This window comes from Zeus faber, assembly GCF_960531495.2.
Source record: "Zeus faber genome assembly, chromosome: 19".
In the NCBI taxonomy this organism is placed as follows: Eukaryota; Metazoa; Chordata; class Actinopteri; order Zeiformes; family Zeidae; genus Zeus; species Zeus faber.
In genome coordinates, this window is record NC_137206.1 from 19,310,105 (window position 1) to 19,382,193 (window position 72,089).

General features: G+C 43.6%; 2 protein-coding genes across 4 annotated transcripts; one reads left to right on the plus strand and one right to left on the minus strand.

Moving 5' to 3' along the window:
- Positions 1-13,847: 13,847 nt before the first annotated feature.
- Positions 13,848-18,113, plus strand: LOC307245013 (solute carrier family 22 member 13-like; the record flags this gene model as incomplete). The annotated part of the gene is made up of 10 exons (XM_080020424.1): positions 13,848-14,222; positions 14,723-14,826; positions 14,917-15,071; positions 15,673-15,844; positions 15,925-16,045; positions 16,145-16,239; positions 16,375-16,589; positions 16,687-16,795; positions 17,336-17,554; positions 18,038-18,113. The coding sequence occupies 10 exons, from the start codon at positions 13,848-13,850 to the stop codon at positions 18,111-18,113; spliced, it is 1,641 nt and encodes a 546-aa protein (XP_079876550.1).
- Positions 18,114-18,251: 138 nt separating this feature from the next.
- LOC307244870 (LIM domain-containing protein 2) lies at positions 18,252-31,733 on the minus strand. Of its 3 annotated transcripts, XM_080020235.1 has the most exons (5): positions 31,583-31,733; positions 29,328-29,470; positions 27,172-27,216; positions 21,417-21,550; positions 18,252-19,685 (listed from the first exon to the last, which is right to left on the minus strand). In XM_080020235.1, the coding sequence occupies exons 2-5, from the start codon at positions 29,385-29,387 to the stop codon at positions 19,517-19,519; spliced, it is 408 nt and encodes a 135-aa protein (XP_079876361.1). In that variant the 5' UTR covers positions 29,388-29,470; positions 31,583-31,733; the 3' UTR covers positions 18,252-19,516. The 3 variants fall into 3 exon arrangements, with proteins under 3 accessions (XP_079876361.1, XP_079876359.1, XP_079876360.1); XM_080020233.1 differs by lacking the exons at positions 18,252-19,685; positions 21,417-21,550 and adding an exon at positions 21,724-26,666; XM_080020234.1 differs by lacking the exons at positions 18,252-19,685; positions 21,417-21,550; positions 31,583-31,733 and adding an exon at positions 21,724-26,666 and having other exon boundaries at positions 27,172-27,233; positions 29,328-29,447.
- Positions 31,734-72,089: the final 40,356 nt, after the last annotated feature.

Below are 72,089 nucleotides of genomic sequence, written 5' to 3' on the forward strand. Positions count from 1 at the left end.
CTTGGTAGGCCACCAGAAACGCCTGCGGAGGAACTCTAGGGTCCTGGAGATCCCCGGGTGGCCAGTGAGGCGGGATGAATGCCCCCATTGCAGGACTTGTGATCGGACAGCCTTCGGGACAAACAGGTGACCCGGGGGCCCGTTGCCGGGATCCGCCTCCCTCCTTTGGGCCTGCCGGACCTGCGTCTCGATTCCCCAGCGGACCGGAGCCAAGATGCAGGAGCTCTGGAGAATGGGCTCGGGGAGTTCAACCAGCTCAGGAGGGTCGAACTGTCTGGAGAGAGGGTCGGGCTTGAGGTTCTTGGACCCGGGACGATACGACAGGATGAAGTTGAATCGATTGAAGAACAAGGCCCATCGGGCTTGACGGGAGTTGAGGCGTTTGGCATCCTGAATGTATGTCAGGTTCTTGTGGTCGGTCCAGACGACAAATGGGTGTTGGGCCCCCTCCAGCCAGTGCCGCCACTCCTCCAACGCCAGTTTGACTGCCAGTAGCTCCCGGTTCCCTATGTCATAGTTCCGTTCCGCTGGGGTGAGGCGACGGGAGAAGAAAGCACATGGATGGAGCTTCTTGTCGTGAGTCCTTTGGGACAAAACGGCCCCCACTCCCACATCGGAAGCATCCACCTCCACCACGAAGGGTAGGGTAGGCTCTGGTGTGGCCAGGACAGGGGCAGCGGTGAACCGCATCTTGAGAGCCCTGAATGCCCCATCAGCCTCCGCAGTCCAGGCGAAGCGGGCTGTGGATGTCCTAGTGAGGGCGGTGAGGGGAGCTGCCACAGTGCTAAAACCCCGAATGAATCGCCTGTAAAAATTGGCAAACCCGAGGAAGCGCTGCACCTGTTTGACCGAGGTGGGTGGTGGCCAGTCCCGGACGGCTTCGGTCTTGGCAGGATCCATCTGGACGTGACCCTCGGTGATGACAAACCCCAGGAACTGAACAATGGTGGCGTGGAACTCACTCTTCTCCAGCTTCACATAGAGGCCATTGGCGAGCAGGCGGTGAAGGACCTGTCTCACATGCTGTATGTGTTCGGGAAGGGTCCTGGAGAAGATGAGGATGTCATCGATGTAGACGAACACGGAGCGGTTGAGAAACTCACGGAGGACGTCGTTTACAAAGGCCTGGAAGACAGCGGGAGCATTGGCCAATCCAAAAGTCATGACCAGGTATTCATAATGGCCGGTAGGTGTGTTGAAGGCGGTCTTCCACTCATCCCCCTTGCGGACACGGACGAGATTGTATGCGTTTCGAAGATCGAGTTTGGTGAAGATGGTGGCGCCTTGCAGTTGCTCGAAAGATGTGGACATGAGAGGAAGGGGGTAGCGATTCTTGACCGTGATCTTGTTCAGACCATGGTAATCAATGCAGGGACGCAGGCCGCCATCCTTCTTACCCACGAAGAAAAACCCTGCGCCCGCCGGGGAGGTAGAAGGGCGGATGAAACCTGAGGTGAGCGCCCCCCGGATGTACTCCTCCATGGCTGTAGTCTCAGGGGCAGAGAGAGAGAAGAGACGTCCCCGAGGAGGGCAGGTGCCAGGCAGAAGGTCGATGGCGCAGTCATAGGACCGATGGGGAGGAAGCGTGGTGGCCCGTCTCTTGCTGAAGACCTCCCTCAGATCGGCATACTCGTGGGGCACTCGTGAAAACTCGGGATGGATGGGACCTTGAATACGGACTGGAGCCAGGACACGGACAGGAACTCCGGAGTGGGCAGGGGCTTGGGAAGGGGCCCGAGCTTGGACACGGACTGGAGACTCGAGAGGGTGAGAAGACGGACTAGACCGAAGACAGGTGGTGTGGCAGGCAGGGCCCCATTCGGTGAGACGCCCGGAGGCCCAGTCCAGATGTGGGTTGTGACGGGCTAGCCATGGGTAGCCCAGGACCAGTGGAAACTCAGGAGAGTGGATGAGGTGGAGCTGGATTACCTCTGAATGTTTTCCCTCCAGTGACAGCCAAAGGGGGGCGGTGAGATGGCACACGCTACTGGAACCCAGTGGTCTTCCATCCAGGGCTGTCACCATGAGAGGATGCTCTAGAGGTGCCAGAGGGAGCTTTAGGGCTTTTGCTAGCCCTACATCCAGGAAGCTTCCTGCAGCACCGGAATCCACCATAGCTTGGAGGGAGTGATGTTGATCTCCCCAGGCGAGGGAGGCAGCCAGCAGGACCCTGGTCGCCTCGAGCTCGGGAGAGAAGGTTGGCCTCGTCGCAGTTCTCCCTACCCTGGACGAGAGTTGGCTTTTCCCGAGAGCTCAGGGCAGGAAGAACGGAAATGCCCTGGGATCCCACAGTACAAGCAGCAGCGCTCTCTCATCCGCCGGTCACGTTCGGACCGAGAGAGCCGTGTGCTGCCTACTTGCATCGGCTCCTCCCTTGATGCTGGAGGCGAGCTCGGGATAGCCAGGAGATGCTCAGGAGGCCTCGTCCCCAGAGCCGCTGCGCGCTGGTATTGGTGAAGCGGGGAAAACGCGTTCCCCTTGTCTCTCCCGGAGGCGGTTGTCCACCCGAATCGCTGCATCGATGAGCGTGTCCAGGTCCTCCTGCGCCTCCCGGGATGCCAGCTCGTCCTTGACACCCTCATTGAGGCCCTCCTGGAAGGTCGCGATGAGTGCCTCGCTGTTCCATCCAGACGCCACTGCGAGGGTGCGGAATGCGATGGCGTAGTCCGCTGCGCTCTGTCCCCCCTGGCGGAGCCGGAGTAGCCGTGTCGACACCCCCTCCTACTGACTGAGTGGTCAAACACTCGGCGCATCTCCCCGGCAAAAGCCTGGTAGCTGGAGCAGGCCGGGGTTTGCCGATTCCAGATGGCTGTGGCCCAGGAGAGTGCTTTGCCGGTGAGTAGCGTGACCACGTATGCCACCTGTGAGCGCTGGGTGGGGAACTGTGAAGGCTGGAGCTCGAAGGCCAGGGAGCATTGCGTCAAAAAACCACGACACCCTCCTGGGTTACCGTCGTACCTCTCTGGCGCCGGCAGACGTGGTTCGCGGTGATCTGGAGGACGCGGGTTCATGGGAGGCAGCGCTGGCGCAGGGGCCATAGGTGGAGCCTGTGCCTGGCTCTGCTGGACGGCCTGGGCGAGCGACTGCAGGTTGTCCAGGACCTGTTGGAGAACCCGCTCGTGTCGGCCAATCGCAGTCCCCTGGTGCGTCAAGGCCACCCGCAGGCTTTCCACCTCTGGAGGACGACTCTCTGCTGGGTCCATGTTGTTGGCTCAGTCTTGCTGTTAGGGGGTATGCTGAGTGAACCCAGGTGCAGAGAACAAGGCAGAGGCGAGGTGGCAAAAATAGAGGTTTACTCAAAACAAGTACAAAAATTGGGCAAAAACAAATAAGAAGTCTCGGGAGCTTGGGACAAGAGCGTTGTCATGAGGTTAGACAAACTCAAGACTGAGCGCCCGAGGACACAAACGACAGGGTCTAAATAGGGACGACCAAACGAGACACAGGTGAAACATATCACCTAATGAGGCAGGGTAATCAGGAACAGAAATAGGTGAAGCAGAGCAACCTTGAAAAGGCAGTACTGGCGGCATCTAGTGGCTGATGCTGGTAGGACCCGGGCGAACCCTGACACCCCTGGCACTCTGTTGGCTTACGGCACCAGTTGTGGTCGTTGTTAAACCTGGCCACGACCGATCCGGTATGGAAATCAGATTTGTTGTCCGCATGTTTGATTTGGCATGGTTTTTACGCCGGATGCCCTTCCTGACGCAACCCTCTCTATTCATCCGGGCTTGGGTCCGGCACTGATGATACACTGGCTTGTGCACACTGAGTAGCTAGATTTGTTGTTTTTACTGTAGTATCTCTATATTGCTGCCTTAGTTGTTCCCACCGTCTTTTTCCTTGTTCATGGTAAGGTTTCATCCCCTCTTCACAGTGTTTCCAACTATGTCTAGTATTTGTTATATACATGCATCCTGACGATTTCTAGTACACATATAACAGTTCCCTACTTTCATCTGTTTTCCGGTGTATGCCACCAATTTATACCAATTGTTTGCTTTTGCCTGTCTTTATAACCAGTCTTCTTTTTATTACCACGATTGATCCTTCAAGAGGTTCGGATTCTAACTGTTTTAGTGTTCTTGCCATTGAGAAGGTAATTCTACTTTTAGTCTCATTATTGTTCTTGGGAATGATTGTTTGTTTTGCGAGCGTCTTCTCTGTATTATTCCTCTCAGGAATAAGTGTCGGTGTTATAATTATATAACAATTATAGCCGCAATAATAATGTTATATTTTCACATGCAGTAGTTTTGAATATGGCTGTTGAGGTTACAATCTTATTCAGAGTATTATCATTCTCTTTTGGGGTAATCATTACCTCTGTTGTATGTCTTACTCCACCACATAAGATGGTTTCTATATTATTACCATTCATTGTTAGGGCCTCCGTTGGTTAGCTTGTAGCCAGTGTTTTTTGTCTACTCGCTGTTAGAATTTATTTTGGTTCGCTTGTTCCTAAGGTTTCTCCTCATTTGTAGGCAACTAAGGTTTCTGCAAATTTAATTTTTCCTGGCTCACTTTGTCTTATTAGAGACATTTTGCTGAACTGTTCTCTCAATATACAGGGAGTTTCTGTTTTTAGTTTAAGGTCTATTCTTTTTTCTCAGTCAACATATGGAAGCTGCACTCTCCTTATTTCTAATTCATATTTTTGACTGGCATGGTCCCATTGATTTTGTCGTTCTACCGTCACACACCAATGTGTTCTTCCTTTCCAGACATCTACCTTACACTGATCTTGTCCCAGGGCTATCAGTCCGTACTTCTTATGTATAGCTACAGCACATAATCTATCTTTATTCATCATGACAGTAAGTGTGCATCGTTCATTGGTGTGTTCTAATTCCTGTGGGGGTATCTGAGCTTGTAATACCACTTTAATGACCTCTTCTCCCTTGCTTTGTTTACTCTTCCCAAATATCCTGAGTCTGGCCGTTCCTGCAATACTTTTATGCTTTTAGTAGAACTGTCTTTCGTTACCTAGTTACCCCAAGTCTGCCATTTGTTAGACATGCATGTAGAGCATGATAGATATGCAGCTGCTGTATCACTTGTTTGACAGTTTCCTGGATAAATGCTGAGCCATTGTCCGAGCTAATCTCTGTCGGAATTCAAAACCTCGGCATGACTTCTCTGGTGAAAGATTTGATGACAGTCGAGGCACTCTGATCTTGTGATGAGACTGCTTCTATCTGCTGACTCTATCAATGACTACTAACATTTACCTTTTCACATTTACTTTCTTTATCGTGTCTACGTAGTCTAACACCAGATGTATGAATGGTCCCTCAGCTGCGGGAATGGGTCCTAATGGGGTAGTGATTGTTTTTCTTCCATTGTTTTTTGCACATATGTCACATTCATTTATTTGATTATCAACCATTGTTTGCAAGTATGGTGACCAAAAACCTGGTTTTCTGATTTTTCTCCCCCCTTTCGCAATGGTCAAAATCATGCGCATTAGTGAAGCAATCCTAACAATGCCATTGGTGCCGACAACATCCCATCATGGGTTCTCCATAACCAGGTGGAGGTGCGCACAGCAACCCTCTTTATCCACATGTTTTTCTCATAAACTCCAGCTTTTTCCTGCATGCAGACAACATCTTCTTCTGTAGGCACAGCCTAGGCATGGTCTATTGCCTGTATTGCCCTACTGCTGTTCGAGGCTACTTTGGCGTCCTCATCTGCAGCCTTGATACCTTTTATTACATAATCATTACCTTTCCTGTGTGCCTGACATTTGATTATTGCCACTTGTTTAGGCAGTAGCAATGATGACATTAATGCCACAATCTGATCACAATGCATTGTGGGGAACCTATCTGTTTTCTTAGGTCCCCTCATTTTCCATACTCCTCCAAACAAATGACATTCTGTACACCATGTGCAAATGCAGAATCTGTTTATATATTTACCGTTTTTCCCCTTCCTTCTTGACAGGCATCTGTAAGAGCTCTCAACTCAGCTAACTGTGCTGAATATGGAGGTTTACAATGAGAACTTTGAATAACAGCAAACGTTTTGTCTGGGTTCTGTCTCACTACTGCAAACCCAACCATGCAGGGTTTGCATCCCAAATGATCTTTGTTGCAAGATCCATCCACAAACATTTCTTCTTCTGCCTCAACTATGTGTGCTGACAAAATATCAAAGAATCAAAGAATCTCTTCTTGGGTGACTTCCTGATTGCATCCCCAATGCTCCATAGGCCTTCTGCGCTGGCTAGGGGTCCCTGCTGCTGAGCATATATAGACTGTCCTTGTGGTCCCCTATATTGACTCTGATTGTACCCATCATTTGGATTACCACTATTCTGTGTGTAGACACTGACAACAGGTGGGGCGGGTGACCTTTGGATCTGAGGCTGTTGTGCTAGTGGAGAGAACGTCTGACATGGGGCCTGTTGGACAATTGGCATCATTGTGCCTGCTTCTGCTTCTTTGTCTTTCTTTCTCATTTCCTCCAACTGGAAGACAACTTTCTTGGTACCTCTCTGCTTTGTTCTTACATTCTTTGTTCATTTTGACGGTATCTGTCCACCGCATGAACCAGGTGATCAGTAAACTCTTTATCGGTCTTTGATGAGGTCAGTCCCACTATATCTTCTAGCTTGTTTTTTAATGGGCTAGGTACTGTCTCTATTGTGGAGGGTCTGAACATGACGGAGACCAACGGATCTTCCTCTGGATCTGTATCAATTGTGTAGCCTTTCAGGCTCTTGTGGTCCACATGGGTTGGGTACTTGCTTCTAAATGCACCCCAGGTGTTTTGTCTGTAAGTGTCAAACATCCTGTCCAGGGCTTTATCCAACAGCCACCCCAAACCCCCATTTTCCAATACGCTCTCCACACTCTTTCCCACTGTATGTTCCTCTAATATCCTGATCCACTTTGATTCTCCATCGTTTATGTTAGGCAGTCTCGATACTAACCCCTCTAAGTCCTACTATTCCTATTGAACAAATTGGGCTTGTTGTCCCTTCACCAGGATAGGGTAAAGTCCTGCATAACTTTTTCCTTTAGATCTCGTATTTTAAGTGCTTCTATCAGCTCTAGTGCTAGGGGGCTTTAGCTGAGTGTGTCTCCCTCTTCTCTGCGCCGGTCCCCCTCCCTATCTATCTGCTCTCTGTCCCTCTCTCTCTCTCTTGACTACACTCCTCTCTCTCCCTTCTCTCAGTTCTTTCCAACCATTTTTTTCCTTCCAGCTTATCTCTTCTTCCAACCTTCTATTTTCTTGTATCAGTGTTTCTGAATTCCCTCTGCTCAAAAGGTTATCACTGTCTTAATTATTACTCTCCCTCATCACTCTCACTGTCATTACTCCACTCCTGTATCTCTTCCCTAATTTCTTTGTAACAATCCATGTGTATGGGTGGGGCTTTCCTTCTCTGTGTTCCACAATCCCTGTTTCTTCCTTTGTCCAACTCTATTTCTCCTTAAGTGTCTACTGTTCCTGATATCAGCGAGTACAACTCTGTGTAATCGGGTGGCTGGTGTGCCTTCAGAGGTGGTGATTCTAATTCTTTATCCCCACCAACCATTTCCCTTGATACCCTTTCTGGCTTTCTCCGTTTTCTCTTTCCCTTTTGAACATGGATAGTTCTATCCTTTTTCTTCCCCTTTTTCTACTGTTTTCTTTCCTTTTTTATTAAGTTTTTGATTTTTCATCATTACCTCCATTTCCTCACACACTGCTATCTCAGACGTTCCCTCTTTTGACCATTTTGTGCCTGCCTTTACTGTTCTTTTTCACCATTTTTCTGAGATCTTTTTTATCTCCTCTTTATTTAATGGATTAGTTTTACCCAAGATTTCTATCGCTGTTGATGGCATGGTTGGTTTCCTCTACATGTGAAATTTCATGCTTTAAATCTTTCCGTTCTTATGTCTCTGCCGTTTGAGTGTATTGTTATTCTCCTCACTCCTTTTTTTTAATTCCTTCCTTCTCCTGTGTCTCAACAATGGTTCCACTTGGGCCAGAAAGAGAACCCTCCCACCTTTTTTATCTTCACTCCTCTCCTCTGTTTAACCACTGCTTTACTTGGGTTACTAAATAAACTACTCTGTAGCGTAACCCTCCATTATCTATTAATGTAAATAAAATTAATAAAAAATTAATTTTTATTAATTGTAACAGATTTCTTTTCTTCAATTACTGAATTAGTTCCGTTTTTATTCTTCCTAGAATATTTTCATACCCTGTTCCTAATTCAGTAAATTTTTCTTTATTCTATGTGTTCAGTTTGTCTTATAAATAGTTTTCTATACTTTTATTCTTCTATCTGTTGCTTCTGGCACTTACTCTGAGCTCCTACTCTCAACAATTTGATTGATTCATTAACTTTGTGCTCTCCCTGTTCAGACCTTAGCAAGGTTGTCTTGCCAAGTGGTGCCTGTGGAGTTATTTTCCTAATTCTCTACCCGTTCAGATCTTAGCAAACCTTCTCAGCAGTATCCTCAGAGTTTATTTCCAAATTTGTATACTCTACCCATTCAGGCCTAAGCAAGTTTTTCTCTGCTAAGTGGCATCTGCAGAGTTTGGTTCTACCCAGGCAGACCCTCTAGACGTGCACTTTTTTGAGTCGGTGTCAAAGAACCTATCAGTCTAGCCAAGCAGACTCTTACAAGACTTTTCTCATTAAGGCAGTATCATAGACTATAGTTTTCCTCTGACAGTCCCTCTCTGTTAGAGATGGTATCTTTCCCCAAAACTAATTTCTGACCAAGCAGACCCTCTCTGTAAGAGGCGGTATCTCAGAACAAACTCACTTCTGACCAAGCAGATTCTCTCTGTAGAGGCAGTATCTCAACTAAAACTCCCTTCTGCACATGCAGACCCTCTCTGTCTAAGGCGGTATAGCAGAACTAAAACTCACGTCTGACCAAGCAGACCCTCTCTGTTAGAGGCGGTATTTAAGAATGAAAACTCACCTCTGACAAAGCAGACCCTCTCTTTCAGAGGCAGTATCTCAGAATGAAACTCATGTCTGACCAAGCAGACCCTCTCTTTCAGAGGCTATATTTCAGAACGAAAACTCACTTCTGACCAAGCAGGCCCTCTTTGTTAGAGGCCGTATCTCAGAACTAAAACTCCCTTCTGACGAAGCAGCCCCTCTCTTTTAGAGGCAGTAATTCAGAACTAAAACTCACATCTGACTAAGCAGATCCTCTCTGTTAGAGGCGGTATCTCAGAACTAAAACTCTCTTCTGACCAAGCAGACCCTCTCTTTAAGAGGTGGTATTTCAGAATGAAAACTCACTTCTGACCAAGCAGATCCTTCTCTGTTTGAGGCGGTATTTCAGAACTAAAACTCAGTTCTGACCAAGCAGACGTCTCTGTTAGAGGCGGTATCGCAGAACTAAAACTCCCTTCTGACCAAGCAGACCCTCTCTATTTGAGGTGTTATCTCAGAACTAAAACTCACTTCTGACCAAGCTGACACTCTCTGTTTGAGGCCGTATCTCAGAAATAAAACTCACTTTTAACCAAGCAGACCCTCACTGTTTGAGATCGTATCTCAGAACAAAAAGTCACATCTGACAAAGCAGACTGTTCACTTTTAACTTTGTTATTGTATTAATTAATTAATGAATCAATTAACCAATCAATCAACAAACACATCAACTAACGAATCAATCAACAAACCAATTAAAAAATTAACCAGTCAACAAATCAATCAACAATCAACCAACCCACCAACAAATCAAGCAATTCATCAATTACTCATTTGAACAATAAAACAATCAACCCATCAATTGATCTATAAATCAATCAATCAACCAACCAACCAACCACCCAATCAATTAATAAATTAACAAACAATCAACAAATTAATCAATTCGTCAATCAATCAATTAATCTAGCAATCAATCAACAAACCAATCAACTAATCAATTCACCAACTATCAATCAAACCACCAACCAATCAATCAATCAATTAATTTACCAATCGATCAACCAACCAATCAACTAATCAATTAATCAACTATCAATCAAACCACCAACCAATCAATCAATCAATCAACAAAATAAATCAATCAATTCATCTATCAATTAACCAGCCAATCAACTAATCACTCAATAAAGTACTCAATATATCACAAAAGCTTTCACAAGAGTTTTTCATCATTTTTTTCATAAATCACAAAGCCTTCTCAAACCTTTATCAGCAGTCTGGTATATCACAAATGCTTTCAAAAGTGTTATTCGCAATTTTTGTACATTTCAAAGTTGTTTTTTGAAATGTACTAAAACTATTAATATTATCAGTAATTTATCCAACTACAAAGTTTTCAAAAAAAAATGTCAGCAATTAAGCAAACTACCAGGCTTTCAAAAAGTTTCATCTGCATTTTAGTAAAACATACAGTGTTATGATTAATAGATGCACATTCATCCACGGCTTCCTCTCTCTTTTCGCTTATGTATACTATGGTTCGTAAATTTGTATGAACACTTTACTTACCGTTTAACAAACAACTTAATTTACAGAGACACAGACAATAGGACCCTTTCATGCAAAAACTCCCTCATACTCAGACCCAGATCATTGCGTTCTCTCTTTTCCACTCTGTGTGCAATATATATATTTTATTTATTTGTTAAGTTTCAGTTAAATTTTTTTATCTCTCCCTGTCCGGTGTCACTGCTCAAATCATACATACTGCTTCCCTTATTTCAAGACACACGCATAGAAACTCTCCTCTCTCACTGCTTTACCACTGAGGGCACAATATTTGGTTATATATAGTTATATTTGATTAATTCTTAAACTATGTCGACTTTATCAATTAATAACCCACACACCACAGAAAAATAAAAAACAATAAAATAAAATAAAATATTTTGCAAAAACACTACCCACTTTAACCACGCTGTTTTAGCTAATAATAAAAGATAATTTAAAAAACAACAATTAATTTGCAAGAACACTAACGACTTTAACCACACTGATTTAGGAAAGAATAAAACTTAAATAAAATAAAATAACAATGAATTTGCAAAAACACTACCGACTTTTACCACGCTGGTTGAGCAACGAATGAAACAAAAATTTAAAAAAATAACAATTCATTTGCAAAAACACTATCGGCTTTAACCACACTGATTTTGCAAAGAATAAAACGAAAATTTAAAAAATAACAATTCATTTGTAAAAACACTCCCGGCTTAAACGACACTGATTTGGCAAAGAATTGTTTACCGTCTCCCCCAGATCATTCATTTCCCAGGAAATTAATGATCACCAGTGTAATAAGTTTCCCCCGATTTCTACAGATTTATTATGAACTACTTGAAGCACGTTTGTTTTTGCAAAAAGCTTCTGACTTTAAACACGTTTCTCTTCCAAAAACCGACCATATCCACAAACTTTAGCTACTTCACTTAGCAAGCAGGAGGTCTACCTTTGGGAAGGTTATTAACCACGCATATCAACAGTATCCACTAATATTCAAGCCTTCTATCTAGCTTTTAAACCAATTTGTTCTCACCTCAATTTTGTTCTGAGTGTTGTGTTGGTGATGTCGGATTCTTCCATGCTCAGAAGAAGAAAAAGGGAGGGAGGCTGGACGGCTGGAGTAAAAAAAATATATAATAATTAAGAGGAAAAAACACATTGGGGGCCCTCCAGTTTTGTTTAAAGTTTAAGGAAGATATTGAGAGGTTATTTATATTTTTCCATTACACTCCTAATGGAACACATGTTCTGGGATCCATCCCTGAAGAAGGGTGACCCCACAGCTTCTGCTTGTAGTGTCGTAAAAATACAAATACCAAGAAATGTTGGCCATACTGGATATAAACTTCAAGTTCACTAACTACACTCTGGCGGGTCAAGCCACCGCTGCAGACAGGTGGTGCAGGCTTCTATCCAAGGTCCACTCAGTGACTGGGAATCAGGAAAATCAACGGAGGGTCTCCACCGATTCGTCCAACTGGGAACTAATTCAGAATTCGTTTTTTCACGCAGTAAAGGAGGTGCGTGGTTTGGAGATGAGGTGTCTGGAATTTTGGGATGTATAAGGTCACTGAGTTCCCAAAAATGAGTTATAGTGCGATATTATTATAAACATATGTTACTTCGAAAGTTACACGAAGAACGTCACCATTAGAGTGTTTATGTTGGGGCCCTGTGAGGAGAGAAGTGGAATACGTTTAGATTTATGTCAGACAGGGGCTGAGCTGAGACCTATGGATTGGAACCAGATGTGTTACATTATCTCTGTACAAGTATATAAAGACAACTTCTTGATCCATTCGAGAGGGAACGCATTTGACTTCTGTTCTCTCCCAGACATCCATGGCAAGTCTGGTTTGATGCTGTTCTTACTTGTAATAAATTTAATATTATAATCAAGTCAGCGTCAGCGGAGACTCCTTCTTCATCAACACATCATCGACAACAAGAAACTACAGAGACATGAGACCAGACCGGCAACCCGGACGCTAAGCGCGGCAGACTGGCCAACGTATGGTGGCAGACACTTCAGGCTATACCCGGTTTGCCAGCGAGTGCATGATTTTGCTTTTGGCCCACGAGCCATCTTATGGTTTGAAAATTGTAATAAATACACAGCAACCGGCGCTGTTTTACCTTCGCCTGCCTCCCCACGCTCATTCCCTGACCCTGGGCCAAAGCAGCCGTTCACAACATTTACTGCACCCTGTAACTTTATGACTGTGGATCATAAAGGGAAACTTTCTAGTTCAAGCTTCTTGGATCATTGTGTGTTTGAAAGCAAAATGCAATAGTTGGCACGGTATACCGCGAAGCTGGACAAAGATTATTAATATAAGATAAGATAAGATAAACCTTTATTTGTTATTCCCAGAATAGGGAAATTTGCACAGTTAAAGCAGCAAAAAGTGACAGCAGAAAATAAAGAACATCAATAAATAGTCGTAGTAACTAAAAATTAAGTAAGAATCAAGGTAAACACTATATGCAATAGAAAATATATAGAAAATATATAGCTAAGTAGAAACAAAATGAATAGCAATCAGAGTAATCAAGCGTATTGCACATATTTCGACAAATTGCACATCAGGGATTGTACTTTAAAAATTTTCTTTGGATTAAAAAAAATTGCACTTTGGATTTTTCACAGTTGTGTGTGTGTGTGTGTGTGTGTGTGTGTGTGTGTGTGTGTGTGTGTGTGTGTGTGTGTGGTCTACTCGGTGCGCTGTTTGTTATACAGGTTAAATGTCACTAAAACAAATTTGAACACACACACACACTTACACACAGCTCTGAGGCAAAGTCCGATGACTCAGTCACTCTGACGTTACAGTTTTATAGATTAGTCCCCGAATGCTATGAAAAATTAGTTAAATATCTCAAGTAAGAACACACGATACAATTCGTTTAATTTAATCATTTAGAACATAATTGTTTCCTTGAAAGAAAATGTTTTCTTTGAACCTTTCACCACGAGTGTTCTGATGTTACCGGAACAGACTGTAAAAGATCAGGAGTGTGACCAGAGAGGGGTCACTGGTAGTGTTATCATGAGGTGTTATCACCAATTTCACCACAATGCTCCCGGGGTTCAAGGAACCGTCAAACCAATAATTCACTGTATCAGACTTAGGCAGAGTTGTTGAGTCGTTATCTTAAGGAAAGCAACAGCTTATCTTAACAGCTAAATTCTTGATTCTGAAACGTGTTGGCTTCTTAATTTGATCTTTGTAAATAAATGTTATATGTAAATAAATGTTATAAGTTAACGTCTTGTAAATTCTTAGGACTTAAGAGTTCAGATTTTGCCGGAAGAGAAGAATGTGTTAAAAGACTGAGGGCCTTGCAGCTTCTTGTTATCCGGGAAACAATCAGTATGAGTGGTTTTGGGCACGTGCTGAAGGAGATTGGGGAGTTTGGTCCGTTCCAGAAGCGTCTGCTGGTGACATTATTCATCTCCAACTTCTCTCTGGGTCTGGACGTGTTCCTCTACGTCTTCACGGCGCTGAGCTTCCCTCACCACTGCAACACCGACTGGATTTCTGCAATCAATCCCAATCTGACTCAGGAGAAGCGGCTGAACCTGACGCTCCCTGTTGACCAGCATGGAGAGTATGAATCGTGCCAGATGTTCTCACCTGTGGATTTGGATTTGGAGACTATCGAGGCATATGGGATCAATAGCACCACGGGGTGTTTAAATGGATGGATTTACGATGCTGCTGAGGGCGCCACAAGCTTTGTGACTGAGGTTTGTGAATGATGTAACGACTGATTAGTCCAAGCTTGTATTATACTATATATTAATATTATATTATCATACCTCTAAAGTTACTCCAGCCATGGTAGGCAATGTGTAAAAGTAGTTTTTTTTTCATCCGACACTGAAAATGTATTGGATTGGTGAGGTTTAACCAATTTAAACTAAATATTGGATGCACTTATGAAGAACGGCAACCTTTATAAAACCTATTCTAAACTTAAAATGTGCATGGTAATATCTTGCCGGCACTTTATAGGAAACAGCTATTCAATATACTTGCGTTATGGATGTGCTCCTCTACATGTTGTTTCCATTGTTAATGGCAGGGTCCGCCTTTGCTTGCAAGAATGCAGAGTTTCAAATGAAATTCTGGGACCTGACGTAATCCAACACCCAACACAGACGAGCTGATGTGGTTGAGAACAGAGGTTTGCATTTTTTTTTTTTAAGTTGGAAATATTCAAAAGGCATCCTGTTCCCCTTCTCAGTTTGATCTGGTGTGTGACCAAAGTAGTCTGAGGGAGGCCACCCAGTCCATCTACATGGCCGGACTCCTGGTTGGAGCGCTGGTGTTAGGGCCCATGGCGGACAGGTACGGCCTCCAAAAAAATCTTGATGCTCGATTGCTCCACTTACACTCCATCCAGGTTGTAAGTTTCATGTTTTTCTTTCACATCGGCAGGTTCGGCCGTCGCTTCGTGGTCCTGTTCTCTATGCTGCTCCAGCTGGGCTTTGGTCTTGGCAGCGCCTTTTCTCCAAATATCTATGTGTACATGGCGCTCCGATTCGTAGTGGGAACCGCAGTCTCTGGCGTTCTGATCAACACCTTCGTCTTAGGTGGGTGGCTACTCTTCAATTTGACCAGATTTGTTTTGGCCAAGTGAGGACCACACCCATTAACCCTTTGTTAGATATTTGCGGTAGTTGCGTTAAACCACATATTATGATGTTTTCAACTGACAAAAAACCACTATGGGTCGGTTTGGCAGATGGTTTTATCTAATAATCAGGGCTTGAATAATCCTACTTAAATAATTCCAGAGTTTAAAAATGCCTTCCCGAGTCATTGCTTAATTTAAGATGAATTAGTCCTATGTCATGAAGGACTAGTCAGCTCCCTTTGTCTGGTCTTGGTGCAGGTCTTCGTCCAGATAATCCATTTTCTGTATTGTCAAGGTCGACCTGGAGCCCCACGTCCATTAATCCAAAAAAACCTGCCTCTGGCCAGGTGCAATTTCAGTCTTCACTGGGTCAAAAATAAGTGATTTCCACTAGGAAGATTAGAGCTAATCTAGACTAGGGCAAGTCTGAGACTATTTTAAACCATGACTGAGAAACGGCCATTTCAGTTAGTCCAGATTAAAAATATGGTTTAGTCTAAGATTGTACAAAGCCAAGATACAGTCAAACGGTCTGCATTAACGTTATTTTCTCAAAGGGGCGGAGTGGACAGGAACCTCCCAACGGGCTCTGATTACCATCACCAGTCACGCCTTCTTCTCCATTGGACTTGTGGTGATGTCAGGCATCGCCTATGGGATCCGCCACTGGAGTGTCCTGCATCTGGTCTTCTCCAGCCCCATGGTTTTGGTTCTCGGCTACTTCTACTGGTGAGTCCAGCCCCCATGTCCTCATGGAATTTAGGCTGAAATGTTTCTAGGGATAAAGGTTATTAAAGTGAACCCTCCAGGTTCCTCCCAGAATCGGCCCGCTGGCTGGCGAGCCTGGGCCGGCAGACGGAGGCCAGGGCAGAGCTCCGACGGGCGGCCAGGATCAACGGAAGGGAGGCCCCGGAGGCTCTGCTCGACAAGGTGTGAGCTGCATAAAACAACACTTCAACACTGCAAAAGAAATCAATGTGTGATATTTGTTAATTAATGAAAATGAATTAGAACCATTTATTTGTTTAGTTGGACATTGAGGGTCCGTCCCAAACAGGAACCATGCTGGACCTCTTCAAGGTTCCCAATCTAAGGAAGCGTGCTCTCATAATGAGCTTCGTCTGGTGAGAATATTCTTGTCATTCAACTTCCTAATGAAACCCAATACAATCCCTAATACCATGGAAAATGATCCCTTACGGTGAAAATATGCATTTATTTTCTCAATATATTTTTTTCTGATGTGATCTCTCCATTAGGTTTTCAACCAGTCTGGTCTATTATGGGCTGGGCCTAAGTGTTGGCAATTTTGGCCTGGATATTTACCTCACACAGTTAATTTTTGGTATTGTAGAAATACCAGCAAGACTTGGCACTATTCTGATCATCGAACGCATAGGAAGGAGATGGACTACGAGTGTAGCCTTTTTTTTCTCAGGCTGTGCTTCCCTCCTGATCCTTGTTATTCCAAAGGGTAACTTTCAGCAACAGACCATTACATGCATAACTGCATACGGTGGTTTTATGTTATTTTTCTTATATACATTTTTGTGATTTTTCGTTCCACTCAGACCTTCCAGTCGTGGTGACAGTCATCGCTGTGCTTGGGAAGTACGCTTCTACATCTTTATTTTCCACCATCTATGTTTATACCGCGGAACTGTACCCCACTGTCATAAGGTATTCACACAAAACACGAGTGATGATGAACATTTTAAAGTAGTAATCCGTGAAATCATTTTGTTTAAAATATTAATATATAAAATATTGTGCATATCATGGTTGGTCCTTTTTTTTTAACTTGCACTCTATAATACACAGCAATTTAATTTATTTGTGTGATGCATGTGCTCCTCTACTGTATATTCCGTTTTCCATTATTGGTGGCGGGGTCCGCCCTTGATAGGGTACACACAAGAATTGAAAGGCAACTGCAGGAAATTTGATAAAGCAGTTGTGGTCAGTAAAAATGAACAAAAAGAACAAAATCAATCGATCAGAAGAAGGGATACTTTAGAGAAAAGAAAGTGGCCGTCTTTGAGTGAGGACTAGAGTAAATTGAATGTTGTAGAATGCTAGAAAAAATAAATCAGAATCTTGGGATTAAGCGTAATCCACCCCACACAGACGATCTTCCGGATTGCCACTTTGGCCTCAATCTGTCCACTAGTGTATCTCAGATTACAGAATGTTCTCCTCCATGTTTCTAACCCTTCCCAGGCAGAGTGCCGTGGGTCTGAACTGCATGTGCGCTCGTGTTGGGGGGATCCTGGCCCCGCTGATCCAGCTCCTGGGGGTCCACTACGCAGCCATCCCCATGGGGCTGTTTGGGGCCGTCTCCCTGGCCGGGGGGCTGATCTGCCTCCTGCTGCCCGAAACCCTCCACACTGAGCTCCAGGACCACACCCAGCAAGCCTACGCAGAGTCTCACCCCACAAAGTATGGAGGAGAACTCATTTCAATCAGTTTTATCTTTTTGTAAACTATAGATTAAATTAAATACTTGATTCGTCCCCAGAGTGAAAGTGTGGGATCATCGCAGCTAAAATAAAACAGACACTAATAATATAGTGAACATTTTAACTAGAAAATATAAAGACAATCAAAAATATGCAATAACTAGAAATTAGCAATACTATAACAATAAACAATGAAGAAAAAAAATGGCAATAGTCTAACTGTACCACTAAATTATAGTTGTTTTAAATTAGATATTCTCTATTAAAGTCACATTATATAGTGTGTGTTTTCCTGTTAATTTTACAAACAACATGAGCTCTGTTAAAAGAAACGCTAAACTTCCTTTACTATGATCTAACTAAAACTAAACATTGCAATTAAATTTTTTTTAAGGTAAGACTTCTTATGATTTGTTTGTTTTCTCTTCTTATTAAAAATTCTGTTTTATGTTTTTGTTTTCAGAACGCCAAAAGATGGGTATTTTGAGAAGGACGTCCACGATAAGGATGAAATGGGGATGACAAGCAGACAACTATAAATTACACTGAAATCATGAAATATGTTTCAAAATTTTTCCTCCAATATCTAATGACCAAAATCACCCAAGAATGCTTACACATTCCTAGTTAATCAATGGAAAAGATAAAGTCAAAAGACAAGATATGACTCATGAAAGTAATTTCAATAAAAAATGTATTTTGACTTGTAAGCACTGAATCAACTTGCTTATATTCATTCTTGGGATTCATTTCGAACTTTTGTAAGACATTTGTATTTTTTCTGTGTATATTAAAACATTAACACATTTGCCCTGAAAGAAAATATTGTACAGTCGTAGTCCACTACAAAAAATTTCCACTACAGAACCAAAGATCAGAATTAAATATAAAGTACATTAACAGGTACATTTGATAGCTGGTACACTTGGGCATTACTTCATTGATTTAGCCATTATTTAAAACAGTGTTTACATATCGACATACTATAATGTGCAATTTTCTAAAGGCCAATAAAAACAAAACATTACAAAATTTGGTTAATAATTCCCCATGCACGGTGCTTCAAACATTTCTTCAGTCCATGCTGTTGTCATCGATACCATGATGTCAAAAATCTAATCCAGATTCATCATGACTAAGGGGCTATTCACAAAGAATGGATTGCAGCCTCTAATAGCACCATGATTTGTTCATCAATGGCACCTACTATCTGCCCTGTCTCAACGTCTAATTCACAAGTGTTATTGCAGCAATGATATCACAGCGCACACACACCCATAACGTTTAAATGGTGGCTTTGCGCCTAGAACACAGGGGATGCACAGCGCTCTTTATGTTTTGTTCGATTAGGAAAAGCGGGAAAATAAATAAATGTAAAATAAAAACACTTATTTATTTTGTTTGGAGAATGGGGATAGCCTAAATGCATAATGGAGAGGGAGCTGAAGTGCACGTTGGAGGGCGGCCAACTCACTCCAATCGCTCCCTCTCCATTACGCATTTGGTAACAGGTGGGGGGACACAGATGTGCCATGAGGGGGCATTGCAGCCCAATGCAGTGAGAGTGAAATTTTGCAGCAAAATGGGGCAAGCCCCCCTTAGCGCCGCGATATGCGGCTATTATTAACGCATGTGGCTATTAGCGCTGGCATTTGTGAATTAGCTCATTTGCATTGAAACGGGGGAAGTTTTGCACCAAATGTATGCATATTCCCCAATTTAAATACGTGCAATTAGCACTGGGTCAGCAAGACACTATTTGCTTTACAACGCAGTAAGGGGAGCATTTCAACCTTTTCGGGTGCTTTGAGAATTACACGGTTGCTTTTTGTCTGATTTGTGCCGGTATATTGGCCGCAAAAGCAGCGCAATCCTTTCCTGAATTCACCTCTGAGATGGGTATTTGCCCGTCTCCTCGCTAGACTGATGGGGGAGTATTTCTTTACGCCTCAGATTCCAGAGGCCTGCCGTTGGTTTCAGTCTTCAGAATCCAGCGGTCCTTGTGCTGAGTGCGGCCGAAGCCCTCGTCGTAGTTTCCCTTCCTCCTGAACAGCTGCTGGTAGTGGAACACGCAGTAGAGCATCCCATGCAGGGGGGCATAGCTCTGCATGCTAGTGGAACGCACGGTAGAATTAGACCGTTAAAATGTATAGAACATCGTTATATATGCCCATGAAATAAATCCTGAAATAAATAAATTAGCCAATAAATATATAAAGAAATGTAAATATAAATACACAAATGAGTAAATATAGTTCAAGAAATAAATAAATATTTATTTTATTATTATTACATTTTTCGAAAGACTACTTTTATTCATTTCAGGGGGCCTTTTATTTCATAATGCCACATTTCCAATCCTTTGCAAATGAACGGGGCATGGTTATCTCACAGATTCAGAGCCAGCGGAAAGGGGCGTGGCGCTGCAACAGGAATGGTTGTTCAGAGCTGGTCCTCAGCTCTTAATACCTCCTCAGTTGGAGCCAGGGGCTGGTATGGAGTGAGCTGGTCACAATTGGGGACCACCATCCTGTTCCGCCTGACCAGCCGCACCCTGTTCACCACGTCCGACAGCTATTACAGAACAGTGCAAGGGTCAGCTCACTGGCTCAACAGCTTGGGGAGAGGCCCTTCTTTTTTCTCAGGACAGTAGACCCACACCTGGATCCCAGGTGCAAAGTCTGTTCCCCGGCAGCGAAAGTCGAAGGCCCACTTCTGTCGGAACCCGGCATTCGTTGCCTTACACGGCTTGCCTGGTCAACCCGTGCACCTCCCACAGCCTTTCATGGAGGCTGTGGAGGTAGCCTAGGCCCAGCTATCCCAGGCACCTCCAGCCCAAACATCAAGTCGACTGGGGTACGGAGTCCGTGTCCCAACATAAGTGATGCAGCAGTGCAGAGAGTAAAACTGGGTCCTGACAAAAGCAAGCCTATGACTCCCGCTGCCGGGGAAGGTACCTTGCACCCGACCGGGACGAGGTGTGGGTCTACTATCTGGAGAGAAAGAAGGGCCTTTCACCCAAGCTGTTGAGCCAGTAGGCTGACCCCTTTGCTGTACTGGAACAGCTGTAGGCAGTGTGTGCAGGTTTAGATGAACCGGGTGGTGGCCCTCCACTCTGACCGGCTCACCCCCTACCGGCCCCTGCTCCAACCGAGGAGGTATTAGAAACCACCATTGTTGCATAGGAGAGCGCCAACAGCAGCACAGTGTTCCCACCTCCCTCTCTCCACCGGCTTTGATTCTGTGAGATAACCATTTAAAGATAATAAATGTGGCATTATGACATAAAAGTCCCCTTAATTAAATAAAGGTGGAATTATGGAATAAAAGTTCCCTGAAATTAATAAATAGTCTTTTGAAAAACATTATTTTTTTAAAATAAAAAACCGATTTATTTATTTAACCATATTTACAAATTTTTATTTTTATTTTTGCATTTATTAATATATCTATTGCCTAATTTATTTATTTCAGGATTAATTTCACAGGCATTTACACATATTTTTTTTTTATATGAACTCAAATGGTGTTCCATAAAAATGAAGCATCTGCAAAAAGGTCCTTGTCAATTTTATTCTAGAAATTTGAATTGGCATTCAGATCATAATTCAAATTTTCACAGATTTGTCAACAAATGTAATAATTCTACTAAATCCCCAGGCGATTGGAAAACATTCACTTCCTCAGCTTGTACTGACATTAATAGATTCTGATTATTTTGAAAACTGATATAGATTTTTTGATTGATGGTTTTGATAACTTATAAATGATTAATTTAATACATTACCCATTACATGTTATGAGTGAAGTGAAGAAGCAGATACATTAAATTAATACTTCACCTCAGCTTCTGCTTGCAGTGCTGACAGCGGAAACAAGCCTTGTGAAAAATGTCTTTGTCTATGGTGATTTTCTCCATTGGATAAACGGGTTTCGAGCAATTGGAACACTTCTCTCGAAAAGATGGTTGTTGAAACTTGTGGGAAAAATGGAAAAAAAAAAAAAAAAAAAAAAAAAAGATCACAAACGGTTGCAAAAAGGCAACCTTAGTCAGATAATAATAGAATAAACCTTAGTCAGACCTTTGTCAGACCTTAGGCAACCTTAGTCAGATAATAATGGAATAAACAAGATTAGAGCGGAAAGTCATACTGTGTATTACATTTTTTATTTACTCAAGCAAAAAAACAAAAAAACATGAAGAGTACAAGCTACAATGGTTAATCAAAGTTCATCAATATAGTAAAAACTAAACAAACAAATATTAGATTTTACTTGAAACAAATGTAAATCAAATTAAAAGTAAAAACACCAAGCTATCCGAATGCTTTTACTAAACTCATTGATTTTATTTGATTAAAACGATAAGTCCTCATCCCCTGTCCTCTTCAATTTCAAGGTCTTGAGTTGATCGGGAGCCGGACCTCTGGGTACATAGTGACCTGATGTGTGGCGGGGCTCGCCACTATTTGCCCCATGTAGGTCGTCAAGGATTCTGGCTGAGTTGTGACAAAGGTTGAGGTGGTGGAGGAGTAGAAGCAGTTGCCCAAGTCGTCCATCCTCTCATAGTTCTCTCTCACGGTGTTGGTGCCGACCACGCTGACGCCCTTCGGGTTGGTCTGCACCTCCAGAATGCTGAGCTCTAGCTGCGGGGTCAGGGGGCGACCGGTCGGTGTCTGCTTCGGAGCGCCCTGTCCCGGGACCATGTTTCCAGTCTGGTACTGAGTCGTACCTTTGCACTTTAGCGTCCTGGTTGTGCGGAACTTCTCCTCTCCCTTGGGGCTGGCCTGGCAGGTGGGGCAGGTCGTGGTCTCGGGCGGTTGCCCTTCAGCTTTATCTTCCTTTCTGGCGGCAGACTGGATGGAGATAAAGACCGGGGAGGACGGAGGACTGGCTCCTTGTCTGGCAGAGTGAACATCCTGTCCCGGAATCCGATCGTACAGGGGACCTGGATCTCTACTAATGGCAGAGCTCTCCTGGGCCGGAGGCATTTTTGTTCTTCTCGATCCAATGCTGATTTTTTGGATATTACCAGGTGTTGGAGATCCTTGCACCGTCCCCAAAGACTCTTTGAAAAGGCTGGATAAACCAGCAATGTCTGAGTCCGATTTCAAAGTTGAGACAGAATAAATGGCTTTCCTTATGGCCTCCTCTATATCTACAAGTCTGGCCAGGGTCTGCTCTTTCAGATTCATGATTTCCTCACTTGCCCTCTCCAGATCTCCAAAAACATGCGCCATGGAGAACTTTCTTTCAGCTTCGTCTTTCCTCTCGACTCGGTCTTCCACCTTCACCTGTGTTTGCTTCTTGGGTTGATGGGTGGCAACCCAGCCTGGCACGTTTTCAAATATTCCCCTCAGTGACCTGACGTCAACACTGCTTGTGTCCTGTTCGATTTCTTTAACCCTGCAAAGAATGTCCTGCAGTTCCTCTTGTTTTAGCAAATTGTCAAAGATTACCAGGGCAGTGCTTATGTTTCCTTTCATGATCTCATCCATGTGCACGGACAGCCTCAGCCGCCGCTCGTCCTCTGTCTCCTGCTTTAATTTCTTTTGCCTCATCACAACTTTTGTTTGTTTGATGCTTTTGTCAACTATTTGTCCAGGGATGCTTAAATTGCTGTTCGATAGACTAGAGAGACTCTGTTTTGACTGAATGATTGAATTATTATCTCTAGATGTGTGGTGTTTTGGGGGATTGTTCTCATTGTGGGTTATTCTCACTCTTTTTGGCTTTGGGGGGACATTTTTCACTGAAATCTCTCTTCCCCCTTCTGCCTCTCTGTCATTTCCCTTCAAAGAAGAATTCTGGGGACACATTTTTTCTGATGCAACAATTTCATTTGACGCACTTACAAGCGTTTTATCTAAGGTGGCTACTTCACTAATTTCTGTTTTTAGAGAAGCTATTAAGCTTTGATCTTGATGCTTTAATTGTATTTCCTCTGGAATCTGGATTGTTTTAACAACCGTCTCATTTATTTCATGCAATTTGGAAACTGCCATGGTATCTGCAGCTTTTATGGAAAGGCTTGTCTGCTTATCTGATACTGAAGATAATGCTTGAGGTGGTTTCTCCTCTTTGCCGTGTTTTTCCATCTCAGTTGTCACATGTTGCTGTATAGAGGTTGACAGGTTACCTATATGTTTTGCCCTCACATGCTCAGGTTTGGGTGGAATGGCTGGTTTTGGATCTACAGTCTTTATTTTATTCTTTGAAGAGCTTCCTGTGGCTGGTTTAGATGTGGTTTGACCAGAGCCTGGTGGCTTTGCATTGGCTCCAATCAGGTTATCAGCACCTTCAGCCTCCTGTTCCCCTTCAGTTGATTCAGTGGAAGGGTCAAACTCTACATAGGAGCACTTTCCTGAAGACACTGCGTCTACATTTGTACATCTTTGTCTGCAAGATTTGTAAGAGTTTCTGTAAATCATAGCTGCTCTGAAATCTCCCCTGCTGACATTAACACTGGATCGTTCCAAGGCCTTCAATGCGGTTTGGATATTACCAGAAACAACATTTTCCTTTTCTTCCTCATGACTTTTTGTTTTAGAATCCTGCAAAAAGATCTTAGCTTTCAAGGTCCTTTCCCAGGCAGCCTCAGTCCCCTGCTGACTGTCAGCACCACTGACCCCAGTAGAAGGCTTTTCTTCTGATTCAGTATCCACGTCCCTATGTTGACGTTCTGGTTCATGTTCTGAGGCTCTACCGGAGACAGAGGGCGGTGGCTCTAATGTTTCGTAGCACATCTTTTGCTCTTGCTCCTTTTCTTGATGGCGACCTGCTTCAACTTCTTCCTCCACAGTCTGAATTTCACATTTACTCACAGAGGCTGGATGTTGCTTTGAAAGATTCTGACTTTCTGGTCGTGCTTTATCTTGGATCGCTTGATGTAAAGCTTTAGCGTCCATTGTAGCTTGTTGGAGGCTATGGATTGCAGCTTGAAGATTTAACATTTCGTCTTCCTCATCTACAATCTCAACTAACTCAGCCTGGTGGACTGTGTCATCCTCCTCCCATAAACCAGGTCCAGGTCCTGACCCCTGAGGTGTATTCCTGTCACCATGTTCTTGCTCTTGACAAATATATTCATTTTCACATTTGGTAGAGAGGACAGAAGAGACGATTCCATGTTTAGGTTGAACATTTCTTTGATCGGCAGAGAAGGCATTTTTCTGACTGCTCAAATCTACTGGAGAGCACTCCGAAGGCCCTTCTGCAAGCTGATGTTCTAATTTGTCTGAATTCTCCATGCAGGCTCCGGACACAGCCTGAGTTTGGTCAGAGAGAAGTTCTTCTTCTCTGGAGTCTGTTCGAAGAGTTTTCAAATACTCCAAATCACCCTTCTCGATGCAGCTCCTGAACAGTTTTACGTTTCCTTTGACCTTCACCTCAGGCCTCATTGATCCTCTACTAGTTTGGTCCTGAGTGCTTGTCAACAGACAACTTGTGGTTGATTTTACGTCCGCCTTCCTAATATTGTGGATGTAGGTTTTAACATCATCCGCTATTGTATATTCCTCTCTATCTAGGCCTTGAGGGGGGCAGTAGCTTTTCACATCTCCTTCTGCATAATTATACAGGGAGTAAACTGTGACTTCAGAATGACTATTCCCATCCTGCTGAATTATCACTCCTTTAGTCAAAGAGTTATCTTGGTTCAGGATATCTTCTATAAGCTGAACAACATTGGCAGTTTTAAACTCCACGTCTTGTTTGGTGGTGAAGTGATGCTTGTGGACGGGTACCTCCACTACAGAAATCTCCACGTTTCCTTCATTGTCTTCTTTCAGGTAAACTACTTTAGGCTTTAGCTTCGCCCTTGGCAGCAACTGAACAATGAAGTTCTGAGCACCTCCCTCAGCCACCTTGCCATGTTCTATCTGCGGTCCACTCTGGGATATCGTGTAGTTTGCCTTTTTAGCTAGCATCGTCTCGTTCACTTCGATGACGGAACCATGTGAGTGTATGGCACCAAAGTGACACAAAGAGTTTAAGGTTTCATTGATTCTATGAACTATTGTATCCATTTCTTCCTTGTTCTGGTGCCTAATTTTGTCAAATGGCATGGATTCAAAGAGCTGGGCTCTGTTCTTTACATTTGTTGTCAGAGTGTCCTCGATCGCCCTGCTGTCTGATTCTGGGTCCCTGATGGATGAGTGGTTGCTCTGAGTCTTCTCAATGTTTGTTGATATAAATGGATTGTTTTGAAAAAGAGCTTTACTTGTTTGGATTTTCTCCTCAAAACTACCTGAATTGGGAAGGCTGAACCGATTATCATAAGCTGATTCAACAACAGAAACTCCTTTGCTTCGATTAACATTTTCAAAAAAATCATCTTCATTGCTCTGCCCAAAGATCTTCACACATTGCCCCTGCTCCCTTTTGACATTTGTCCAACCTTTGATGTTGTTGGGTAAACTCTGGTTGCCACACATTCCAATCTCTGTCCTTGGTTTTTGCACAGCCCTGGTTCTATCCTGAATGTTGCCTTTAACCTTCTTTGGGCTGGACTGAGAGCTCTCCAGAGACTTGCTCTCAAAGACCCTCCTGGTTGAATGAACATCTACTCTAGATATCTCCTTCTCGCACCCTTCATTAGGGTCAGGATTTGGGGAAATACTTTTGGCGACTTCTACTGGTACTTTGGCCCTCTCTTTATGAAGCCTCTCATTTGACTGTTCGAACAAAGCTGACGTCCTCTTAACATCTCCTCTTTCCATCGGTTCATCCTCTATGTGCTTTTTGGGGGCATGAGAGTCCTCTTTGTTGCCCAGTGAGCAGCTCTCAAACATCCAGCGTCTGGAGAAGACCTCTCCCTCGTATCCACTTTCAGCAGTTGTCAGCCCACCCTCCGGTCTTAGAACCTCAGCGAGCTCCTCGTCCATCAGCCCGTCCAGCATCTTCAGTTCTGGTTGAGTGTGCTTCAGGAGTCTCCTGAGCTCACATTTCTGCCGCTGCTGGTGCAGCATTGCTCTTGAGGGTTGAGACAACATTGCAGGTGTGGAGGGCTGGGTGTGACTGCCAGTAGCATGTTCTCCGGCTGAAGGAGCCACAACTGGGTCATCTTTCACTTGCTGAAAGTCCTTCACCATCTTGTGTGAAGAGCAAAGATAGACTTGTCATCAGCGTGCTCCTGGCAAACTCTCCAATGAAAACCATGCGCTAAGCTGAGCTGCCAAGCCTCCAGGAAACAGGGTTAAAGGTCACCTACCTGACCGATTTAGACGCAGTCCACATGCCACTCGCTGGGTTAGCAAAACTCCAAAACAACAAGACGTGTTAAAGTTAACAACAGACAGAATTACCAGTTTCAGACAGAGAACAGATCAGGTTAAAAGGTTTCAAGCTTATTTCTATATGAATTGACGTGTTAGTGTAATAGTCGCTCTTTCTCAATGAATACTGTATGCTTAGTATGGTAGGTGTATTAATCGGGTATATATATATTTTATATATATAGTTTAAGTAAATGCTATAGTTAGGCCTTCAATATCATCATGAATATGTAAATCAACCCACAGTCACTGTAAAAGAAATGGCCGACACACATTTATTCATGCCATCTATCAGGTCAAATTTAGCATTTTCTCTGCTTACCTTGGTTGGTTTTCCTTGTTTCCCAGGTTTGGTCTGATCTTGTGCCTAGGAGAAATCAATCACTATCCCAGGTCAAGAATTACAAAAAAATATGTTAATCTTGCATAACTTAATCTCTGTTAAATTCTAATTTGACTCAACTCAAAATAAGTTGGAAATCTTCCATTAGAATATGCTTTAAACAGTTAAAGGAAATTATATGGATTTAGGCTTAGCTTATTTACTGCAGTACATGCCCGTCCAACTTTTAAATAATTAAAAAAACTAAACTCTGTATTACCAAATTTCAAGTGATTTAAAACAATGATAATAAAATACATTTTGTAGATCATCTAGGATGTATTTTCTTAACTGACCATCATGAAATATAACAATGACATGAAAAAATAAGATCAAATTTTCTGTGAACTGTGAACTTCTACAATTCAGATTTTTTTAGAACTTCAAATGCATTTAAAATTACTAGTCATGAATATCAGAAGGACTTTACTGATACCTTATCTTCCTCAAAGCTATATCATATAGAGCAATCAGCCACAACATTAAAACCACGGACAGGTGAAGTGAATCTTCTTGTTCCAATGGCACCTGTCGAAGGGTGGGATATACTGTATTAGGCATCAAGTGAACAGTCAGTTCTCGAAGTTGGTGTGTTGGAAGCAGGAAAAATGGGCAAGCGTAGGAGTGACTTTGACAAGGGACAAATGTGATGGCTCAACGACTGGGTCAGAGCATCTTCAAAACTGTAGGTCTTGTTGGTTGTTCCTGGTGTGCAGTGGTTAGTACCTCCCACAAGTGGTCCAAGGAAGAACAACCGGTAAACAGATGACAGGGTCATGAGCGCCCAAGGCTCATTGATACGTGTGGGGAGCCTAGTCTAGCCCGTCTGGTCCGATTCCACAGAAGAGCTACTGTAGCACAAATGACTGAAAAAAGTTAATGCTGCTATGATAGAAAGGTGTCAGAACACACAGTGCATCACAGCTTGCTGCTTATGGGGCTGCGTAGCTGCAGACCGGTCAGAGTGCCCATGCTGACCCCTGTCCACTGCCGAAAGCACCTGCATTGGGTATGTGAGCATCAGAACTGGACCATGGAGCAATGGAAGACGGTGGCCTGGTCTGATGAATCACGTTTTCTTCTACATCATGTGGATGGCCGGATGTATGCGCATCGTTTAACTGGGGAAGAGATGGCACCAGGATACACTGGGAAGAAGGTAAGCTGGCGAAGGAAGTGTGATGCCCTGGGCAATGTTCTGCTGGGAAACCTTGGGTCCTGGAATTCATGTGGATGTTACTTTGACACGTATCACCAGCCTAAACATTGTTGCAGACCAAGTACACCCCTTCATGGCATTGGTATTCCCTGATGGCAGTGGCCTCTTTCAGCAGGATAATGCGCCCTGCCACACTGCAAATATTGTTCAAGAAAGGTTTGAGTAACATGACAAAGAGTTCAAGGTGTTGACTTGACCCTCCAAATTCCCCAGATCTCAATCAGATTGAGCATCTGTCAGATGTGCTGGAACAACAAGCCCCACCTCACAACTTTCAGTACTTCGAGGATCTGCTGCTAACGTCTTGGTGCCAGATACCACAGGACACCTTCAGAGGTCTTGTGGAATCCATGCTGTGGCAGTTTGTCCAACCACCCGCCATCCATGTGGCATGTTCAAGGACCTCCGGCACAGAGACACAGAAGACGGGGGGTTGTAAACACCAGTTTATTGTAGAGAGTTGGCCAATTGGAATTAGCTAGGACCAGATAGACATGTGTCATGACAGGGCTCATATCCTGAGTGTGTGTGGGGATGGGGGTTTTATCCTGTTGCTCGTTAGACCAGCCGCAGCAACAGATATGCAGCCACTCTGACCCAATCACCTAGATCCATGTCAGGTGAGGCTGCTCAAACCATACCAACGACACATGCCTTGACTGGTCAGAGCTGTTTTGGCGGCACGAGGGGGACAGACACAATATTAGGCGGGTGGTTTTAATGTTATGTCTGATCTTTGTAATCCTATATAACACCAAAATCTGAAATAGATTCATAGAGCCCTTCTATGATACATACAATTATGATTATCGATAGTTCCCTAATTGGCATGCATCTTACACCATATACTGTATGAAATATGGTAAAAAACACATACTATTCTTAGGTTCCCCACTTGTTCTGCAGCCGCCATCTTGGACAGGTAAAGAGCCGACATGGCTCTGACGGAGACGGCTGAATTCTCCTGGACCTGGAGGAAGGCGTTGTCTCTGAAGTCTGCGATGGATCTCCTCTTCTCATCTGCAGAGACAAAACAAGCTTACATCAGGGTGGAAATGACCTCTGACTCGTAGTTAGATGTGTTATCACTATTTAAATTACTTTGCCTCTGAATTGCATTGATGAAAAATGCTTAAATAAATGTCACTACCCATATGTTTTATTGCACAATTATATTCTCAAGGGAAATCTCACAAATGGCTCTTGGTCAGTAGCAAATGTAATTGATTGTGCCAACTCTGTGTTCTGTCCGGACCGTTGTCATAATATTTGAACAGTTCTTAGAGCACCGATCGCAGATTGATCATTATTGAATACACTGTGTCCCATCCGTTCTATGTGATGGCATCTCTCAGTAACGTGCCCGCTGTCTGTCCATATTCCATTAGCTTCATAAGCCATTCATATATACAAAATAAAGTAGCTGTATCTTTCGTGCACCCAATGTAGGCCTATTTATTCTTAACTCCTGAGGGCGTGACCATAAAATTACTTCATTTAATTCTTTGGAGGATAGCTTTCAGAGGAAATATGCAACTTTACTCTGTTCTATGAAGAATTTCATTCCTGCTGTATCTGAGAGTCGCCTCTTTAATGCCCTGGAACATAAATGCTGAGATAATTGTATTGAAATGTACTACTATTGAGCAATTCCTATCGTTTCTCCTTATGGAGCTCTCATGGCCAGTTAATATAATCGAAAATAATATAGTAGTAATACAAAAGCAAATAAACAAATAAGAATTCTCTCTAAAAAGAATCCTACTAGTACTATTTATTCCTATAGAACATTTAGCAGTGACCGTGATATACAGTGGTCTAATACTATAACAAAATGTACTTATTGTAAGTCTCTTTGGACAAAAGCATCTTCTAAATTACGTAAAGTAATGTCCATTTCAATCAATTTTAACATGTATAGGCATGTATTACATTCGAAGTGGAATGTATGAAGACATCTTCAATAAATCCCTTTTTCCCCAGTATGAGGTTGAGTATTAACGTTTGACCATATTGTTGCACTGGGAACACTTTTGGCAGGTCTTAAAAACCTTTAACCCCCAAAGGTTTAATTGATGAGATTACACACTGTTCCCTTCTCCCTCACAGCTAGAGGGACACTCCCCAGATGGGTTGGGTGAGAAAAATTGCAAAACTCTATAAAATGTCGTAATTGCTTCTGATTTCTCCTTGTGGCATGTGCGTGGAAGACACGGCTCGCTCCATAATTCATTTCCTCTTTGAAGTCTGGTCTAGACGGAGTGTCAGAGTGTCTGGAGCACCTCGCTTCAAAGACAAAAGGCAGCTGCATGTGCCGTGTGCCATGATCTGAGATCACGTGACCCAGGGCGAACACTCCAGTTCAAACGATGGCAAAATAAATCGTCTTGGAATGGAGAAAAGTGAACTGCCTGAACGTACACCGACCGTAACTGTCCCAAATTTTACGAGGCGATTTTCGAGCCAATCCTGAGCAGCTGCCGCCACGGCGGGTTCTAATTGTGAGCAGCACTTGTGGGGTGCGCACTCCGACACCTGACTCCACTGACACACATCCGTCCGTCTGTTATGGAAGATAAGAAGTTGTCACCTCCGCTCCGGAGGGATTAGATAGAGTAAAAAAAAACAAATGTAAACACAACATCCCTGTAGTTTACTACCATCGTTTAGCTGAGCCCCTAGTGACATCAATACTGATTTTATTCCATTTATTATTTTAATTTTTTTTTTTTTATGTGCAATTTCCTATTTTTGACAGTGTGAATTGTTGATACAGGGGTATATTGTTTTATTGTTATTTTTAAGTTTTATTGCATATTGCCAAACATTTTTTAGTTCATTTTTAGGTTTATTGTATATTGCCATTTTTTTTATTTGATCTAAAAATTCTTATTACTCTATTATTATTGCCTATTTTCTGTCTATTTAGCAATCTGAATATATATAAAAATATTTTATTAAAAATGGCAATCACAGCGTTATGTATCTTAACTTATATTGGTCATTATGTGCATCAGTGCAAATATCCAAGTCAAGTCTTAAGGTGAACTGCGATGAAAACAACAGCAAATCGGGTCACACTCCACAATTAAAAGTGGCGATGACATTAAAACAAACAATCTTCGTACTCACAGAGAAAACCAGCTTCCAAACCCCTCCTTTCCTCTCTGTCTTCTTGACTGCATCCTTCAATATACTGTAGAATTATGTCCCTTCCACTACATTTGAGTGGTATTCTCTCTCTCTCTCTCTCTGTCTCACTCTCTCTCTCGCTCTCTCTCGACAGCTGACCTACCCGTTCACTCTCAGCTGACACTGCTTGGCTATTTCTGTTGACCTGTAGTGTGGTGGTGGTGGTGGTGGTGCCCGCAGCCGGCAGCATCAATCACTGTGACACTTTATTCCCACACGGTTCTCCTCTTCCTCTTGATCAATCCATTAATCCATCTATCAGGTGTGATGTTTAATGTTGGCTTGTTGCCTGCTCACGTGCTGGGCAGCACCAGATCCAGACACTCTGACCTCCTTGTGGTCAGGAAAAAGGACTCCAACGAGCAAGGCATGTTCAGGTGACCACGCTACGCCAGCACAGCAACAAAAACTACATTCACACAAATAATTGTATGAGAAGTTTTCCTTCAATGGATTTTTAAGCGGAAACAACCTGCCACTGAATGATGGTCTTCTGGCTTTGATGCGGTTTTGTACCTGCTTTAGCACCTTCCCAAATCGAGTGTGAGTTACTAGCGGTGTGTTTCAACTCAAGCCTAATTAAAAAGTATTTTTTAAGGCTTAAACGTTTGCCCCATTGGACTGAGTTAAAGCACAGTGAGAAGCTGCAGCAGAGTGGTGCGTTTCTCAACAGTAAAGCGTTCGGTTGAGGTTGTGCTGTGAACACTTATTAGTGACGGGAAGCAACATTTTAATAAGGAAAATAGAGAGCCCGTCCTTTTATATTAGAGGATCTGGAAGGTGTTATTGACTTATAGGCACCCTTAAAAAAAAAAGGTTACATTTTCATTCACCAGAGGCCTGAGAAAGTCATCGGCTCCATTGGACCATGCTCACTTTGCGGACCTGGGGGGGGGGGGGGGGCAGTGTAACATAATGGACAGAACGCTGCTGCATAGTCAAGTGGACGTACAGCCACTTGACGCGTGTAAAAGACCATCTCAATGGCTCCAATGACACACGTACTTTACGACCCTGATAATCACCTTCTCATCTCATCGCAAGAGGGATTTTCCAAAAGCACCGAATCCAGTTTGAACCAGTATCCAATCTCTGACTTGAACTCACCAGCTTGGGAAGTTATTATTTTTTCAAAATCAACGCCACTGATGGTTTTCCTCCTTTCTACGCAGGTCTTCTTCACCGCCTAAAAAAAAAAAAGACAATTTTCTTTGAGTCTAAATTAATGGTGCGCTGCGTTCCATTTACCTCGGAAGTCGGAGCTAAGGATGAAGTCATATCCGGCTCTTCCGACTTTCCGAGTAGGAAATCCGACTTCGGTGGGCGTTCCAGTTGCAATTTCCGACCGGTCAACCAGAAATTCCGACTCCCCAGTTCAAATGGAATGCACCACATAAGTACAGATGGTGAAAAGAATGTATATCTAAAATAAATTTTGTTTTAGCATTCCCATACCTGTTGGAACACCTTGCGTCCTTGTGCGTCAGCTTTGGCATCTTCAGTTGGACCGGCGGCAGCTTTCTCCTCGGGCAGAGTTGCTCTCTCCTCCGGCTCCCCATTGACCGCCAGTGGAGCGTTGTCCATCTTGGAAGGCGTGGCGCAGCTCCTCGGACTCCCCACCTCATGGCGGCCGTCGGCCTTGGACTCAAACACGACCCTGAGGACCCCGATGGCCCCCGCGCTGCTCTGCAGGCTCCCCAGGGACCTACTGCGGGTCAGGGTGGTCTTGGCGGGAGGAAACTCCCTCTTCTCACTTTCCACCCAGACCCTGGCATGGGTGGAGGCTGTGGTGATGGTGGTCTAATGGAGACACAGAGAAGATGTTCACCTATCCTGACTTTTTTTTTTTTTTTTAATCATCACACCACTAGAATTAAAATATTCATAATTTGAAGGTGAATGTTACCTCCTGATGCACTTGCTTCAGCTTTGGCTCCACTTGGTTTGCAGGAGCTACGTCCACCATTCTGCTCACTCCGACCGTATTTTGATATCTTTGACGTTGACAGAGACGATGTCCATAATTAATGTAATGTTCTCCAAAATGAGTCACAGGCAAATGGAGTTGGTTGAAAATCAGCACAGATTGTGATATTGGGTCAAAATAAACGGAAAGCATGAAAATATGATCAAGCATTTTTCATGGTTCATCAGAATTTCACATTGGAAATCAGTCATATGTTAAATATTATAATTCATCATCATATCATATGATAAATAAAAATAAAAATAAACACTGATAAAAAAATAAAATCATTGTTGGCCATTGGGTTGCCAGTTTAGTCACTGAGTTTTGTCCTGACGCTAACGTTTTGATGCGTAGCACTGCTGCTTCTACCTGGCAACCTGCGGGGTTTCAGTAAATTAAGCCTTAATTTAAAGGTAATTAAGGCTGTTTTGAGTTCTACCCGTCACTAAGACGCCGGGTGTATCACTTACATCTCCCCGAGAAAGGTTTTGCTAATGAATGTGTTTCCCTAATTTCCACAATTTCCCTAAATCCTATCTGAACTTCTGGAGCATTGCGTTGCGCTAACACAGTTAGCATGCAGCACGTCATTAAATTGACGCAGCTTAATGACGAGCATACCGTCTGAAGAGAAAATTGCAGTTTTTACTCACTGTCCAATAAATTTAATTTATTTTTTGTTCTATACCGTTTATAATAAGGGAGATTATGTGGTGACTAGTTTACGTCTCATTTATAAACGTATACATTGGCGGACCCTACTAGTGAACTTTTAGGCTGTTAATGGTGACGAGTGCGCCTCACAAGTCCGGCCCTCAAACACATGAGATGATGCGATGCGTGTCTCACCTCGCAACCAGCTGGGACACTGAGGCTTTCCTGTCCCGGAACCCCGCCCCCGCCCCCGTCCCCGTCCCGGTCCCCGTCCCCGTCCCCGTCCCGGTCCCGGTCCCAGTCCGCATGGGCCCGTCACCCGGCGACGAGATGCCCCGCAGGGACTGGCCGCTTCCTGGGTTCCTGCTCCACTCCGCGGACATCTTGTCCCCGCACACAGGTACTTGGTGTCCGCTGTGAACAAACAAGAACAAAACACACACTTTACGCCTCACGAGTGATTTTCTTTTACTGTTACCGACCTGCAATTTAATCGCACATATTTTGAGAACATCTTTTTATACCTATATGCTTCAACTTCAAAATTTCAGACCCCTTCTATAGTATGTACAATAGACGACAACACTGCTCTAAATCACACTGACATTGTATATTGCATATCTAGTCTATTGTATATTGTGTGTAAGTGTTTTTATGTGTGAAAGGTGAAAATGTGTACAACAACTAGGGCTGGGTATTGTTTAAAAAATGAAGATACCATTACCCTTAAAGTGATACCGATACCAATAACCTCTTGAATCTTGAACATCTTTTTTTCTACTATACCATCATGTGAATGGAAGCATTCAGTTGCATAAAATGCCGCCACTCGTCCCCATCCAAATTATTTTTATACAAATACATTTTGAAAGTGTTAAAATTATTGAAGTATTTATTAAATATGCACACTGAACAATGCACAATGAGGTGTGTGTGGTCAGTGTGATTTAAGAAAAAAATGAAATGAAATAAAATAAAATAGCCAGTACAGGAGGAATGATTTCAGCGAGGAAAAACCTCTTTCACTGTTCATATGGACACCTGACTGTTGTTTTAAGACAGACTCGAAAATTGTGAACGCCTCCTTTAACAGACTGTTGTAGCTGCTGTGGTAGTGAGTCAATCACACCTCGGGATTTATCGAAAAACACTTGTGGTGATTGGCTACGAGCAAAACCATACAAATAGTGTTTCTGTTTTCTAGATCTGGGTACAAAAAGGATGTAATTCAGGTGTTGTTTGACTGGAGGACTTTCGGTACTACTTGGTATTGGGTTATTTCCATCAATACCTTAAAGGTATTGAGTACCGATACCCAGCCCTAATTGCAATACCTGACTCAACAGTTTTAACACAGGAGTTGTCATGGAATCAATAAAGGCGAATACATTTAGAAGATGCTGGGTGCTTCTTATCAGCAGATAAGGAAGCTTTGGATAAACTATCAAATTTACAGACAGCTCAACACATCAAATCCCATGTCCTGGCGAAATGAGACATTTGATTTAAAACTGTTTTAAAATTGGACATTTACCTTACTGGTGTCAGTCTGTGTCTCTTCCCTGTGCGGTGACGATTTAAAGCTCATCACAAGACTTGTGCCTTAGAGCGATTGTGAGCAAAGTCCATTTTCCTTCCTTATTACCTCCTTGGTTTATTTAAAAAAGATCTGTTGAAATGACTGTGAAAGGTCAGCACATTTGCAAAACAAAAAAAGTGATCATTTTGCATTGAAGGCAGCGGAGCTACTTTATCCAGGGCTGTTCAGAGTAATCAGTAGTAAATAGTATTACACAGAAGTCCGTGTTACACATGTAGTGTTTTATGGTGTTTCCGTTATGGAGTAAAAATACAAGGAAAAGGAGGAGCCCTTGGTGCCCCAGCATTGAGCAAAGTGGTACCAGGAGAGAATGATTGACTCCCACGCAGCCCTTGACACGGATCACATGAAAATACATTTGTACATATTGAGCAGGACATTTCCAACTATAACATAAAGATAAGAAAATACAATTTAATTGTATCACAACCACTACTGGGCGTCAAAAGTCTAGTTATTGTCTTAGGTAAGTACGTTATCGAACAGTAAAATCAGAGGTTCCCAAATATTTCTATGGCTGGGGCAGGGCCCTTTTGGAAAACTGAGCTTTGACCGAGGACCCTTCACAAAAAGAAAAGTACACTTTCATGCGTTTATGTGCTGTGTGGTTTAAAACTTGATTTAAACATTTATCCTCATAAAAACTGCAAATGTCACAAAACAAGTGTGTGTCTGTCTGTCTGTCTGTCTGTACAATATATATTTAATTTATTTTTTACATATGATATATGCAAAATAACAATTTTGCCGCCCTTGCAATTCCTTCACAGACCCCTAGGGGGCCCTATTTGGAAACCCCTGCCTCATCTGTTGTGAAACATGAAGTTTATAGATAGTAACCCTGGTCATAAGAATGTTGCAGACCTCTTTGTGAAGTTCCATAAACATAGACCTTGACATAAATTTGGAAGGACATAACCTACAATTACTCCTATTTTCTTGTAAAAAAAAAAAAAAAAAAAAGTACTATAAATAGTTATTATTTGGTTGAGCTCCATTTCCACGAAGCCAGGAAGCCCCTGTTTGTTGAGCGCTGTAATTAGCTCGCAGCCGGCTGACCCGCTGGAGCCGAGCAGGAACGTTCCGGAAGTCTGTCTCCTCCCAAGAATCCAGACTGCAGGGCTGACCTCGGGGTCTCTGCACGAGAAGGGGGAATCTGTCTCCACTGACACCAGCTCTGACCCCACTGCAGAAATGATTTAATTCAAAGTGAAATCCAGGAGTCGTTGGCGTGTCATACACGTTGCCATAACCATTGTTCTGAGGTAACAGTCTCCACTGTGTACAATATGAAAAGCGGTTGAGTAATACAGAAAAAACGAAAACAAAAGTAGACCAAAGGAAGACAGAACCCTGGCCGCAGCTGTAGAATGAAAGATAAAATAAAATAAAAATCCACATTATTTTATAAACGGTGGTGTAAAGCAGCCCGACACACACACCCCGAGCTGAGTAGTAAAAATTACAACGACCTGTATAAATCCCTGTCGGAATGTACTCGTGCTTTGCTCCATGCTCTTTATTAGAGACCACTTGTACTTAACACAGTAGTAAAAATAGAAAAAATAGAACATAAAGAAAGAGAGAAACGGGGTCTGCGGTGGCTTCGCGTCCCCCCCTCTGTTCTGACTTAGTTACGGTTAATCATCCCTCAGACAAAGAGATGAGAGAAGCAGCAGCAACACACCCCCAGGGGCAAAAAACGGAGAGATTCTGAATATTTCCCTCCCCCCTCTCCCCCCACCTCAGACTGCAACCTCCCCCGCTCCTCCCTCCATCCTCCCATCCCTCCCCCCATCCACCCACCCACCCATCCACCCTGTCTCCATCTCTGTCTCAGAGGCATCGGGGAGATGAAAGGGAATTGGTGATGCTCAGCCTTTTGACTGGGAACTCAGCAGTGTGTTCATGGGGGAAGTTGCTCTTGCCTTTTTTTTTTTTTTTTTTTAAAACAACACCCCCACACGGTACCTAGATGTTTATAGAGGGAGAGTCCACAGCACGACTGATTGGGAGGGACATGAAATAGTGTGGGTTCCACTTCATCACTCACACATGACTGAGTGGGGGTGGGATGGGGGAGGTATGGGGGCTGCTGGAAGACGGATATGCTCAGACAGGCACTAAGACAAAGACACGCACACGCACATGCACACACGCACACACACACACACAAAGTATTTCTCTGCCAAACAATGACCATGTGGTCCATCAATATTAAGGTCAGATGCCCCTCATTTAAGTGCTGGAACTTTGGATGCATTAGCTAAATGTGATCGCAAGGGGGCGATAAAGACCACCGCAGGGAGTGTAGTTTTGTGCGTTGCGCTGAGTAGAGCTGTGAAGGGGCTACTCGAGGCCAGACCAGGTCACTTTGGTTCAGCACATTAAGCACAGCAGCAACACCACTCCAATCACATATGAAAACGCTCATTGTCAGAGTTATGAAGACGTTGTCTTCCTGTTAATGTCTATTTCATGCACAGATTCCGATTTTAATTCAGATTCTATATATACACTCTTCATTTCTACAAGACACAGCCACAGAGAAAAGATGTATTTTTAGACACAACATCTCTTTCTTCAGGTTCTGAGTCATGGGCTCTATGAAAACACACTGAAAAAGTCTCTCCCTCTCTCTCTCTCTCTCTGCATTGAATCAATATGTGTTGCCAGAACCAGCTTCTCAGACACGATACTAACACACTGTCAGGTGTGAGTGTCACAATGTGAGAAGCACACACAGGTCATGCGGTAGCCTGGTCGACATGCATTCAGCAGGACACAGCTGGCGGAATGTGTGTGTGTGTGTGTGTGTGTGTGTGTCAGAGTCAGCAGTGGTGTGTGTGATTCATGCCACCTCTTGTGATACTGCCCGATATGTAATTGAGGGAGTTGAGGAGGTATTTTTGAAATATTCCCACAGAACAGCAGCCTCAGCAGTCATTTATACATTTATAAACACGGTGGTGAATCTTTCACCTTTAAAACCTCACTTTTAAATCTAAACCAGTAGTGCCGTAATAAAATGTGCAGGCCTATTGTTAAAGAAACCATGATTTATTTTTGTCGAATAATGTGATGGATGTGAATAGGGTTCAAAAAATGTAAATAAACCTGGCGCTAGTGGTGAAGGACATAGTATAGATTTTTCATAATGATGATGAAAATGGTGATGTTATTGGTTCAAATGGTGGGAAAATAAAAACATGACAACATAACTTTTGAAAAAAAGGTTTTACCGAAACACAGCATAATCTCTGGCTTTCATGTGATAATAGTGCTTTATCATTGGTGCTTTAATTAATCCAACAGAGGACTGTTACCACCCCAAGCTGGTGGAGGCTTCAGTGTTACTTCCTCAGGCGGTTTAGATGGCGATGCAGTCTGCTTTGTTCATTACGGGGAGAGCATGGGTGGCCTCCATGTTTCTTAATGTTTCATGCATTTAGGGCTTTGCTTGGAGGCCCGTCATATTGCTTATGCCCGGTCAACTTGGAGAAGTCCATCTGGCCCAGAATGCCTCTGGAACTGAAGGGTCGAGGAAGAAGAATGGAAGAATACTCCAGGGAGCAAGGTGGTTGATCAGTGGTTGCCAACCATACTGTATGCTTGCAGAGGCTACATTTCACCATTGAAGAAAAATATATAAAGTGGTAATACGTAATTAAAAATTAGTAATAATCAAATTTGACATTTAGCCCATATTTATTTTGCTGGCACTTTATTAGAAACAGCCATTTAATGTATTTGTGTTATGCATGTGCTCCTTTATGTGCTTTTTCTGTTGTTGGTGGCGGGGTCCACCACCAGGTAAACTTTCTAGAAAATAGAATGAAGACAAGGGTATGTGGCGGAAGGGGATGTAGAAAACAAAATGTTTCAGTTTCAAATTGAATGCTGTAGTGTAATCCACCTAACACAAGAGATCTCATGGAATTATACTTTAATGTCTAGTTCATTACAAACAACCACTTCTTATGGAGTGCAAGAGAGAGTTGTGTTAGGGTGCTGATACAGTATGAAGAAAACGTGTTGTTGAGACTGCCAACCGGCTGAAGAGGATAATGACGAAGCTAGAATGCACTTCTGTAAAAAAACAAAAGAACATTACACTTTATTTTCCTCCAGAGTGAGACTTGAAGGCACCACTCCATTCTTTTTTAGTTTGTATCACATTTTCGAACCGGTGGGGAAAATGAAGGAAACACTGAACTTGTTCTTGATCAAAGTGTCTCTTTGGAGACCGCTTGTGCCCAGTGTCGAATTCTCCCCAGGAATCTGTGTGTCATGAGAAAGTGTGTTCTTTTCCAGTGCTGCGAAAGAATCCCACACATGGCTCTGATTTGTGGAAAACACTCTTTCCCTCCCTCCCTCCTTCTCAGGGAGAACACGAGCAATGGAGAGCGGTACATTGTGTGTCCACGCTCTCTGTCTCTCTGTGTCCTGCTTACTTGGCTGCAGGTGTGTGCGTGTGTGTGTGTGTCTGTGTGTGTCTGTGTGTGTCTGTGTGTGTCTGTGTGTGTGTGTGTGTGCCTGAGGAACGTGCTTGGGTACAGCTGAGTGGGCGGGGCCACGCCAAGGCTCCTCCCACTAGTGTCAATGCGAAGCGGTAAGTTCAGCCAGGAAGGAGCTCCACCTCATTGTATCGTAGAAGTGCACGAGGAGAGGGAGGGATGGAGGGCCTGGGGGGAGGAAGGCAGGGGAGGCTGTGACTGTGTGCATGTGTTTGTGTGTCAGTGTGGGTACACGTTTCACACGTGTGACCAGTGTGGAGGCCGTCCCAGCACTAAGCCGCTTTGCTCGGGCTTAGCAGGGCAGCCGCTCGCCGGCTACTCACTGGGGCTGTTTGCTAAATGCCCGGAGGGGGTGACCAGTGGAGCACGGAGCCTGTGGTTCCACAGCACAATGCAGGGTCAGGGGCGGATCAGAATGCGCCCCACAGCCCCCCAGAGCCACAGCACTGAGCCAGCTTCTGCAACAAAGCCTGCTCTTCACCAACACTCAATAAATCTGTCTCTGGTGACTGATTAAGTAAGAAAAAGCCAGCACTGTTTACCAGTGGAGGAAAAATAAACAAAATACAAAGTACTTTGTTAGTGTACTTAAGTCAATTTTTCCCTAGTATATAAGTATATGGGTGCAAACTTGCACAATTTCCAATTTGTTTGAATTGTTGATACAAAGGTTTATTTGTTTGGGAGACTTTTTGATTTCAAAGGAAATAACAATGCACTTTATCTATACATACACAAGTAATCAGGATTTGTATGAGCACTAATCTGCAGAAAAAAGGTACAGAAAATCCCATGCCTAGTAGATTCAATGTTTTTTCTTCGTTATATGCAACCGCAGCCATAGTCAGGTTGGTATTTGCCTACTTTTAAATGTCTCGGCAAATTTAAAGCCCTATATTTGTCAGTGCTCTGCGAAGCGGGCTAAACGATTCACTGACACACTTTCAAGACCAACTCACTTCAACAGATGAATAATTGCTCGAGAGACATAACTTTAAAAAAGTGCACACACATGCACTCACACACATGAACATGTCGAGAACGTTGTGTTCAGTTGTTGGTGTCCTGTGAAGGCACCTGCACGCACGCACATGCACACACACACTCTCTCTCTCTCTCTAGTCCTCCATTGGGTCTATGTTGAGAGCTGGAATATCAGGTTTTGTGCGTGTGTGTATTGTGTGTGTCTGTGTGTGTCGATTCACAGCTTCCCTTTTGTCCCTGCGGACAGCAGTGTTGCATCAGGACGCTCTCCCCGTTAGAAACCAGCTTCTGTTGCCAGGAGATAATTATCACAGGGAGTTAAAAAAAAAAAGCTCCTGTATTTGGAACATAATTGGTAGCAGATAAATGAATAACAGTAGTTTACTCAAAGTGTGTAATGAGACTTTTTTTGGTCGGTGGGGTTTTCATACCCCATTCATGGGTTCAATCTGCTAAAATGTAGGATTGTTGTTTCTACGCATTCCACGGTGCTGCCGAAAACCCTGGGTGACCCTGCTGTGGCGCCAGCAAAGGCAGGGCACGAGAGAGAGAGAGAGAGAGAGAGAGAGAGAGAGAGAGAGAGAGGAGAGAGAGAGAGAGAGAGAGAGAGAGAGAGAGAGAGAGAGAGAGAGAGAGAGAGAGAGAGAGAGAGAGAGAGAGAGAGAGAAAATGAATCACATTTAAGTTTATATTAAGGTATTAAATGAAAGGAGGGAAAAAAAGAGAAAAGAAAGCTGAGCCAATGGAGCAGTGGACCGCAGATGGACGGAGTGAAGACGCAGTGACTGGCAGGGGGAAAATAAGTGGCTGGTGGAGCAGGAAAAGACAAGGCAGTGGAGAGGGTGAATGGGGTCCTTTCAGTCCCTCATTCAGCCTCCAAACGATACTGTGCCTCTGTTACAGCTCGAACAAGACGAAATGCTCACAAGGAGTCAACTGCACGAGGGAAGAGAAGAGGGCTGAGCTTCCACTGAGGGCCAGTTTGCTTCTGAAATGTGATCAGGCATGTGAGGTGTCAGCGAGGGTAGCACCCGGAATGTCCTGCGTCCAGCACAGAGGCAGAACAAACTCAAATTAAAATGTTTACACTGAATCTCTCAGCTCTGGGACTGTGGCTGTGACGATTCATGCCGCAGTAATGTCAAATAGGAGTCTATCAGCACATTTTGTTGGAGATAAGAAAGCAGTGTTGACGTTTTCCTTTCTGGAGAAAAGGTTTCGTAAACAGACTGTTGATGCAAATGTTCACAGCTTGTTGACATATTGTACGTCTCATCTCGGACAAAACATCATATCATGATATTTCCAAATGGCTGTTGAGATACTTCTCCCCTTTTTCCTGTAACCAAATGCTGCAGTGTCAGTAGTGTTCCACTGTGGGCAGTGTTCTGCAGAACCCGGGTGGGTCATTCTGCAGAACATGACGCTACTGTAGACGTGTGATGCAACCGTGCTGAATGCAGCAAAACTCTTGCAGCATCACATTTTGTTCTGATTTCCCTTCTCAGTTGTTTTGTGGATGCACAAAGCTCCAATAGACCACAATTTGAGGACAACATTGTAAAGCAGCACAATAAAGTAGAACATTGGAAGCAGTGTGGATGTTAAATTGAGAGGGGGTAAATTTGCCATGCGCAGCATGGGATGCACAGGGCTTTTTTTGTTTAATTTATAAATAATATAATATATATTATATTTTATATATAATACATATCAAATAAAATAAATACATCGAATAATAAAAACATTTTTTCTATTTGTTTTGTTTGGCGACATGGACGCCGACTGAGTAAATATGTGCGGGGGGGCTTTTAAGCCGGAGCTCGCAGCTTGTGCATTGTAATAATTAAAATAAAATGTGCACACCACAAAATGTACTTAATGTACCTAATGTCACCCACCACAGCCCTTAGAATTGGCCTAACTGTACAGATGCAGGCTTTTTAATTCTTAAATGTTATTTTTTATTCTTAAAAATGCCACTCGGACCCTAGACGTGTCAGTTAGGGATGCAGACATCCTGCACAAGCGCTGGACTTGCCTGTCGGCTGCACCAAAGCGCAGAGCCAGAGCGAGTGGACAGGGAGAGGTAGAACAGGTGGAGAATGTTTCTTCTCTGGAGGCATAGAGTGTAGAACAGGTTGAACACGGATTCAACAACATTGGGTTAGGGTTATTGCGTACGGGGGCTCTGTCGCCGCTCCGTCAACGGAGGGAACAGAGTCCGTTCAGAAAGGGTGGGGAGACAGGGAGGTGAAAACCAAAGTGCCAGTCTCTGAGAGCCAGGAAAAAAATGAAACCGATTCAGATTGTACATCCGTTGCCAACAGATTGTCCAAACGATCACATCTACACTAGGGATGCAACGGTACAGTGGGCTCACAATTCGGTATGTATGTATCTTTGTATCTAAGTTGTGTATTTAGTGTATTTAAATAAAGTTGAAAGATGTAAAACATTTTTTTTTTTTATAATAGTCTGCCACAAATAACTAGTGTAACATTCTGTGTGTATGACTGTGGGGGGAGGGGGGAGACGGGGTTCAAGTTCATTGGTGGGTTGTTTTAATTTGCATAAGGCCATCTGATTGGAGGGGAGGATTCCAGGATAGTGGATAATTCAAATATGAATTTCCGTTAATTATTATTTTATTTATATATATAATATTTTAATAATGTTTCACAATAAACCATAACAAAAAATCCAGTACAATAGTAGTTCGTTATTTTTGTGTAGAACAGGTATAAACAGTATTTTTCAATAATAGTAAAATAACTATTTGTAATAAAACATCACAGTCAAACCAGTGCGTGTGTGCCTTCGCTTTGTGACCCTAGCGTGACAGTGGGTGTGCTCCTTTTCAGCCAGGGCATCCCCCGGCGAGGGAAGAGCATAGGCTACCTCTTACGTGGAGGGGGAAAAAAATTTCCGGCGGCAGGAGACGGAAACTTAAACAAACAACACAACATAAAACTGAAAAAAATCACCCAGAGAGACTCGGTTCCTTTCATTCCTACAAATGAGGCATTCAAATGAACCATATAGCTCTGTGTGTGTGTGTGTGTGTGTGTGTGCTAACTGTAGACTCTGCAGCTCTCAAGATTGATCAGTGATGGCCACAGAATTGGTTTACATCATGTTAATCCCTGCTCTGTTCAATGGCCACTCTTTGTTTACACTGAGGGGAAGATCACAGCAAAAGGGCTGTGCCTGTTCGTAGGGGGGTGGGGGGTTAGTGCCTCTTAGAGAGACCTGATGTTCTTGTTGAGCCGTGGCTCCGTGGAACGGATTCCACCAAAGGGATTCCAATCTGGTTTAAAAGGTGAAGCTTTCACTCTCTCTCTCTCTCAGAGCATGATTCTCGTCGCCGTGGATATTAATACACTCCACTGCCACTGAGCGTGCTCGGCACAGTAGTGAGACTCTCTGACAGGCGCTATTTATAGACACTGCAGGGCGGGCAGGCGTGCAGCTTCCACGGCAACATGATCCAAACCCATTTTGGAGTCTTGTTCCACGGAGAGAGAGAGAAGCCCCAGGAAAGAGGAAGGAGCCGCCGAGGGCCTGGGGCCCGGGGTCCGAGAGCAGCTCCTGCCGATCCCACGGCCAAGGAGAAAAGAGCTTTTCTTAGAAGAGCTCTGTGGGTTCCACAGTAAAGGAACACACGTGAGCGACCACCTCGCTATGAACACATGCAATGCATTATTCATGCAGGTGTGCACTGCACTGCAATTCCTTCTTACACACACACACACACACACACACACACACACACACATATTCCAGCCAGGGTGTGTGCTGCTGCTGCCTGGTAAAATAGTGACGATTACCTTGAGGAATGTATGTGTTCCTGAGTTCATGTTTTGCGGTGGTGGTGTAATCAAGTCCACATTTAGAGTTGGGGCTCACAGGAGATGAATAAGAGATGAATCACACGGCAGCAACATTACCCGACTGCACGCCGCTTATTAAAGCGGCTTAAACGTGCATTGCATTGTGGGAGGTGGGTGGACCGTCCGTCTGGCACCATGAGTGTAGGACGATGTAAGGACCCGACCTTGGGCTTCTATTGGGCCGATTTGTGGAATTTGTAATAATTAAAAAAAAAAAAAAAAAAAAAAGAGATGAATTATGATATAAGCGAGGGGGTGGTATGTTGACCTGTGTGACTCACCTGATCACTCTAATCCCAGATAGAGCTCGGGCGCACACAGGGGGGGTTTAGGGGGAGACGGAGATGGTACGGTGTCAACCCTCCCCGTCCCTCATCCCGTCCCTCGTCGGATCCGAGGTAGAGACCCGAGGCTCGTCGGGACGCGTACATCACCGGTGACGTTTTAATACGAGCTGCTCCTGCTTGTGATCGGCACGAGGCTTGTTGCTGCCTCTACAATTCAATTGGCCTCCAGCTGGTTTTTTAAGAATTTGAGATTTGGCAGCCTGCATCAAAGAACATTTGTGTCTGATAATGATTTTACATTTTGGAGAGGTGAATACCGCTCATTATGCTGGGAAACCACGACAGATTGACACTTTTGATGGGACAACCAGTGTTGACCAAAGTCATGATAAGATTAGTCACAAGTTTTATTCTGACAACTCAGCAACTGCTTGAGTTTCTTTTGTTTTTCTTAAGGAACTGCTCTTTCCTAATAGCATGTTACAATCTCAGGTCTGATTTCCTGCTTTTTAGGGCCAATTTTAAAACCCTTGAAATTGATCATTTGACAATATTTTGGGGTACTTTCATAGATATTTACACACAATAAATATTTGAGAAACAGTCCCTACATGTGTGTGTGTCTGTGTGTGTGTGTGTGTGTGTGTGTGTGTGTGTGTGTGTGTGTGTGTGTGTGTGTGTGAGTGGGTGTGTGCCTGTGTGTGTGTGTGTGTGTGTGTGTTAACATATGTGTGTCTGTATATTTACATATATACTATATATGTAACAATATATGTATAAATTATATTACAATCAACGTTATAAACGACATGATATATAAATATTAGATACTTTAACTGTGGACCAAAGCCTGACACTGGACATATTAGTCACGTTGGCGGGAGCTCGGGTTCGGCCTAAGTTATGGAAATGATGAGAGGCAGAAATCGGGGTCATAAATAAATCAAAATGGGGTGAGATGTGTGTTTTAGCAGTCATTCATAATAAATAAATTCTCAGTCTCTGTGCAAACCGCTCCAGACGCTTTCAGTCATTATATGAATTATGATGGATGCTTTGGTGACATTCCGTCCTGCGTTGATTTATCTTCACCACTGCAGCCTAAAAACCTATTGTGACATCGGGTTATTTTTAGGAATTGTTCAAGTTTACTTTTCAGCCACACTCAGACTTCTAATAGGAAATATATGTAAATGCCCTTGATAACGTCTTTTAACTTGGTTTCTTTTCACTAAACATGTAGAACTTATATTCTCTTCTGCCCTCTCCTCTTCCCTTCCTCCCTTACCTTCCTTTTTCTGTTTTTGTCTTTTGGAAATATAAATTAAATAATGATTCAAAAATATTCCTTTAAGGTGCAGTGTGTAAAATTTAGTGGCATCTAGCGGTGAGGTTGCAGATCGCAACCAACTTGATACTTCTTACCATGGCGGTGCAAAATGGCAGCCACTGTGGAAGAAACAGTGGCCGAGAAACTCAACCCGAACGAAAGCACGAAAGGCCCACTCAAGAGCCAGTGTTTGGTTTGTTCGTTAGGGCTACTGTAGAAGAAACATAGCAGTACAACTTGGCGGCCTCCATGAAGTGTAAAATGAGCCATTTTTATCTTTTTATCGCTCATTCTAAGGTAACACCAACACAACTGTCTGAATTTCATGGGATTATACACTAATTAAGACACACTTGTGAATATTATATTCCATTTCTGCCAAGTTCTTTCTGTAAATTCTATATGCTGCACCTTTAAAGGGCCCTATTATGCTCCTTTTCAACAATTAATGTACTGTAGTTCTCTGATCGGGATTCGGTCTCTGTCAGGATTCCGATTCGAAATCCAAAATCGATCAAAATGAGCGTCCAATTTCCAATTTCGAAATTGCAAGCAGATTTCGGGAGTCTCCCAGTATTTTTATGTGTGATATTGTCCAACATTTTGAGTTTATATCGGAGAAATTGTGCTGCTGTTATGACCAGGGCTAGGGGGGGCTCAAACGTGCGACACAGAGACAGCTGGCAGACGGGCTAGCACAAAGGAGTTTTATTGAGAGTCACTGGCGTGACGAAGGGTGAGACCCAGTAGGGCAGAATCGGGTCAACGGGTCCTGGAAGGCGGGACACCTGGACGGGGCGAGGCCAGACAGGGCAGGGATGGCGTGGACGATGAAGGAGGGATCCGGGTTCCGGACGGGGGAACAGGCAGCCAGGCTCGGCGAAGCAGGACAGAAATGGCTAAGACGTGGAAGGGAGAGAGGCAGGTTAGAACAGGAACTGTACACACAAATTCTCAGAACTAGATGGAGCCACGAGCGGTACTAACCGAGTAAGGTTAGCTGGCGGTGAGTGGATGGAAGACCGGGGAATAAATACTGCAGGTTTTGATGATTGATGGACCTCAGGTGTGTGGGAAGGTGCAGGAGGAAGGAGTGGCAGAGGGGACCAGGAAGGGGTTAGTGCCGGGCGACTTTTCCATGGTAGGAGACGAGCGGCTCCTAGTGGGGCTATGGGGCTGTGGGCGTGACAGCTGCTGCGGGGCACTGAGGGCAATGGCGGTGTTACCGGTAACACCGGTGTTGTCATGAGTTTATTCACCGGTTGGAAAAGTTCCTCACTGTGGCATCTGGCAAAGGACATTGTGGCATCTCAAAGAGCAGCCCTCTCTCCGTAGAATTTGAACTTGTCTTTGCAGCCAAGCTTCACGGTTGAACTCGCTTTTTTCCATGTTTTTTATTTTTTTTATTTTTTTCCCGGAAAACAATGTTTTTTATTTTTTTATATTTGTAGAAAATAAAAATATGTTAAAAACCCACTATTAATGCGTTATTTGGATTCGGCTCCACCCCTTCTTTACGGAAAGAGGTTGCATGGTGCACTGCTCTGCGCCCGTGGCTGATCGCTGTAGGTTGGCTGCCACCAGGTACGGAGGTGGGTGCACTGGGGCATGGTTGGGTCCGAGGGGAGGGGGTCCGCGCGGTTGCTCCCCGGCCTGCTGCGCCCCTGGATCAATGGGGGCGGTAGCTCAGGAGGTAGAGCTGGTCGTCTAGTAATCTAAACGTTCCTGGTTCGATCCCAGGCTCCTCCTGCTAGCATGCTGTAGTGTCCTTGAGCAAGACACTTAACCCCTAATTGCTCCTGATGGCTGCGTCCGTCGGTGTTTGAATAATTGTAAGTCGCTTTGGATAAAAGCGTCTGATAAATGACTAAATGTAAATGTAAATGTAAATCCGGTCGCAATTCGCCTATCTCTTCCAGTGTCAAAACTCATACTCAGCACGTACACCACACAATAGACTGAGGGCTTGCGGGATGGGCGGGGTGCAAGCTATGTGGGTGGGGATGCGGCGGGCAGCTGCCATCTTGCCTGTCACGCTCCTGCCCAAGCGTGCTTCAGAATACCGACCTTCTACACCAGTAGATAGGAATAAATCATGTACACTCAATGGGGGGCATCTTACACACACACACACACACACAGGCACTCCCATCACATACGCAGACATCACCACACCTGCTTCGGGTGCACCCCAGCACCCTCCTGGTTGCAATCCTCTCCTTTCCTCCCTCATTTACTGCCACAACTGTGACAGGAACGTGAGCAGTTGTAGCAGTTTTCCTGGATCAAATTAACTGTTTTTCAGTACATGTTGTCCAATGTTTGTTTTTGTGTAAATGTTGTTTGGCGTTTGAGCTGTTTGGCGTTTGAGCTGCATTTCCAGGTTCTGTTGTATTCACTCCTTTAACTTTATATGATTTCACCTTATCAATCCACCAAACATCAGCCACTTCTGTTTCCGAACAAATTTGAGCTGAGAAGCAATCCAGTTGCTGAATCACTCACATTAGATCTACAAGGCCTAATTTAAAAGTTTGCCCCAACTTTTGTTGCCTATCGATAACCTTGGGGGGGACACCGCTGGCATTTTTTGTTTTGTGTAAATGTAGGAAAATTAAATAAGTAAAATAAATACACCCAAGAAAGAAAGAAACACTGTGGGGTGGTGTGGTTTGAGCAGCCACACCGGACTTAGGTCTAGGTAATTGGGCCCGGGATCAGTGTGGCTGTAAGCCTCTTGCTGTACACTAATCAATGAGCGGCAAATAACCCCCATCCCTACACACACACAGGAGGGGAGCCCTTGTCATGACATGTTGTACATCTGCTCCAGGCTTGTTCCGGCTAGCCCACTTGCTTGTGTCTCTGTGCCCGAGGCCCTAAAAATGCCACTCGGATGGTTTGTGGCAGGTGGATCTGCCACAATGGTGCCTGAACAGGGACTCTCCGGGACACAGTTTGGCGTTGGTGGTATGTGGTGTGGGGGTGGTGTGGTTTTTGCAGCCACACCTTTCTTGGATCCAGGTAATTGGGCCCAGGATTAGTGTGGCTAAAGGCCTGTTGCTCGTTACACCAATCAATGAGCGGCAAAGTAAAGGTTGGTTTTGTTTGAAGAAACGCACAGAAGATCGTGCACCGCAACCAACCTACCACATACATTTTTTTTACTTATAAAGAAACACAGCAGAATTATTTTTTAAATACTTAGATTTCCCTCTATGCAGTTTTTTCACAAAAGTTGGTATTGATTCTTCTTTCTTTTGAAAGATTTGTGCTGGTCTGTAAAACCAAAAGAGCAGTTCCAGGCTGTGGATGGAGTTACTCAGATGGGGTCGTTTCTAATTTTGAGGTACCATGTGACGTAGTAAAGGATCGCAAATCTAAACGTCTATTCTCATTACGTTTTAAGACGGAGGCAGGAAAAAAACCCTGACTGGGTTGTCTTATTTCACAGTTTGTGTGTGAGAGGCCCATCACAGACCCAAATGTGTGTTCACAAATACTGAAAAAGTGACCTTTTTAAAAACCTCTCAGTAAAAGACCGTGGGAGTCTCTGCCCACAGGTAAGGGTTCAGGGAGGGAGACGGAGTCTTGCCGTGGTGCGCCAACATGGCGAGAGTCTTTATTGTAACCTCACACATTAAGGTACTCTGGTCACAAGTATAAATAACAAACTGATGATTATTATAATAAAGATTCTGCTGGGCTGCCGACGAGCCCGTGTGCCGATCCCCTCTGCAAGACAGACAAAATATTAAGGAACCTCCCTGCCTCGAGTCGGACCGATTCAAGGCAGCTTGGCAGCCGCAGGAAGAGGTCCGTGCTGTCGTCCGCAGCCGGTGCTTGACCACGCCCCTTTGTCCGCCACAAACACCTTTCCTTTCCTACCCATGCCATTCGATTTCTCTCCTCTCTTCCTTCCTTCCCTTTCGCCCTCTTTCTCTCCCTCTCCTCCCTCCCTGCTTCTCTCCCTCTCTTACTCCCTCTCCTCTATGCCCGCAATAGCTCCAGCTTCCTTTCCTTACCCTTCTATTTCTCCTTCACTCCTTCTCTCTACCCTCTCCCTCCCTCTCCTCTCTGGTCCCTCCCTCCACCCCCCCCTCCATCTCTTACTCCCCCCTTCTCTCCCAAACCGCCTCCCTCTCTTTTCCTTCCCTTTCCAGTCTCTCTCTTCCTTGCTCTCTTTCATTTCTTACCTTACCTCCCCATTCTCTCCCTCCCTCCTGCTGTTCTTTCTCTCTCTATCTCTCTCTCTCTCTCTCTCTCTCTCTCTCCTTTCTCTTCTTGCTTCTGTTGCAGAACTGGACTTGATTTTCAGTGCTTATGACACATCTCAGTCCCCCCCCCCCCAACGGGCAGCCCCCTCACTCCACAGCTGTGTGTGTGTGTGTGTGTGTGTGTGTGTGTGTGTGTGTGTGTGTGTGTGTGTGTGTGTGTGTGTGTGTGTGTGTGTGTGTGTGTGTGTGTGTGTGTGTGTGTGTGTGTGTGTGTGTGTTTGAGATTTGGGGAAAGAAAGCGAAAAAATGGTATCAATTTCTGTGTTTGTTTATAATTTGTTCATACATTTATTTATTTAAGGCCCACATTTAACTTCTGTGAGCACAGTTGCAAGTTTGGGGTGTGTGTGTGTGTGTGTGTGTGTGTGTGTGTGTGCGTGCGTGCGTGCGCAAGTGAGTGAGTGAATCTGAGGGAGAGAGAAGCGTGAGACAAAAGGCAGAGATGGAGAGATTGAAAGACAGATAATGCATCTTATCTATGTACTTACTTATTTGTGTGTTTATTTAGTTATTATTTATTTTGTAATGTTACACTTAACATCTTTGTTCTTGTTCTTTGAGCACACTTGCAAGTTTTTATAAGGAAGGAGCGTTTGTCTTCAGATATCTGTGTGTATGTGTGTGTGTGTGTGTGTGTGTGTGTGTGTGTGTGTGTGTGTGTATATGCCTACGTGCGTGTGTGTGCACATGCGTGCATGTGTATGCATGTGTGTATGTGTGTGGCGTGTGCTCTGCCTGAGCATGTGGAGGGAGTCACATGTTCCTGTCATGCTTTTCCAAAGCCTGTCTGCTCACCTGGTGGTTGCCATGGGAACAGCCAGACAGCGGCAGACTTGGCACCAGCCTCCTTGGGGGGGATTGTGGGAACAGAGGAGGTTTTGGGGGGCAAGGAATCTCTCTCTGGGTACTGACAACAACAGCAAAAAATAATAATAAATGCTGCTAGTTATCTGTTTCACCGCCTTTAAAAAAATGACACAAGACTTCAAGTTTCTATCTATTATATATATATATATATATATATATATATATATATATATAAATTCCCTCAGGTGCGTAGTAGCTGCACAGGAGTTTAACCCTTTGTGCACTGTCCACAAAGTGGCTGATGTTTGCACATGGACTGTGGCGGCTCTGCAGCGCATTAGAGGTTAACAACCCGATAGTGACACTCTCACAGAGACGATGGAGCGTCTGTGTGTGTGTCACTGTCTGATCATTAGCATTCCCAAGAGGAGGCGAAGAAAAGCCCCCGTTGTCCTGCTCCCGTGTCTTTAAGACAAACCCGGCGCTGGACTCTGGACTGAGGCTTTCTGTGTTTCAGAATCCAAACACTCCGCACACGTCGCTGCAGCAACACGCCTGCCTCTCTCTCTCTCTCTCTCTCTCTCTCTCTCTCTCTCTCTCTCTCTCTCTCTCTCTCTCTCTCTCTCTCTCTCTCGCTCATATTTCTGGGGTGAGTGAGGGGAGTTTCTTTTTTTTTCTTTTTCTTTTTTTTCAGAACATTTTTTTTTTTAAATAGCGCCTCCAGTTTATTATGCTGACGCTTGAATAGCAAGATGTTCCCAGCTTTATCGCACCAGTTGCACACTTCTCTCCTTTGTGTTTTGCCAGCTGCCCTGAGAGAAGGGAGGAGGGAAGGGGGAGGGCGGCTGGGTGTGTGGTGTGCATGCACGCGTGCACACCACACAGCTATAAGGCCTACTATAAGGCCCTTGTTGTGTAGCAAGGTTACATCTACTGTATTATTTGTTTACTTTGTTTTACTGGTTTTCTATTTGCGGTAGTACGACGCTGCTGTTGTTTGCTTCTTTGCGTAAAAAACATACAAACACGATCAGCGAACAGGAGAGTCTATTTTTCTCAGGGTTTGTTCTTTTTTCTCTCTTTTTTTCTGAATTCCAATCCCTCTCCTGGTTCTTGGGTGTCAGGAGGGAAACGCAGAGTCGGCACCTCTGATCCTTCCCCTTCCCCCCGGTCCCTCCTTTCCTCTCCCTCCCTCCTCCACCTCTCCACCTCCACCCATTCCTCTCTGTCCCAGCTGCAAAGCCCCCGGCAGCCAGGGGTGAACCTCGGAGCGCGGGGGCAGGAGAGGAGAGGAAAGAGGGAGGGAGGGTAGAGGAAGGGAGGGAGGGAGGGAGCGGAGCCAGGATGGGAGGGGCAGACAGAAAGACAGACGGAAAGACAGACAGACAGACGGGCGACAAAACTACACTGAAGGAGCGGTGGAGACAGAACGCCCTACAGCCCCTCCTCGTCTGGCCGTCCGGGACAGAGAGAGAGGGAGAAGGACAGGGAGCAAGGGAGGGGGAGAGGGGGAGAGAGAGCGATGACCACAACATCTACATGTGCAGTCCCAGCGGCAGAGAGACACTTACATAAAGCAGCTCCTTCTCTCTCTCTCTCTCTCTCTCTCTCTCTCTCTCTCTCGCTCTCTCTCTCTCTCTCTCTCTGTCTCTGTCGGCACATTCTCACATGGTGGAGCATGTGAAGCAGGCTCTAGTCTCTACTCTCTTTCCCTCTCTCTAAGGGAAAGAGAGATATCTTCTAGATATCATAGATACCTTTTTCTCTTTATTTTGTTGTCGTCATATATGCCTCCTGTGACCTGTGCACCAGCTCCTGGTTCATGCCCCCCCGGATCCCTCCCTACTCACCTCCCTTTGCGGATGGATTGCTAGAGGTCAGTGTGATGTGCAGCTGTAGAAGGAAGAGGAGGGGTGAGGAGGGCAAAGAGCTGACGATGTAAAGCCCCTACACACATGGACACACTACGTCATGGTTGCAGTTTGGGTTCGCAGCACCAGCCAGACACCCATCATGCCTCGTTGTCCAGGTGGTGTAAGCAGCACAAATAACTGTCTGGACTGCAGAGCTGCTCTGGAAGTAACTAAGCACATGTACTTACTCGTGCTAGTTACTGTTACTTGAGTACATTTTTCAAGTATTTGTGTCAAATATATGCAGTTCCAGAGTCTTTCGAATAACTATAGATTTTACGCTACTGCATTTCCAACAATGATTCATTATCTCCATATGTTTGCAAATTAGTGTGTCACCACCTGTAGTATTATTTAAATTATAATCATAATGTAAATTATAATTGGTATCTTTATGGGCACTCATCTGTAGAAAAAAAGGCACAGTGACACCTTATGGAGTATTACAGACTGATATATCAGGACACCGGATATACAGTATATTTGATATATTTGCGTACATCTAAGAATAAATACTTAGTATTAAGTACCAATGTTGTACTTTCACTTTTTACTAGAGTCATTTTGTGTCAGGGTATTTGTTCTGAGTACTTCTTCCAATACTGGGAAGTTACACAGAGCTCTATGTGGTCAGAAAAAGAGGGATTTTCGAGGGATTATGTCCAACAGTCAAAACGTTAATAAATTATCACTCTCTATTATGAAACAAAAAAGAGATTTCCAGGGTATTTATCCAAGTGTTTTCAGTGGGGCGTTTTGTTCCTCGTCATGGAGGGGCTCTGGCCAGCTGCCAGGGGCTGACTTGGCAGAGCAATGTTGTTCTCTTTAGGACAGAACTCTTGATGCAGCAGGAAGAGCCCGTCCACACTCTATTAAATGAAGCCTTTTTCGTCACCTGCAGAGACATCCACTGCTCCGAACCAATTGATCCCCCTTTCCATCGGTACACACATTGTCCTGGGCTGGTTTCCCAGTGGGCAGAGAATCAAAATAAGTTCATTCCACCGAGTACATTTTAATATACACAGTACTGTATGTTGTAATTTGGCTCTATTTCTCTACAGACAATTAGCATAGATAATGTAAAAAAATTATAAAATGGTCAAAATTAAATACAAAACAACTAAATATGCACAAATAGACATAGAATACATAACACAAGATACCAAATATATAAAAGTATACAGAATACACATAATGTTATTCAATGACTATATATTATTGGTATAGGTATATGGTGTATAAATTATAAATCACTACGATATAATAAACTATGATTCATTTACTACAGAGTTTACAGTGACATAACCGTGTTAACAGAGAGGCCCATGGGCACCAGCACCAGACGCCCTGGACGCTGATTCCTCCTGTTTACCTACTTCCCTCTGGCTTCTGGAGCAGAGCGGGCACGGAACACACTGAACTAGACGGATTATCTTTGTCGAGAGAAGAGATCGAGACAGATTATGGCATAACAGTTCCTCACCATCAGTATTTCTCAGTGCCGCCGGGGGCATCCAGCAAAAAAAGTCTTTGACTCGTACGGATAATTATCACCACACAATGAAGTCGGGTTTGTTTTGTAATAGTGAGAAAGACAGACTGCAACAAAAGGATTAGGCTCAGGGAAACCCATTTAGAGGATCTCAAAATGTCTTTTGACAAATTTGAGACATCAGAGATAACGCAGAGATAATCAAATTTCCCGTTGTCTGGAATTAAAATGATTGGAACGAGGCAAACTTGTAAGAAAAGAGAAAAAGTAAATCTAAATTACAGCAGGAGTCATGTGACGCACGTGGGAAAGTTTCCGCTCTCCTCAGTGCTGGTATTGTTGTAAAGATTTGAACAGGGTCAGCACTTTAACATAGATGTACTCAGAGCTTTTACTCAATTAAAAGTACAAATGTGCTGACACAAAATGTCTCGTAAAAATGGAAACCAACACATTGACATGTCTACTTAAATGAAAATCTTTAAGTATTTGCTCTTAAAGGGGATCTATTCTGTAAAATTCACTTTCTCAGTGCTGCACATACATTTGGATCTCCGATGGACTTACTAACACACAAACTGTGAAAAAATGACTTTTTGTGAGTTGCCTGTTTCAGAAAACATGCCCTAAAACGATCTGTTCAGCTTTGCTGCCCTAATATACGTCATCGCAGTAATGTCACTTCAGTATAATTAGAACAGCCCTCCATTTGAGAGTAACTCCACCCACACCTGGAGCATGACCTGACCCACTAGCATCGAAGCTAAGCACTAATCATGGGAAATGCTCTGTTGGCTGCAGAGACTACCACAAATCTTTTAAAAGGAGGAATTAATACCAACTGTCCGTGATAAAACTGTAAGCAAGGAATATGAAAGAGGTGTGTGTGTGTGTGTGTGTGTGTGTGTGTGTGTGTGTGTGTGTGTGTGTGTGTGTGTGTGTGTGTGTGTGTGTGTGTGTGTGTGTGTGTGTGTGTGTGTGTGTGTGTGTGTGTCTGTGTATCATTCCATCATTCTATATCCCATTTAGAATCCAAATTCAAAATCAGAAGTTATTGACTTTTTTCCCGCATGTGAGTCCATGAAATGTTCTGAGTGTGAGGATCATACCGCGGGGAGCAAAGCGGAGAACCCCCACCGGGCTCCCGAGTCACTCCAGCACCGCCCCAAGTCTCCGAACCGGAGGGACTTCTCCGCCCCCCCACCGCTGAAGGACCCGTGTAGTATGGGTCAGTGTTAGGTCATTCATGAAAGATCAGATTCTTTGGAACGGTTCAAAGTACTTTTTTTTTTTTCAAAGTTTTATAGTTTTAGGTTGTTTGTTTAAATTGCTGTCTCCTCTACGGTTTTGTTCCCACACTGGAACTATAACACGGCCCTTTTCTAGCGTGTTCGCAATGTCAAAAGAGGCACACCAGAAGAAAAAAAAGCATTTCTCCTGGGAATGGGAAAGGCGTCGATCACCCAAGGCGTCAATCACCCATCCCGGGTTTACCTGGGGTTTTTAAAAGGAATCCGGAGTAACATTCAAATGCCATTGGCTGGCAGAACTAGGGGCCTCGGGAGGGCTCCCATTGAAACAGTCAGTTGTTGGACAGGGTGGATTGGACACGTTAGAATGGCTCCTGCGGGCTGGATCCCCTATTGTTATTGTTGGACAAATTTTCAGGCTAAAACTATATGAAACAGAAGAACGGCAGAAGTTACAAAAACAGTCGATGTCTCGTTTAAACCGGGATGTCGCAAACATCTCGTGGTTCAACTTTCATCCAAACTGATCCAAATAAGGAGCAGAAATTAGTGAAAAACCGACCGAATTTGGCCCGCATTATCTCGTTGGTCGTGCATTGCAGACATGCCAACGTTCGGAAGTGAATGGAACAAGATGAGATTTAGAGTAAGACGCTTTGTGACGTCATCTGTACTATAAATGTGCAGGTTCTGGGTCAGAATGTACATTGGCACCGTGTCTAGTGCGCGGTGTAGACTCCGTCACTCTGTAGTGGTAAGAGATTGTATGTGTGTGTATGTGTTTATGTACCTTCTTACCTGGTAGATGTCTGTGGATCTGTTCGATTTATATTTTATCTCTTTGGTCCCCATTACTTTTGACTCATGAAAAATTTCGAAAAAACATTAATCCACAGAAACTCGTCACCACTTCGAATCGAGTACACCCGACTGTGTGAATGAGTGATGCGCTCAAGATCCAGGAAGCCTTCGGAAAAATAGAAGCGTGATATGGTAATACCTCAATGTTTTTCTTATTTCATGGTAACGTAACTGATTGAAAATATAATTCACAGAAAGAAGTCACAACTAAACTTACGTAAGTTTGACTACCTTTGTAAACCTCCGTTATTCCGTAAACCTGCGTAAATACGTCATAATTGACGAGCACAAGACCAAACGTCACCTGCCATCACTGAGACTACACAAGTACTTACACACATAACAAGTTGAGTTGTAACAAGGACAAGATTTGGTTTGAAGTCAAAAATAGACGGCTGTTTTAAAGAAACTGAACATACAGTTTCCTACAGCTAAACTTAGCAGACTTAAAGGAAAAGGTGTTAAGTATTGAAAAATTCTTCCATAATAACAGAAAAAATACAATGAAGTACTTATTATATCTAACATTTATTATGTTTGTGCAATAACATGTATTTATTATTATTGTTATGTAAAATAATAACAAAGTTTGTGATTGTTATTGTTCCAGATGCCGGAAAATAGCCGAAAGTCTAAGACAAAAAAGAAACAATTGTCCAAAAATACAGCCCTTGCGGTCAGTCACAATATTCTAAAAAAAGAACTAAAGAAAAATACAGTGGAAAGAAAAATACAGCAAAGTTTCGCCATTGACGTTGAATACCACAAATGCCAAGTTTGTAATAGATTCCAACTCAAGGTTAAATACATCTGCAACATTTGTGGCACTCTAGAAATAGCAAATTATTGAGTGCAACCTAACCTGAATGTTAAGGTAACTATTACAATGTCTGTCATGCACCATTACCTGGTAAAATACAAAACTACCCACTTCATGACACATATTTTGTGCCATCCAGGGACAATTTGTTACAGGTGGCCTCTTCCGTGTTAGCTACACCAACAATAATATAGTGACTGATATAACCAAAGTAGAAAAATTGTATAAACAGAACATTAAGGTGGATAATTTCTTTATTTACCTTTGTTAAGATAGCTTCCTTTCAGTCATACATGTATGACAAATATCACGCCGTCTTTATAAAAATGAGATTCCCAAACATTGTCTTTTTTGGTTGAATAACTACATATAACACAATGTTTATAAACACTTGTTTTATTTGACAATTTAATACAAGTACAAAATTGTTTATTTCCCCTTTTTTGTGTGAATTGCTGAAGATTTCTTTTTTTAATAATACACAATTATAACATGTTGTGATCTTTATAAATACTGTGGTAGTTTGTTTGATTGTTTTGTCCGGATGTTTTGGACAATGTACTCTGTTTTGAAAATACAGAGTTTGACTTCAATATGTTCAAGTGGTCTAAGGCTTACAATTGAAAAATTGGAAATTTTGTTATTAGTGGCAATATAATAAAATATGTTTCACTAAACATCAATTACTTCCAATAGCCATAATGTTCAACTAATTTAAGATTTTGTCGATCAGGCCAAATTCAGGCGAGGATCAGGCTGAATCCATGTAGTTTATGTATCAATCTTCAAACATTTCTAAAATGTAATTTGTAAATAGTAATGCTGATGTAAAGAGGAGTGACAGCACTAATGAACGAACTAATGCTACGATCCACGGGAACTCCAAAAAATGGAATTGGTGTCAATACTGGGCCGTGTGTATAGCTGTCTGCAGCTATATTTATTATTATTATTATTATTATTATTATTATTATTATTATTATCATTATTATTATTATTTATTAGTTTATTTATTCGTTTATTTGTTTTTATAGGTGCTTTCATATTTAGTAATTTTCAAGGATATGGAACTGATCAATCACTGATAAGAGAAAATGACTAAAAAGTCAATATTTTATATAAATATTTACTTTGCTTAAAGGTAGTGGAGTAAAAGGCAAAAGTCTCAGAAAGTAATAATAAGTAATAAAAGTAACAAAGTAACTACATTTACTGAAGTACAGTAACAAAGTAATTATACTGCGATCCTGCATCTCAGCATCTGTCAACAGTCGTGCCTCAGTAGGAGGTTTGTTGTCCTGGGGGAGAGTTTGGGGGGGTGGGGTTAGAGGTCACACACCATGGGAGACTCGGTTGTCGGTGGTCTCGTGACTTGTGACTCATGGTGTTTGTCGGTGTCCTCCTCGGCTCCGATGGGATCTGCTGTGGATTGTTAACAGAGAACAGTCAACTAAAAAACTGAAAAAAAGAGGATCTGGGAATACTGCAGTGGCCGCTGTTCCAGGAAGGAAAACAAGGGAATGCTATGACTCGATGCTAACTATCACTGTTGAAATGAATGGGAGCCTGTGAAGCCCCCTGAGCCTGCTCCAGTGACTCTGGCCTGGTCTAAATGTGGCGCCATCCCATAGTTTTTATGGCTGCTTTGGCTTTGGAAAGCGATCACCAGATTAGTACCATTACACAGTCTTGGCAGTTATACACACGTAGATTTATTCCAGCGACATTAATGCTCGCATTTTTCATTCGTAGATTATCTGCAGATCCAGAAGCTGCTGAGGAATTACAATTATGGTGGGGTGTCTTTTTCAAAAGGAAGCGATATTGACCCATGTTATTGTACATTATTGCAGATTTTATTATCAACTTCAATTGAATGTCCTGTAGGATTTTTAAGCCGATCCCGAAGGATGCTGAGTGCTACAGCCACTGCTGTAGTGCACGATCTATCGGGGCTCATAGATCGTTGGGAGTATGTGTCACGGTAACTCGGTCATATGGTTGCCACGGGAACCATGACATCGATGCTGACATAGTGATGCATGAAAATTCTTAATAGCCTGGGGGGCCGGGGGGGTGGGGGTTGCTAGGCGACCTGAGAGCAGGGAAGTCATGGGGCAGGCGGCCAAAGACTTGTGGACTGGGAAGGGGGGCGGGGGTGATCGCTTGGCTTGGGATGTGGGATAGTTTGACACAATTTCTAAAAGCTGTACTGCATAAAAACACACCGAGAGCTTTGACAGGTTATTTATCTATACATGTGTTATATCTTGAAGTCTATTGAAGTCTATTTTGTTTCAGGTTTCCAGCCAAGTTTGTTCAAGTTGAGTTCATCTATTTACCATTCTAAAATGCCACTATCGACATTCACAGATGACAACACTTTCTACTTTTACATGCTGTTAAAAGCAACAGTGACAGTGAGCCCCGATCAGGAAAAAGCAACAAGCTGATGCATGCGGGCGCCCTGCTGCGAGCTCACATATTAAAGAACGGAGAGTGACCTCCCAGATCCCGACGTGGTTGGTTACTGTACGACCGATTCCGAAACTGGGACGGACGCCCATGAAGTGGCGATATCTCCACCACCTGTTGTGTATCTACGATCCAGTTCTTAACGTTTTCATTACCGTACAGATGATATCTTAAAAAAGGAACAGCTCTTTCTCTGGCTTCAAATTACCAATGGCTGCCTGGATCGTCAATATTCGGGGGCAAGGGGCTTTACACTAGGATGGAAAAGGGACCCTGGGGACATGTACTTTTTCCCTTATGTGGACATGGGTAAATAAAGCGAAGTTAAAAAGGGAAACAAGCCACCGCTGCTGTGGCAGATTGAGGTACTTATGTCATCGCCGTGGCCTCGGGTGATACTATTAATAGGCAGTGTTGCCTTTTATATCAATGCTAACAACGGCGGCTTTCTGTCTTCTATAGCACGAGTGAGTGGCCAGGGCTTGTTGATGTTGGCAAAAATAAACGACTCACGTGTGTGTACTGTGAATGAGGACAGAAAAAAAAATTTAAACTGCAGAATGAGTTAGTACATGCTTTTTTTTTTACAAACACAGACTGATAATTAAGATAGACTAGATAGATTTCCATTTATCCCCAGAGGAAGATTGCAGTGTCATAGGAGCTCATATCAAAAGTAGGCATTAATAAGGAAGTCATAAGAACAAAAGAAAATGGCAATATGCAATACATCAAAATACATTAAGAGAAAATAGAAACCTAAAAAAATATATAAAATAAACCTAAAGAATAAACAAGAAACAGAAAAAAAAAATACAACAAATCTAGAAAATCACTATTTGATAGAAAACAAAAAAATACAAAAACTTACCTAACCTAACCCTGGCAAGGCATTCTTGGATTTGACCTTATATGCCGACTTGCTCCAGGACCAGATATTACCAAAAACAGTGTTTAGGTGACAGTTGCAATATTGATAATATAATGTAACTCAAGCAACACAGACACACACACGCACACGCGCGCACACACGCACACACACACACACACACACACATACATACACACACACACACACATACATACACACACACACACACACACACTACAACTCCTCAGGAGAGTTTTTCAGCAAACGCACCTAAAGGCGGCGTGCGCCAGTGCAAAATGAAAGCAACGACTGGTTGTGTTTTTGCCGCCAGAGCCTCGGCCGCGGCTTTGTTTTTGTTCTGAAAGGGGATCCGTCCCTCGGGAGTCGCTGCTCGACCCGCGGCACTGAGGGAATCCTCCACAACACAGAACAAACAGTGCGTCGCCCTCGCACTGTCTCACCACCGTCCTGCCCACTGCCCCGTTGTACCGGTTGCCATGGCAGCCCGGGTGAACAACTCCTGGAAACTAAAACATCCCTCGTCCTCAGTCTCCAAAACACCCCGGCTGTGTCTAGTCCACCAATCAATTTTAATTTTAATAAGCAGATGCTTTCACACTGACCGAAGATCTAGATTGATATTAAGAGACACAATGTTATCTAATACATATACTGTGTGTGTTTGTTTTATTTGTGTCGAGTCTACGCTTGGCAACATGGTGAGGCCTCAGAGACAAAATGGTCCAGGGGCCCACCCTTCGAATTTTTTTTTTTTGATTCATTTAGTGATGCAGAGTGTGAATTATACAATGACACTCGAGTGTGGGGGGGGGGGGGGGGTCAACTTTTTTTCTCCAGCAGTTACGCACTAGGATTATTTGTTTCACTCAATTAGAAAACAGAGGAAAATATATAAAACTGTAATAAAAAAAGACACTGTTTTTAATTTATTTTCTTTTTGGAAAAAGGATTGCTCTGATCTAAGCTGTGGATCGCGGCCTCCACTACGCTGAGTGCCACGCTCAGTGTAATGGTATGGTCCACTTTAGGGGTGTCTGTATTGTGTCTAAATTGTATAACAAGTTTCTTCCAGGTATGAATATTGGAAATATGTTGTAACATTTATGACTACAGGTAAGAAGGATATATAAATGTTGTTTTTACCTCTTTTGGGTGGTCCAAGTCTTCATTAGAAGGGTCAGACCCCCCCGAATCCTCCCCCCAAACTCCAACCATGTACTGTAATGATTTAATCCTGGAGCAAGTTTTAGAATATTTGTATGAAAATGGCAAAAGCTAAAAGCAAATCTTTTTACATTTTTAACATTTTGAACACAAAGTTTGACTAGTATTGACTTTGGCGTTGAATGTAAAGGGCTGTTCGTCTGTTGATCATATTGCTGTCAACAAGCTAGCCTTGCGCGGTAGGTTGCTGTGCAGGAAGTTTGTGAAAGTATCTGCACGGGAGTAACAACCATACAGTATTAGCGGAATCCCGACTTAAATGGCCACCCCTTTGCACTTTTCCAAGTAGGAGTTGTGTTTTTTTTTTCACCCCCGAGTTCCAACGTAAATGAAATGAGCGCAAGTCCCAACCATAAACTCTTATCTGCTCACGGCCGATTGTTGCGGCCGTTTCCTCCATGGCCGTCTCCCCTCGTCTACGCTGGCTTTTCCCTTTTGACCCCCATGGGCAGACGGTTACGCAACACCGCCGTGGCTCGGAGTCTCGGTCACCATGGCGATGGAATCTGCACTGACAAATAATGTCGGGGTTTTTCTTCAAGGTTCCTGCTCTCGCTGGTTAATACAGCGAAGGAGGAGGAGGTGGAGGAGGGGGAAAAAAATAAAAGCCTTGACATAGATTTACGGAGTGGGGAAAGACTCCAAGACTCATTTGAGAAATAGGACATGGATCAACTGAGGGGAGGGAGGGAGCGAATGAGGGGGAGGTCGGCGAACGGGGTCGTTTTTTCAGAGTGAGCCGGGTCAGAAGTCTCTCGTTTTTTGAGTGAATGAGTGAGTGAGTGAATGGGCCACTAAGTGAGTGGACGCCACAAAATGGAGTGAGGGGGGAGCCAAAGAACGGCGTCGTTTTTCAAGTGAGTGAATGAATGAGTGAGTGAGGGAGGGGTGGAGGCCAGAGAACTCAGGGTATGGTCTCGTTTTTTTTTAGCGATTGAGTGAGGGAGGGCAGGAGTGAGGGAGGGAGCCGTATTGGATGTGGGCTGTCCACACATGACGCTGCTTGTCGAGGAGTGTATGAGAGCATGCGGGGGGGAAGGAATCTGAGTGTTCAAAGTGTGTCCCACGGGAGCTGCGCAGGGGTTCATTTCTTACCGGCGCCTCCCATCCTTTCATCCTACGGGTGAATGAGTGAATAAGTGAGTCAGTTGGTCCATCAGACCTACTATGCGACCCCAGATCTGTTCTCCTCTGGCACTGTCCGTGTCGCCGCTCGGCTCGCTCTCTCTCTCTCTCTCTCCCCCTCTCTCTCCTTCATACTCGTCTTCCCCTTGTTCTGTTCTTTGTGATGACTCATGTGAGCCTTTGTATGCCCAAAACACCCTCGGATTTATGACTTGATGATTTTTGGCTCCGCCGTGACTCAGTCTCAGTCGATGCCTCCTACGTGGAAGCGTAGGCACGCCGTGAGGCACCGGCCACCTCACTGCCATTACTGTCCTCTCTACGTGTGTGTGTGTGTGTCTGTGTGTGTGCGTGCGTGCGTGTCTATTTAGGCATGTGTAGACTCCAGGGGGGTTGTTGTTGACGTTTTTTTCCCCGCCACCAATCAGCACTCTCCCTTTTTTTTTTTTTTTTTTTTTTTCTTCCCTCAGGTGGGTGTTTACAAGGCTGAGTCACAGCCCGAGAAGTGCTTGAGTCATGACATTTTCATCAGAGCGTCTTAGCAACAAACACAACAGCTCGCTCAGAAAATTACTTACTGTTCTATTAATATGAATACTTACGCGTCAATCTCTCTCTTATATTTAATATCCTGATAGTATTCATACGCTCTCACTATCAGCCTGGTTTAGGTACAAGACGTCCAAACAATGTGGGTGACCCAAAAACAGCATAAAATACACCCTCATAGTGTGTGTGTGTGTGTGTGTGTGTGTGTGTGTGTGTGTGTGTGTGTGTGTGTGTGTGTGTGTGTGTGTGTGTGTGTGTGTGTGTGTGTGTGTGTGTGTGTGTGTGTGTGTGTGTGTGTGTGTGGCTCAGGCAGGTTGTCACGTGGATGGGGTTTGGAGGTCAAAGGTCTTTAGGACAACAGTGTCAGGCTACAGCCAGATGCGCCACAAGGGGAGGGGGGTGCGAGCTGGGGGTCAAACACACCTACACACATATAGTTACACATACTAACAAATACACAAATGCTACACGAGAAACAGGCTGAAATCAGGCTGATCTGGTTAATAAATGTCACAACCAATGTTTTACTTGGAGTTTCAGGACATCTCTGGCAGCCTTATCTTAAATACACACACACACACACACACAGCTCAACCTAGTGTGTGTTGCACGTGTTTATTTTGTGTATGTGTGGGTATCTTTGTCTGCGTTGGGTGTCTGTCTGCTGTCAAGGCCTTATTACTAGCAGATAAGCATTTTGTGCTGATGAAATCAAAAAAAGGCCTAAATAGTCTGTTTCAATGCTGTTGAATATTTCCTTTTAATGCAACGGGTTCTAGAGACGGAATCTGAGATGTTTGAGTGTATATGAACGCAGAATTGGCCTTTAAAGGTATTATAGGGCAGATAACGCACTCTTTATTAAATGGTCGTGTGGCAGTGTGGGAGTGGTTTTGGCGGCATCTGCAGGCGGAGGGAGTCAGCACTGGCAGCCAAAAGTGGATGCACCTGCAGGAGATTGAGGTCATTGGCATTTAATGAGTCTTTAAATGCTGCTGTGTTTTTTCGCCTCTCTCTCTCTCTCCTGACAGCGAGGCTGGTCTCCCACTCCCTTCTGCACACCGTGCCGCCAGCCTTTTGTTTAAATAAATGACTGCCCATTAAGGCTGTTTTTGTTCTAGGGTGCCTGCCCTCCTGGTCCGTCTCTGCCCCAGAAACCGACAAGAGACTTGTTACAGTGAAGTTATCCTTCAACATATTGTGCATTTTTCTTCTTTCCTTATCACAAACCTACCTCCCTCTTGCCTTTGGCACACAAGGCCAACAACCCACACGGTGAATAATTACTTGTTGTTTAAAGCAATAAAACCAAGTGACAATGCAATCATAAATGCTGAGTATTAGGTGGAAGAGACAACGAGCTTACTATTAGTAGAATTAATTAAGTTAAAAATGTAAATGTCATGTAAAACACTTAAGGCAGAGATGTCAGGAGGTCGTCACAAAAGTGTTGTTTAAATCAGAGTCCGTATTCGGCCAAGCACATCTTTATATTGAGGAATTTATTGTGAAGATTGGTGCATGGCTGTACAGACAATTAGCAGAACAAAAAGACAAGCTTAATCCTGAAAAAAATTGCATAAACAAATATAGTCCAATGTAGGGATGTTAACAATTCATCGACTATCGATGAATTGTTAATAACAATTGAATCTGTTAAGATTGTGTCTCACTGAACAATCTGCAGTCTTGTTATTGTATCAACAGGAGTCTTTGGGGCGCAGGGCGTTACAAGAAAAAGAAAATGCCCAGCCAGGGGCAGTAGTACTCACTGGAACGACAGGCGGCAGTCTGGAAAAAAAATGCCCAGTGGAGCAAGAAGTAGAAGTAGATAGAGGCTTCGGGAAGAACGACAAACAACAAACAAGGCTGCGCCCAGAAAACGGGAGCTTCGTCATGACGAGGAGGAAACTGTGTTTATTGGAACTAAAATTAAGGAAATTCCTTTCAATTTGCATCCCTAGTCCAACATATGAAGAAAATAGCCAAATGAAAAACAAAAACCAGCAATATATCCAAAAATATATAGAATAAACAAAAAGCGATTCTATGCAGCGTGCCGAGGATAAGTTAAGTTAGGATGTGTTAAGTTCAGTTTAGCTGGGGTCAAGTGGCAGTATGGTTGCTTGTATTTAAGTATAGCTGAAAATACTGTACTGGATGAAGAAATATGTAATGCAATAGTATGGGCATGGATAACAATGAATCAGTAGGTATAAGTGTTATCACTGTGTTATCCCGAAATTATTACAATGTCTACAATGATCTAACAGTTAAAATAACAGTATTAGGTAACTGTAAAACATTTAAAAGACAAGTCACTGAGTCATTCTTTTAATGCCCAATTTCGTAACAGTCTCAATGCTGTAACCCGGTGAGATCTAATAGCCAGTGAATCCATTTTGTGGCCTGTGTGCATGAATCCTCACAACAAGATAATCAATAGATTCCTTTCAGATATAAGAGCTCGGAAACAAACTGTGTATTATTATTATTATTACTTCTTTCTGACAACCCTGATTTCATAATCAACCTCTCTGGGAGTTTGCTCTCTGGGAGGCAAAACAGTGCATTGATTGCAGAATCTTCCTCCTCGGCTCTGCCGTGTTAAATCAGCTTCTCCCCGCTCTCAAATAAAATATTAGTGAGGCCATTAACCAAACGCTGCTGCCAGAGTGAAGCAAGCACAGGGAAAAAAAAGAAGTGCGGAAACGTCTTTTTTATGAGGCACGGGCGCTTGCAGACCAGCCCACACCACTGAAAATAAAATTACTTTATGGGCGCCTGTAAAGATGGGCTCACCATATCTGGTGTGTGTATTATTCACAACATAACGGCATTAATAGATGGATACAAAATTAAAGAAAAAAGGAAATAGAAGTATGCAATACACCTAGGAACTACAGTAACACAAAAATAGACAATAAACCAGAAAAATGGTAAAAATTTAACAAAATTGTAAATATAACTAAAACAAAAAACAACAAAAATGTAATAATGACAGTTAAACTAACCATTAGCTAGGCCAGTGAGAAATGTTGCTGGGTACAATAAACCTAAAAATTTATAATCAAAGAAGCAATAAACTGTTTTAAATGAGAACAAACACCAAAGGTGAACAATGAACAATAAATATAAACCAAAAAAATTACATTAAAAAAAACAATAAAAATGAACCTAAATAAAAAATCAACTAGAAATAGATATCGGGTATCACTTGTTATAGGTGTCTATAGATCCTAAATATACTCATCATTTTGTTTTTACAGCTCCTTTACTTATAGCTTGTAGTATGTCTCCATAATGACACATACTCCCTCAGACTCCCTTCTCATTCCTACCACAGACCCACACAAAGACACCATTCACTCCCCTCCATCTTAACCCACAGCAGCTCCTTTGCCTGGTGCCCCCAACCCCCCAACCCCCCGGCTCCTCCCTTAAAAGAGCTCTCTGGCTCCTCCACGCTCCCTCTTCTCCCAATTAGATGTTCAGAGAGAAGCAGGTCAGGGGTCGGGCTGCGGGGGAAAGGTCGTCCATCTCCAGCCCCGGGGCCTTTCCATGATTTCAATAACTACAGTCACATGGGGAACGAAGTTGGTTTCTTATGTGGATCAGTTAATTAACGACAAGTGGAGCCGATGAACTTTGATTTTACTGCTGATCTGGTCTGCTCTGGTCCGCTCTGGTCTGGTTGGATCGACCAGCTGTCACAGAACAAGTTATTTTCTGGATCCCAACCTGCTCCTGAAATGCTGCTTTTCTTGCCTGTCAGTGTCTGCCAAAATGGAAAAAAGCTCTGACTAATAGAAATATCTGGACATATAGCCAGAGGCACTTTGTAATCTGACTCTTCCACCATTGTCGTGCAGCACTTTGGTAAAAACCGGGTTTGTTTTTTAAGTAGTAAGTAAGTGAGAAAAGCTCAATTTGTATAGCACTTTTTAAAATACACTGTTATAAAGTGCTTTGTAAGCCGTCGGGTGCCGTAAAAAGAAACACAATTGAAGACAATTAAAGAAAACAAACAGTCTGCATAAGACAAAGGAAACAAGTCTATAAAATGCTTCAGAAAGCACAATAGAAATACATTTGAACTTCAACTTCACTTCAGACCCCCCTGAAGACCTCTAGTTCAGAGACAAACCACCAGCTTGCGAAAGAGCCCAACTTGTTGATGAGAGATCGGTTGTATTTGTAGCAGTTGTTTAGTACGTTAAGAAGGCGGCTTACCAGAGACGCAATCGTCTCCGCCCTAATTTAGGAACCGGTTGATGAACGGTGGAAGGGTGCAGACACGATGACATACGCAGACAGCCGGAGCGGGCCGACGTGTCAGAAACCCCGTCTCCCACCACAGATCACACCCAGTTTATAACTTGGGAGGTGTGCTGTTATGACGAGAAGGGACATATCGCTCAACATGACCCTCCCATAAGCTTGCTAAATGCGTGAATCACTCAAAACGTGTGTGTGTGTGTGTGTGTGTGTGTGTGTGTGTGTGTGTGTGTGTGTGTGTGTGTGTGTGTGTGTGTGTGTGTGTGTGTGTGTGTGTGTGTGTGTGTGTGTGTGTGTGTGTGTGTGTGTGTGTGTGTGTGTGTGTGTGTGAGAGTTGAAAGGACAAAGGCACCTGAATCCCCACCAGCATTAACAAGACATTGGGATCATCAGGACCTGCTTAGTGTCACCATAATCTCATAATTAATCTCGTGATTTTTTTGTGTCCTCATAAAAAAAGGCTTGAATGCTGTTTTACTTTTTTTTTTTTATATTGCGTCATATGCGTCTCCTGATTTACTCTCATGATTCATACATTTCATAGTTTTGTTTCGAATCTACATAATCACAAATAATCTCTTGTTTTTTAAAGATTTTCACGATGAACCTATAACCCACCTGTGTGTATGTGTGTGTCTGTGAGCGTTTGTGTGGACAAGCACACCTATAACCTCCCGCCATTAATAGATGTTGGGATCATAAGGACACATTTAGTGTCCTCATAATTTATGGTCCACATAATTTTGTGTCCTCATAAAACGGCTTTGTGCTGCAATTTTTTTTTTAATATTTCATATGCATCTTTCTGTATTTACTCTCATGATTCAAATATTTCATAGTGCCATCTGTGTGTGAGCCGGTAAGATTGTAAGGTTCATTTTTTTGTCTATTTTAGTCCAGTTTCCTGTTGCATCTGATTCTGTGTTTCCTCTGAGCAGCACCTGAGGATTACACAGCATCAGCTGAGCGCCCTGCCCTGCACGACGTGCCCCGCGGAACACTCACCACTAACACAAAACAGATGTTTCCCAAAAATGCTAAAACGCAGCCGACTCTCACTGCTCAGCGGTCGGTTTCACGAGGGCTTTAGCTGCATTATTAAGGCTTCACTCCGGTTTTATTGGCTCTCAGGATAACAAGGCGAATGGGACCATGACCGAAATTCGATTCATTCACAGTTCTGATCAGTTATTTTTATTTTTATTTTTTTACATGGTGACACACATTCCTAAAAACACTCCAATTTGCTTGGTGTTTTTTTTCTTTTATTTTTTTTTTAAGTCAGTGTGTTTGTGGTCTGGCCGAGGTCTGGTAAACTGACCTCACATTTGCTCCCGTGACCCTCAAGGAGGCAGGTTGAGGGAGCTGGGATGACTAACCCTAACACGCAGATGGGATCGCGTGGGAGGAGGAATTCTTTGGACAACAAAAAAGGAAGAAAAATTGACACTAATTTCCGCTTTCTTTCTATCCCTCCCTCTGCTGAGCAGACCGAGGTTTGACATCAGGGTCGGATCGAAGCCGGAAGCTTTTATCCGTCTGCGCAGCAGTTTTGTAAGTTGTATTTCCATATCATTTGCATTTTTTTTTTTTTTACAGGAGATATGATTTATCAAACCACACGGCAATCAGCTCGTGGGAGATAGAGGAGACCTTAATCAGCCAGGGGATGGGGGGACATATGGATGGCTGATGAGACTGCCACTCACCTGCTAACTGCGATCCAAATACCAAATTAAGATGCCTGGGTTTCCAGCGGGGGCGGGAGGGATGGGGATGGGTGGGATGGCATCCGGAGCCGCTAAAACGCAACCACACAGTTACGCCGGCATCTCATCAAGATCCTGCTTAGGATTCAGGGTCATGTGAAGGATGCAGCTGGGGCGGGTTTCACAGACAGTTCAGAGTAATTCAGTACAGTAATAAGGCAGCACAAGCTCTGGGTTCCTGGCAGGTAGCAAGGTCTGACGCTACATGCTACAAGGTTTTTTTTTTCTTTTATAGCAGATGGTTATGGCGGGTTTATGTAAGACCCGCCACGGTGGGTCAGCACTTTTAATCCCCGGACTTTGGAGAGGTTATCTTAGCCAGAGCCGTTTGATTGACTTAACAGAGGTCGTTGATCGTGGTGACTCAACGGCTGAGAGCTGCTAGCTTACTGTACACACAGTGGCTAATAGATAGCACCTTTTCTATTGTCACTACATCGCTGTCCTTTGAACTCATTGCAACCTGTCTGTGCTGTGGGGGTGGTGTGGTTTAAGGAGCCACACCTGTCTCGGGTCTAGGTAATCGGGCCCAGGATCAGTGTGGCCGTACTCCTGTTGCTCATTAGAGTTGTCAACTAACATCAGGTAAAACCTCTATTCCCACACACCCACACAGGAGAGGAGCCCTTGTCATTACGTGTCCATCTGCCCCGGGCTTGTTCCACCTAGCCCACTCACTACAATAAACTGGTATGTTTTCTACTCCATCACCTGTGTCTCTGTGTCGGAGGGCCCTCAAAACTACCACACCAAAAAACGGAGTCCCATCTTGTCACACTATTTTTGCCAATCGGGCTATGTTTTGCCATTGGTTGACCGAACAGAGGTTGTTTAGGGTTGATGACTTCTGCAGCTGTAGTGCTGCGAGACCTGCTAGCTTACTGTGCACTGAGATCATCGTAGCACATTTCTTCTTGTCACTTTGCTGCCCTTTGCATTCAGTTTTCCCTCAAAAACAAAGTAATATCTACTCTTTTTACCAATCGCCATCTGTTTTGCTTTGGGAGCAGGAATTGGAGCCAAAGCCCGTTCTTCCCGCTGCTCCAGCCCTCTCTCTCCCCGTTGACCCTTCATCTTGTTCTGAGTTACATTCCCTTAAGAGGACATGCCATCACTACTTATTACCCACAGGGAAAGGCAGAGGGAGGAAGAGAAAAAAAACAAACAAAGTAGGCCACGCTAGCATTATCTGTTTTTCATGCCGCGAAGACGGGCTAGAGGCAGGTCGACGAGGACGACGTGTCGGGCTGAAGACGTCAGAGGTGGTAAATAAAGTCACTTCACATCAGTCACTTCTGCACAAGGCCTTTTAAAAAAATACTTTAAAGGTCCTGCGAGAACAAAGACAAGTTATCCCTATCCTCTTTTTGTTGTTGTGATAGAGCTTTTTACCAGCTGTGAAAGTGTGTAAATTATCTGCATGTCATTTGACTAGATTTTGAGGCAACAAAGACAAAACCCAGCCATACTGTAGTGTT

What these genes read in the sequence shown, in the direction of transcription:
- LOC307244870 (XM_080020233.1), bottom strand. Translation starts at nt 29,387, where the DNA reads ATGTCGGCTCTTTACCTGTCCAAGATGGCGGCTGCAGAACAAGTGGGG. An exon ending in AAGTGGGGAACCTAAGAATA is followed by an intron (nt 27,217 to 29,327) that starts GTATGTGTTTTT and finishes GATTTCTCCTAG; the next exon opens with GCACAAGATCAGACCAAACC. An exon ending in AACAAGGAAAACCAACCAAG is followed by an intron (nt 26,667 to 27,171) that starts GTAAGCAGAGAA and finishes TCTTCACACAAG; the next exon opens with ATGGTGAAGGACTTTCAGCA.